Source organism: Esox lucius, chromosome 14 (assembly GCF_011004845.1).
Source record: "Esox lucius isolate fEsoLuc1 chromosome 14, fEsoLuc1.pri, whole genome shotgun sequence".
Classification (NCBI taxonomy): Eukaryota; Metazoa; Chordata; class Actinopteri; order Esociformes; family Esocidae; genus Esox; species Esox lucius.
In genome coordinates this window covers 1-72,089 of record NC_047582.1, presented here as the reverse complement: position 1 = coordinate 72,089, position 72,089 = coordinate 1, and the positions used below count along the sequence as shown (strand labels likewise).

Sequence of the window (72,089 nt, the reverse complement as noted above, 5' to 3'; positions counted from 1 at the left end):
CGTCAGCAGCTCGTATGGGGTGAACCCAGTGGTCTGATTTAACGAGCATCGAATCGTCATGAGTGCCAGTGGCAGTGCATCTACCCAATTCAATTTAGTCTGTGCACATATCTTAACCAACTTGTTTTTTAAATTTTGGTTAATCCTTTCTACCTTTCCCTGGGTCTGTGGGTGGTATACAGTGCCAAAAGCATGTTTTAGGCCCAATAAGCTCTCTACCTTCTGTAAATCATTGTTCTTAAAGTGAGTCCCATTGTCTGACCTGATTTTCTCTGGGAAGCCGTGTCTGGGAATGTACTGGTTCACTAAACACTTGATCACTGTCTGACTGTCCTCCGTTCTTGCCGGCCAGGCTTCTGGCCACCCCGTGAACATGTCCACACACACTAACATGTAACGGCACTCCCGTACAGTTTCCCCCATGTCCATGTAGTCTATCACTATCTCTTGTCCAGGTCTTGTCGTCATGGGGAACACCCCCATCTCAGGTTTAATCGTCGGTTTTGGATTGTGGTGAGTGCAGATGGTGCATGTCCTAGTGTAGTTGCGTACCATGTCTACCATAAACGGGTGCCACCAGTGGCACAAGTTCCTCAACATCTGTGCTGGCCCTACATGGCCCAACCCATGGGCTTCTGCAAATGTATCTCCCCGCATGGCTGGCGGAAATATTACTCTACCGTCTGGCCCTCTCCAGAGCCCTCTCGTCTCTGTTGCTCCTCTCTGTCGCCAAATTGTTTTCTCTTGTGGGGAAGCCCCCTTTTGATGTCTCAGTAGCTCGTCTCTCTCAGAGCCTTCTCCCCACCCCACTTCCTCTTCTGCTCTTACCACCATCACTCGCGGAGTGTAGCCTGCTGCCTGTTTTGCTGCTGTATCTGATTTCCCTGAGCTACTACATTATTTGAGTTATCGTGTCCTTTACATTTTATGATGGCTACCTTTTCGGCAGGTCTAGGGCCTCGGCTAGTTCTCTCATCTCCGCCTCGTGTTTAATTGGTTTGTCTCCTTCTGTTCTAAACCCAGCTTTTAACCACTGTCCTAGCTCCACGTGCGCTGCGCCTACCGCGTATGCCGAATCTGTATAAATGTTTACTCTCTTCCCCTTGGCCTGCCTGAGTGCCTCTATCACTGCTCTCACTTCTGCTCTCTGAGCTGACTGCAGCCCCTGGAGCCTCTCTGCTTTCACTGTAACTAAACCCTCTGGTGTTAGTTTCACTACCGCAAACGCCGCCCTCAGCCCATCTTGTTCGTGTCTAAAACAGCACCCATCAGTGAAGAGGTCCTCTGCCCCTGGGAGGGGTTCTGCCTCCAGATCGGTTAGTGTCTTACTCTTCCTCACTACCTCTTGCGCGCACTCATGTGGTAACCCCGTCCCCATTCGGGCTGTGAATTTACATACGCCACTACACTGTGTGTTGTAAGTATCTGAAGTTGATGTCCCATCACTATGTGTGCGCATTTTTGAATGAGTCTCGCTATCCCCGCTGCATGCTGTGTGCAGGTGGGGTGCCTTTTTTCAGTTTTGTCAAATCCTACGCTTATGTACATGAGGATGTTCCTATCTCCCCTTTTTTCCTGAAACAGGACCCCGTTCATGACTTGTCCTGTTTCAGAAACATCTAGAAAAAAGGGTTTTGTGTAGTCGGGTATGGCCAGATCAGCTGCGGTGGCTAGTTGTTGTTTCAGCAAAATGAAGGCCTGGTCGGCGGGGCAAGTCCAATTGAGTGTAGCTTTAAGTTTATGCATTCCCTGCTCTCCAACTAGCGCTCTAAGTGGCTCTGTGAGCCCTGAATAGTTTGGGATCTAATTGCGGCTGTACCCCGTGAGCCCCAGGAATGATAGCATTTCCTGAACAGTAGTGGGCTTAGGATGGTGGAGGATGGTTGTGCGGTGTGTTGGGGAAAGCCCTGCTCCCTTCAGCGAGATTACTCTGCCCAGAAAGGAGACCTGTGTTCTTACCAGCTGTAGCTTTTCTTTCGACACCTTGAACCCTTTCTCAGCCAGTCTGGTGAGGACTGTCATTGTAGCTTGAATGCAGGCGACCACTATCGGGGCCGCCAGCAGCAGGTCGTCTACATACTGGACCAAAGTTACCCCTGTCGGCAGGGAGCATCCCTGCAGCGCTTCTCTCAGTACCTGGTTGAATATGCCAGGGGAAAGCACGAACCCCTGTGGTAGTCTCGTGTATCGCCATTGTCGACCCCTATGTGTGAAAGAAAAAATATCACGAAGTTCCTCTGCTAGTGGGAGACAGAAAAAAGCATTAGCCAGGTCAATGCAGGTGAACCATTTTTGATCAGGGGTCAAATTAGTGAGTGCTACATACAGGTTAGGTACAGGTATGGTGGGTGTGAATAAATTGTCGTTAATAGCTCTGAGATCATGGGCCATACGGTATTTCCCTGTCCCTTTCTTTTCTACCGGGAGGATAGGTGTGTTCCACGCGGAACATGACTCCTCTAACACCCCTGTGGGCCTCAAACTATTCAATGTCACATCTAACCCTTCCTCTGCCTCTGGTTTGTGTGGGTATTGGGGCAGCCATATGGGCTCTCCCGGTCTGATTTTAAAGGTGACCGGTGGGCAATCGGTGGACCACAGTGAGTCCAGTAACTAAGTCTGGCCATGGCTACAGGGTTATCCATCTTTTCCCTCCCACGATCCTGAGTTATCTCCCTTCGCTCTAAATATACCCAATCCGTCCCTGGTGCCTCTAACCGATACGTCTTACAGCTGGGTGAGTACCATTCGTTTGGCACCTGAGTGAGTGTCCAATCAGTGCATTCGACCGCCCTTTTAACCATGGGCCCCAGGTCTTTTGCTTGGTGTTTAGGATGCAGAGCCAGTGACACATGCGGGACGGACTCCTCCGCCATCATGTACCACTGATCCTGCTCCTCTGTCAACTGTACATCTGCCGCTACCCCTTCAGGGCCTACATATATGAATTTAGACCCGACCTGCCACGTGTCCCCACACACTACATCCCCAAACCCCTCTCGATACACCTCATCGCCCTGCCGATCATAAAATAGGGTTACATGTGGGGGGTCTGGCGGAGGAAAGTACGGCTCGAGGAGGGAGATCCACGGCCTCCACTTGAAGTACTGGGACAAAATGCCCTGTTTGTCCGGCTTTTCCGGTATCAATAGTCCCCAGTATATCTCACCTGTGTCAACCAGAAAGGGGAAGTCCTTCCCATCGACATTCAGGGACAGCATAGGGTCTGCCTTTCCCCCGCTGTCCCCTCCTCTCCCTGTAGACCGTCATTCCTGGTCCCACCCTCCGTCATAAGAGAGTGGGTACTGGCCAGGTGCACTAGGTGGTGGGACAGCGTGTGGGTTGGGAACTGGAGCTGCCCCTTGGTTTGGGTTTCCTCTGCCCCTTGCAGCGTTCTGTGGGCACCCTCTGGACCAGTGGTTCGGGTCACCACACGTAAAGCAGGCTCCGTATGGGACTTGGGCTCCTGGGGCCCCTCTGCCTCTACCCCTACCAAAACCTCCCCTTGGGAGTCACTGGTCGATAGGGCGCGGTGGATGCCCTCCGGCCACCGTGAGGTTGGGGTGCACATGTGGGAACAGGGTATAAGTCAGGTGTATCAGGTTCTCCCGAGCCTAGGGCTGCCATCTGTCTGTGTCTCTTTCTCCCTTCATTCACTCTCACTTTTGCCTCGTCCAGCTGTAAGCGCAACAGTTTCTCTTTATCTGACTCCTCGTCCTTAGCTCTCTGCAAATGATGTACTGCATGCCTTTCCCACACATGTGACTCGCTCCCTGGCAAATCTGGGTTAGCCATCAATGCCTCTTTTATTTTCTCAGGAAGTCCCTCTAAGACCGCCCTTCTAAACACTCCTGCTGCAGACCTCCCTTCCCGGGTGGTGCCCTGTGTGTTTGGCCCATGTTTCTTTACATACTTCTAAATACTGTCTAGGGTGTTGGTCTTTTTCCCAAGGTAACTTGGGTACTGGGGCGCCAGCAGGCAAGGGAAATTGTTCCCTCAGGGCCGTGGTTATGCACCCGAACACCTAACTGAAAGGGGTGTCGTCGGGGTTCCGCCTGCGGCCCCTTTTTCTATCTTAGTCATAGCCTGGGTGGACATGGCTCGGGCGGCTACTGGCCTCATGTCCCCCAGTGCCAACATTTGACCAGCTGTGAGTTTATCAAGTTGTGCCAACCATAGTCCACCTCCCTCTCCCATCGGGGGTAATTTATCTACGAGCGCTTGTACGTCTCCCAGCCCCAGTGGTTTATACCGCGGTTCACCGCCTCCCACTCTAAAGAGAGGCAGCTGAAACCCAGCACAACTAGCTTCCCCTGCTTGTGACCGTGTATACATTTTATTTTTAGTCCATTGAATCGATTCTAATGCGTCATGGTGTAGTTTTTGTTCTGGTGGGGGCGAACGCGGCAAAGGGTCTACATCTACGTCTCCCTTGCCCCAATCTCCACAGTCTGATTCGGTGTCTGAGTCAGTCCATCTCCCTACTGCTTTCCCCGTGAGTAACACCTGTCCTCTATGTGAATTTCCATTTTTCTGCTTATTTTTTGTCTTTCTCACTGTGTCACTATCGTCCGATCCCGATCCCAAACTTGTGTCCTCAACTAACCTGCCTTTAGCACTGCCTGACCTTTTCTTCCTGGCCCCTTTAACCTCATCCTGTTTATTCTCTCCTAGTTTCTTCCCCCTCTCACTTCTCTCTTCATACCTCCCGTACTCTCTCTCTGCCCTTGCCTTAAACGGTTTCACTTCCCCCTCAGTGTCTGTCTCGCTCTCTGACTCTGCCTTCCTACTCAACTTTCTCTTATCTTGCTTTCCTGTGAACTGAGGTACGGGCTCGCTGTCCCCTGGGTGTAAACACAATGGCCCTCATTTATCAAAAGTGCGTACACCAAATTTCCAGCGTACACCTGTCGTACACCCAAAACCACGGTGACTTTGAGATTTATCAATATGGACGTTGGCGTACGGCACTCTCAAATCCTACGCCAGCTCAGGAGGTGGTGTACGCTCGTTTTGAGTTAGTGCGGAAATGCGCAGAAAAAAAATTCCTAACGCACTGACAAACTAAAAGATATGATATACTATGACCCACTGTAAAAAAAAACAACAACATAATTACAAACTTCAGTGTTTATTTTTGTGCAAAATGGACTTCAATGTTTAATTTGTGTGACTTTACCAAAGCATTTGATTTATATATATTCCTTCAGATGCGAGCCTGTGCACTTTACATGACATTTCAGGGTTAGGCCTGGCAGTTGCGCACGTACTGGGTTCAGTAATAAAAGGCTTTTAATGACCAAAATATAATTCAGACTGACAAAATAATAAAAATGACATTCTTCTTCTTTTAAATAATAATAATAATAATAGAAATAATAATAATAACGACATTCTTCTTCTAAATAACAATAAACGTCATTAATAATAAATATCATAAAATAATAAGGCGATGTCATGCAATTATTAATGTGAATGAATGGTACTCCACATCACATCATCATCTTTTATTCCGCTTTCCTGCCAAATGAAACAATTTAATTTCTTTCTACCTCCCTGGTTGATCGTCTCAATCTCCACGTCAGATAAGTTTCTCTTCTTTGCCGTCTTCCGTGTGTCCATGGCGTAAAATGAGGGCGTGGGGGAAGCAGAGACTTGAATATATAGGGGCGTGTTATTCTAATGACGATCGTTTTCAGCCATGTATCAAGGTCAGGTATTGCGTACACCTGGATTTTAAAGGTACGCACAGCTTCATAAATCAGGCGGTGAGAGGAGTGTAAGCAAAATCTTACGCCAACATATACGCCCGTTTCTACGCCAGAATGACAAATGAGGGCCATTGTCCCTTCTTCTAAACGTAACACTGGATACAGTGGTGCGGGCGGTGCACTAGGCGACACCGGGTCATCTTCATGTGCTGGGGGTTCTATCTCTCCTCCCTTTTTCTCCTCCTTAATTTTCTGCTCCTTCTTCTCTTTGTTCAAATGTTCTACACCTTGACACCACACTGCTAATTTACACCATTCTTTTCTGTGCTTTTCCAATTCCTTCTCCTGATCTCTATATCTCCCTCTCTTGACCAAATTTGCTGTTTATTTTTTGTCCCTAACTCTATCTCGATTTTTGGCACAATCCTTCTCTTTATTCCACAAAATAACATGTAATGGTCTCCTTTCCTCCATCCTTAATCCTGCCTCACTCACCACTTGTCGCAATTTCTCTTCTATCTCTTCCTTTTCTTTCTGAATTGGGTTCATCCTGCCTACAACTGTCATTACATTTGCCACCTGTATTCCCAATTGTTTCCACTTTCCCGTACCTGGACCCCACCCATCGTCATCTACTTCTTTCTCATACTCCCCGTCCATCTCCTTATTAGTGTTTATCTATGTGTGAGATTCTAATTCACACGTTATATTCGAGGTGCCCCTAAGTCCTCGGGCCTTTCACAAGTTCTGCTTACCTTTTTAGTGATGTACCGGTACTGGAACCTGTGAGTCCCATAGAGGTCAACTGGACCAAGTCGAATTCCTTCTCCTTATTCCATCCCGGACGAGCCCCCAAAATTGTTGAAGTATAACACTTCCCCGAGTTGGTTTGATGGATAGGAGAATAACACACAGGAGTCAGGTCAATTATCGTATCGTATATTTCGTTTATTACAAAAGCTTTTGGAGACAGAGTGTCGCCCCACAATGTCTAAGGATCAACAGTCAAAACAGCATTATTTATACTTCAAATACGCCCAAAATATAGAGGCGTTAAGTTAGCAAAGCAAGTGTGTCATTGGTCCAATTTATGTTCTATACCTTATATGTGTAAATGCAGCCCCAAGCGTCATCTTTGCCCTTTGTGGTTTTCCGTCTGTCTATTCTGAACTCAGTTCCAGACTATGTGTGTGTGTCGTTAACCTGTTTCCTGTTTCTCAAAAGACAGACATGCTAAATCTTTCTCTCCCCGGCAACAGCTTGAACAGGATTTCCTGTTCTCCTACTTGCACCTTCAGTTTTAGCTCATGTTACAAACACTTAATATTTTGCTTCATTGCTTACAACAGTTCACTAACTTATACAATCAATATATCTACACAAGCTGGTATATACATTGAAGGGTGTGTCTACCTAGCAAAGATCAGGTTTCCAAGACAGTAACCCCCATGCCAAATGGTCAGTGTAAAACATTCCTGGGATTAGTAGAGCGCAACCTACAGAGAGATAATATAAACAGAGAGGTTTCTGTTGTTCTCATTATCTAGGCACATTTACCTACAATGAAAGGTACATTCACATTGTAATTGTTAATGCTCAGATTCCACATTGTCAACTGTGAGATACAGAATCCAAAACAAAAATCCAGAGAATCACATGATTTTTAAATAATTAATTTGAATTTTATTGCATGACATAAGTATTTGATCACCTACCAACCAGTAAGAATTCCTGCTCTCACAGACCAGTTTTTTTTTAAGAAGCCCTCCACTCATTACCTGTATTAACTGCACCTGTTTGACCTCGTTACCTGTATAAAAGACACCTGTCCACACACTCAATCAAACAGACTCCAACCTCTCCACAATGGCCAAGACCAGAGAGCTGTGTAAGGACATCAGGGATAAAATTGTAGACCTGCACAAGGCTGGGATGGGCTACAGGACAATAGGCAAGCAGCTTGTTGAGAAGGCAACAACTGTTGGCGCAATTATTAGAAAAAATGGAAGAAGTTCAATATGACGGCAATCTCCATGCAAAATCTCACCTCGTGGGGTATCAATGATCATGACAAACGTGAGGGATCAATCCAGAACTACCCGGTAGAACCTGGTCAATGACCTGAAGAGAGCTGGGACCACAGTCTCAAAGAAAACCATTAGTAACACACTATGCCGTCATGGATTAAAATCCTGCAGCTCACGCAAGGTCCCCCAGCTCATGTCCAGGCCTGTTTGAAGTTTGCCAATGACCATCAGGATGATCCAGAGGAGGAATGGGAGTAGGTCATGTGGTCTGATGAGACAAAAATAGAGCTTTTTGGTCTAAATTCCACTCGCTCTGTTTGGAGGAAGAAGAAGGATGAGTACAACCCCAAGAACACCATCCCAACCGTGAAGCATGGAGGTGGAAACATCATTCTTTGGGGATGCTTTTCTGCAAAGGGGACAGGACGACTGCACCGTATTGAGGGGAGGATGGATGGGCCCATGTATCGCAAGATCTTGGACAACATCCTCCTTCCATCAGTAAGAGCATTGAAGATGGGTCGTGGCTGGGTCTTCCAGCATGACAACAAGCCAAAACACACAGCCAGGGCAACTAAGGACTGGCTCTGTAAGAAGCATTTCAAGGTCCTGGAGTAGCCTAGCCAGTCTCCAGACCTGAACCCAATAGAAAATATTTGGAGGGAGCTGGAAGTTGCTGGATTGCCCAGCAACAGCCCCGAAACCTGAAGGATCTGGAGAAGGTCTGTATGGAGGAGTGAGCCAAAATCCCTGCTGCAGTGTGTCCAATAAAATGCAAATTAATTACTTAAAAATCATACAAAGTAATTTTATGGATTTTTGTTTTAGATTCCGTCACTCACAGTTGAAGAGTACCTATGATAGAAATTACAGACTTCTACACTCACCTAAAGGATTATTAGGAACACTCTACTAATACTGTGTTTGACCCCCTTTCGCCTTCAGAACTGCCTTAATTCTATGTGGCATTAATTCAACAAGGTGCTGAAAGCATTCTTTAGAAATGTTGGCCCATATTGATAGGATAGCATCTTGCAGTTGATGGAGATTTGTGGGATGCACATCCAGGGCACGAAGTTCCCGTTCCACCACATCCCAAAGATGCTCTATTGGGTTGAGATCTGGTGACTGTGCGGGCCATTTCAGTACAGTTAACTCATTGTCATGTTCAAGAAACCAATTTGAAATGATTCGAGCTTTGTGACATGGTGCATTATCCTGCTGGAAGTAGCCATCAGAGGATGGGTACATGGTGGTCATAAAGGGATGGACATGGTCAGAAACAATGCTCAGGTAGGCCGCGGCATTTAAACGATGCCCAATTGGCACTAAGGGGCCTAAAGTGTGCCAAGAAAACATCCCCCACACCATTACACCACCACCACCAGCCTGCACAGTGGTAACAAGGCATGATTGATCCATGTTCTCATTCTCTTTACGCCAAATTCTGACTCTACCATCTGAATGTCTCAACAGAAATCGAGACTCATCAGACCAGGCAACATTCTTCCAGTCTTCAACTGTCCAATTTTGGTGAGCTTGTGCAAATTGTAGCCTCTTTTTCCTATTTGTAGTGGAGATGAGTGGTACCCGGTGGGGTCTTCTGCTGTTGTAGCCCATCCGCCTCAAGGTTGTGCGTGTTTGTGGCTTCACAAATGCTTTGCTGCATACCTCGGTTGTAACAAGTGGTTATTTCAGTCAAAGTTGCTCTTCTATCAGCTTGAATCAGTCGGCCCATTCTCCTCTGACCTCTAACATCAACAAGGCATTTTCGCCCACAGGACTGCCGCATACTGGATGTTTTTCCCTTTTCACACCATTCTTTGTAAACCCTAGAAATGGTTGTGCGTGAAAATCCCAGTAACTGAGCAGATTGTGAAATACTCAGACCGGCCCACCTGGCACCAACAAACATGCCACGCTCAAAATTGCTTAAATCACCTTTCTTTCCCATTCTGACATTCAGTTGGAGTTCAGGAGATTGTTTTGACCAGGACCACACCCCTAAATGCATTGAAGCAACTGCCATGTGATTGGTTGATTAGATAATTGCATTAATGAGAAATTGAACAGGTGTTCCTTATAATCCTTTAGGTGAGTGTACATATGCATGTCTATTACAGCATCAATTAACATCAACAATGTCACAAATTATTGATTGTATAATTACGTACCTTATTGGTAGAATGAGAGATGTTCACATACTGAGGAATACTTCAGTTTTCTAGATGGTTAAATTCCAGAAATCTCACAATCTCTATCCAGTCATCAAACACTCTCGAAAAAGAACAGCGTTTCACATCCTCATATACTCACACTGGACTCGAAACCAAAAGCAAGTAAATCGGATTGTACAACACAAAAGTGAAGCTTCACACGTCATCTAAGTGTCGTTTTCTTTTGTCTAAAGTGGGTACCGAAGCTTCATTACGATTGCTAGAACATCTCAAGGCTTCCATCACTACCATTGGGAGCAGAAAAGAACTGTAAAAAGACCTGGGTAACAAGGTAATGGAACTTTATAAAGATGGAAAAGTATATAAAAAGATATCCAAAGCCTTGCAAATGCCAGTCAGTAATGTTCAGTAACATATTAAGAAATGGAAAATTCAGGGATCTCTTGATTCTAAGTCAAGGTCAGGTAGACCAAAACTACTAGAATAATTTTTTGGGATACAAAGAAAAACCCACAGGTAACCTCAGGAGAAATACAGACTGCTCTGTATGCAAACCCATATCTTCACGGATATTGGCTTTTGAACTGAGCATGGATATCAAGGCAAAAGGTCCCTTTCCTTTTTAGCTCAGAGTACACGGTGTCCATGATTCCCAAAAAGAATAGAACATTTTGATTTGTCAGGCCACAGGCCAATTTTCCACTTCGCCTCAGTCCATCTTAAATGAGCTCGGGCACAGAGAAGGCGGCAGCATTTCTGGATCTTGTTTATATCTGTTTTTTTCTTTGCATGGAAGAGTTTTAACTTGCATTTGTGGATGCAGCGACAAACTGTGTTCACAGACAATGGTTTTCAGAAATGTTCCTTAGCTTGTTTTTAATGCAATGTCGCCCGAAGGCCCAAAGATCACTGACATCCATTATTGGTTTTTGGCCATGTCCCTTGCGTACAGAGATTTCTCTGGAATCTCTGAATGATGGGATCCCCAAACTCTCATCAAGTTTACATTGAGAAACGTTATTCTTTAAATTGTTGCACTATTTGCCTGTGCAGTCTTTCGCAGAGTGGTGAACCCCTCCCCATCACCCCGTCTTTGTGTTAACAGCCATGAGATTCTTCCCCATTTGTGTTTTTATTTTTTATCCACAATACTAGCCAGTCATTTGCCTCGCAATTTGCATGTTCGACATAATTTTCTTGCAGACATTAGAATTAGACAATTTCTACAAATGTCAGAAAAGGTACATATGTTTAGTTAATAGCAATATTATCAGTAAACATACATAAGACGTGCCCCATTTTAAAGTCTCTGTTGTCGACAGTAAAGGCGGATAGAAGGTTACACAAAGTTGTTTAGAGCATTATTTGTTTCAACACATTTTGAAAACATTTGCTGCCAAGCAGTTGTATTCCCAACTGTTTTGATATGATTGTTCAATTTAACAAAAAAGAGATGTAATGACATTATCATGGCAATTAAAAAACCTACTAACATCAAATGTACCCATGTATCCAAAGCTTCGTAGATTTTGGTTAGATGCATGTGAATGTGACACATTGGTTAGATGCATGTGCATGTGAAGGTCACACAGTAGACCAAAAAACTTCTCTCATTGACAGTATATGTTCTCCCTGTCTGTTCCTCATTCTCTCTGTGACAGTATGTGTTCTCTGTGACAGTGTGTCCACCCTGTCTGTTCCTCATTCTTTAGACTCTGTGACAGTATGTCCTCCCTGTCTGTTCCTCATTCTTCAGTCTCTCTGTGACAGTATGTATTCTCCTTGTCTGTTCCTAATTTTTCAGACTCTCTGTGACAGTATGTGTTCTCTCTGACAGTCTGTGTTCTGTCTGTCTGTTCCTCATTCTTCAGACTTTGTGACAATATGTGTTCTCCCTGTCTGTTCTTCAATCTTCAGAGTCTTTGTGACAGTATGTGTTCTCTGTAACAGTATATGTTCTCCCGGTCTGTTCCTCATTCTTCAGTCTCTCTGTGACAATATGTGTTCTCCCTGTCTGTTCCTCAATCTTCTGAGTCTTTGTGACAGTATGTGTTCTCTGTGACAGTATGTGTCCTCCCTGTCTGTTCCTCATTCTTCAGTCTCTTGTGACAGTATGTGTTCTCTGTGACAGTATATGTCCTCCCTGTCTGTCCCTAATTCTTCAGACTCTCTGTGACATTATGTGTTCTCTGTGACAGTATGTGTTCTCCTTGTCTGTTGCTCATTCTTCAGACTTTGTGACAGTATGTGTTCTCCCTGTCTGTTCCTCATTCTTCAGAGCCTCTGTGACAGTATGTGTTCTCTGTGACAGTATGTGTTCTCTGTGACAGTATATGTTCTCCCTGTCTGTTCCTCATTCTTCAGACTCTGTGACAGTATGTGTTCTCCCTGACAGTGTGTGTTCTGTCTGTCTGTTCCTCATTCTTCAGACTTTGTGACAATATGTGTTCCTCCCGTCTGTTCCTCAATCTTCAGAGTCTTCGTGACAGTATGTGTTCTCTGTAACAGTATATGTTCTCCCGGTCTGTTCCTCATTCTTCAGTCTCTCTGTGACAGACTGTGTTCTCCCTGTCTGTTCCTTCTGCTTCAGAATCTCTGTTACAATGTGTTCTTCCTGTCTGTTCCTCATGGAACTTTTTATGTATTATAACATAGATGTTTAGTTTGTCTATGTACTCCATTGCATATACATTTGTTTTACATAATTATAAGCATCAAAACACAAAATCAGGAACACATATTAAATAGGACTAGTTAACTTTGGTGACATATTAAATGTATATTGCCACTCATACCTTGGAGAACAGAACAAGAGTTTGAAAAGTTTGTAGTCTATGTGTTTTTCACCACTGCTTCTTTTGATTAGCTGTGTACCTCAGCAGCTGCTACAGAAGTCTACAATTACAATTGTTTTGTAAAAACTAAATAATATTAGCTAGCAGATTCTCAATAACAATAGGTAGGTAGCTTTCGTGTAAGATGTTTACTTGTGTGGGCTATTGGTGTAACTCACTGTCAGCTGGGAGTGCCACTTTCTCTCATCCTCTGAACACATGTGTTTTGTAATACTCATAGCACTGTCTTGAACATACTTCTATCTTCACTAGCACACCTGTTTTGTAACACCCATAGCACTGTCTTGAACATACTTCTGTCTTCACTAGCACACTTGTTTTGCATTGCAAAATCACCCCCACTATTTAGTTCAGTTCAATTTTGTTGTTAGTCAGGTGATATTGTTTTGTATACTTGTGGTTCCTGTTTGGAACAATATTCTTGGAAGCTGGAAGCATAACCATTTTGAATTTAAGAATAACTATTGAGTTCTGCATCTGGGTCCTAGTCTGTCTATCACAAATCATTAGAATAGATTGAACTTTTTTGTCATTGAACAGTACGAGTACAGTACAACAAAATGCAATTTGCATCTAACCAGAAGTGCAAATAGAGGAGGGCAGGAAATTCACAAGTAGTAAATATAATGTATGTTACAAATGGAATGTGTAAATGTGCTGTGAAGGTAAATACGGTGCAAGTGGCAATTCTAAATTAGCAATGAAGGCAAATAAGGGAGGGCAGAAAATGTACAATTATTACATTTATGTATGTACATAAGTGGGCAATTAATAGTTGTGTGATGAGGCAAATGCAAGTACAATGGCAATTCTAAATATGCAGTGCAGGCAAATTGAAGGTGCAAGGTGGCATGTGCAAATTAAATGCAGGGATCGGAGCACTGTGGTTCCCGAGGTAGCTAGCTTTTATTGACATTGTCAAATGATTATCTTCCCAAAGGGTTTCATTAAACGATATAAATATATGGACTGTGCAGACTCTCAGCTACAACAGGTACACAATTTTTTTTCAGACGCTTATATGAGTTAATGTGATGTGATGACAAAATAAATCAGAAAATGCAAGTTCATAAATGTTGTTGTTGTTTTTTTGTTGTAAAATAAACTACAATAAGTGAATGGACAACATATTAGGCTTTCCCCAACTGTAACTGTCTTAAAACACATGTACATTAATTAATTATTTCCCAAATGCTTTTTTATTTGTTAGCCACGCAAAAGTTACATGAGTTACCAAGGGGAAAAGGGAGGGCAGTGGGAGAGAGTGTTGGACGGTCAATCAAATGTATTTACAAAGCCCTTTTTACATCAGCAGTTGTCACAAAGAGCTTTTAGAAAATACGTGGCCTTAGGTATTTGTGTTTGTTCTGTAAAAAAAAAGATTTAGATTCTACACTGCCATATTGAGCTGTAAAGCATTGATTATCATAGTTGCTGTGTGAGCTATTAAGCATAGGTGTTTATTTTTTGGAAAGAGTGGATGCAGTTGCAAGTTCTTCATGAACGTTACTATCCCATGAATAGACCAGATTAGACCAGCTGTGTTTTCTAGGAGATGCATGTTTGTGCTTGATGTTTATGTCATGGAAGGCAACTAAGACTACACTTTGATTAATTTTCCATTAATTAATTACTTAACTTTTGTCTAGTATTTATGAGTTAGTGTTTGTATTTATAAGAATTTGCAGTGTCTTAATGTGTAATTTGTTTTGTTTGGCGGCATGGTATTGTGTGTATGTGTTGGTCATATGAGTTGTTTTGGGTTCGTACGCGTGTGTTTTGTTTGGTGGTATGGACTTTGTTTTTGTTGCAGTTTTGACAGCTCTTGGTTTGACACGCCCACTCCGCTTGATCCACATCTGCCTTCAACTAACGCAGCTAATGAGACTGCTGCAACGATTGGCCAAGTAGCAAATAAAAGGATTTCTGAAATCCCAGTGAGGAGGACAGGGGAGAACGAACGACAGAGGGAACCGGCCAGCCCAAAACTGAGAAAAACACTGCCTGCGGGGTACAGGCTGGAGATCACACAAATAGCGATTTGTTGGACATCAGGCGAGTACCTGTTTTATGCGCTCTGTCAAATCAAGTCATTGTTAAAGGCCGAGCTGGGGTGCTCTCTCTTTCTCTCTTCTCCCCCCCCCCCTCAAGAGGGACTGGCGACGCAAGACGGAAGACCGCGACTTCATTAAGCGAGCCTGGCTTCGTACTCTGCTAGTTTGTGTCAGCCCTTAAAGAGACAGTACCGACGTCTACAGCTCTGCCTCTTTGACCCTGGAATACCGGATGTCCGTTTTAAGAATGTTTTAACTATTGTGGATACAGACTTTGTTCACCATTTTTTTAGGACATTTTTATATATCCATTAATAAATTGTTCCAAGTGATTTATTGGTCTGTGTTTGTGGCAAAATCCAGAATAGAACCAGGTTTAGTTCTTTAGTGTAACTCTAGGTGGTGACATTTTGTTGAGATAAATTAAGTTTAAATAATGCTGATTTAATAACCATGTATTCTTATGTTTTTGTTTTATTAAATTGTATGCTGCAGCCAGGTTAGGGAAATATGATTGAATACAATAACCATAAAAAGTTTAGAACTCCATACATTACACTCAGCCACACTCACTCAGACTTTACACCTGGCTCAGATAGAGAGACAGGATAAAAACCCCACAATTAACATACAAATGAAACTGCCCCCTATTCGCCTTATTCACCCACGTCACTTCCTTTAAACCAAAACGAGGCTGTGGGGTACGGAAGTAATGTTGGCCTGCCCATCTGTCATAACGATACCTAAAATGCCGCCGCATTGTTGTGTTCCCAAATGTACATCTTCAAAGAGAAAGAAATCCTATACAAGTTAAACATTCCATCGTTTCCCAAAAGATCCTGTACTTTGCCGTGAATGGATTCATAATATAAGAAGAGATCCCGGTCGCCATTTCAAGGTAAGATATTAACATTAGTTTACGTTGCTAACGTTAGCCATATTTATGTTAACTGTAATAGAGATAGCTAGCTAAACCTTCTGGCTAAATAGACATGACTTGATTAGCCACGAACCGGTCCTTTTTAAGTTATAACAAGCGAAGGGCTGATTCGGGGGTAACGTTAAGCAAGTAGTTGCTCTTTTTACTAGCCTGGTCAGCTAACGTCCTGCCGTGGGTAGCGTGTCTTACAGCAAAAATATAAACAAGACGTGATCTGTGCCTGTTTATGATAATAACCATTGCTAATCTAGACCATGTTAAGCACACAACTACGTTTAAACAGCAAGCGTATTTGTTCTAGCAGTGGCACCACTCCGCAAACCGAGCAGTTTATCCACAGTCATGATACCTGAATGTTGTAAGGTGCCTCGTGTTTTCGCATTGAGCGAAAAGACTTAGCTCTCACACTGACTGTCTCACTCCTATTGACTGTCTGCAAAATAATTTATTGTTAACACTCAAAATAACAGTCAGGCTGGTGTGGTTAATATATCTTAACAATGCTTTGCATCAGCTTGTAATGTTGTCACGTCCTGTTGTTTTATCTAGCTAACAAGCTAACTTCAACAGTAACGTTAACTAATGCTGATTTCAGAAAAAAAGCTGTGATCGTCCGTGCATTACCTTCCACGTCATGCACATATCCCTCGATCCAGTTGCTGTATCCTTTAAGCAAAACAGCCCGGGGAATCATGCAGTCCTTATTGGCCCATTTTTCGACATAGTCCACTGTTATGTTGGGAAGACATGAAAGATTTGATGTCCACAAAGGTATCGCCATGATGATAGACGCCCGCTGCTGCGCTCTGTCAATGAACTTCCGGTTAGAGTGTACCCCCCAGCCTCGTTTTGGATTTCAAGATGGAGGCGCGGTGAATAAGGTCCATACAGTACAAAGAGACCTTCTGTCTCCAGCCCCCTGATGTTCTAGTCTAGGTTAGGACAATAGAATGTAAATTACTGTAACCTGGTTAAGATTTCACACCTGTATGCAAAGAACCTGTTGATCTATGACCGAGAGTTAGAGCATGTCCTTCTTCATTGGATAGCGAAAACAAAGAGATTCGTCCAACATGTCACCATGCCAACGAAGAGCCAATAAGGATGGGTTTTACTCATGAGAGTGAAAAGTAACCGCCCTGTGGCGGGAGTATCAAAACCAATGTTCGATCTTGATTCGGGGCAAATATTTTGTGGAAGCTCGAGGGTTGAGCAAATATTTGACCGCTGCAGTGTATTTCATGTATTTTGACTTATCAATTCATATTAATAAATCTTTGTGCTAAAGATTTGGACCGGAGCCTTGTCCTTCTTCAGAAATTCTGATACACGTAGAATTCTTAACAATTTACAACCTAAATATTTGAGAATGTAAAGAAATAAATGTAAATGTATCCTTCCATTGACTTCATACTGCATGCCTAAAACTGAAGAGCTCATTAACTATTCTGTAGAGCACAGAGATATCCGATACACACCAGCACATAGTTATGGCCTTATTAGTCAACCATACGGTCTCATGACTCTAATTGCTGACATTGGTCCCAGTAACATATATACATATATATATAAAATGATATGTGATAAAGTAAGATCAGAATTCATACCAAGCCCAGTTTGGCTGTTGTTTGGATCAATGTCAAAACATGTTACATTTAGAAATGCAAAGGAATGAAATTAACGAAGAAATCATGACAGGATCAAATGCAATTAGGAATGTTTGATAAAACTACTTTGCAAGTTGTTTATAGCCCTTGTAATATTTATTGAATCAAGATTTGTTCTATAAGCCTTGCCAAAATATGTAAAAAATTCACAAATACACATTAACAGTTTAGATCAATAGTTTGTGTGCTGCTGAAAGCCTAAATGTTTATGTTCTAGCTTTTAAATATATCGTTTTAATATTTTCCCCAGGTTTATAAAGCACATTGCACATTATTCTGGCCTACTTTATCATTAGGATAAAGGGAGTAATACATCAGATATGTTCACAAAGAAAAAATAGAAAAACTTTGTAAATACTTTTATAAAGTTGCAATTGATACTTATAAGGCTTTTGCTCAAAGCAATTTTGGAGCTTAGCAAAATATATGTCCCTCAAATACAGAAGTGCAACTCATCAATAATACCAGATATTTGCATTTTAAAATAACTACAATATTAACTCGTAGCCATGTGGGAATATTCTCTCAAACAGCCAGTAAATATTGCACTGTCCTTAGTGTCAAAATTTAATTATTTAGAAATGTTGGCCTGACCTTCTGATCAACTGCCACTTCCTGTACTAATTTCAGAATGTAATGTGAGTCTGATGCAGCTACTGTGCTTTCAGCAATATGAGGGGATAGATTGTTGAAATATTGTCCTGGTGTTAAATGAGTCTTAAGAATTCTATTACACTGTTTTGGCTAACTGAAATGTGAGACAAATACTAGTATATTGAGTAGTAGATAGTAATAATTGAGTTTCTCTAGAGTGATGAATCAAACTAATCAAAGCACTGAGAAGAATTTTCAGAAATCTTTTGAGAGGGATGAGAGTAAAAAAAAAAAAAATCGAAATAAGAATGGATAAGATTCTATGAAAACCAATTCACTTGTAATACGGCCACACAGATTCTTCCCATCTATTATAGTATTAAGGCACAATGATAATTTTGAAATACATTTGATGAATCAGAAATGTCATACTTTCATAAATATTGGTAATTACATTTTTCCTTTATACAAAACATGTTCAGAGAGCTTTATTATAATGTAATATGAGTGCTGCAGTCCCAGCAGTTGTTGACGTTAGTTGAATGCATAATTAAAGATCCATCTCCTCCAATCCATTTCCTTCTCCAGAGGGGTCCATAATTAACTTGTGCTTGGTTGGCACCTTCAACCTGATATAAGGGATTGGGGCCCGATGCTCCCCCTAAGACAGACACTGTAGATGTAGTGATTGTATGAGTTAGTGAACTGTTGTAAGCTGTTGTAACCAATGTAGATGTATTGATTATATAAGTTAGTGAACTGTTATAAGCTGTTGTAACCAATGAAACAAAATATTAAATGTCTGTAATATGAACCGAAACTGAAGGAGCAAGTAGGAGAATAGGAAACCCTGTTTAAGCAGTTGCCGGGGAGAGAAAGATTTAGTATGTCTGTTTTGTGAGAAACCGGACACAGGTTAGAGACACACACACACATAGTCTGACAGGCCAGACAGATACCAGGAGGAGACAAGAAGATGTTTGCGTTTATCCTTATAAGGAATAGAATTGGAACTGGACCAATAGCATACTTGTTCTGTGAATTTAACGACTCTATCTTTTGGGCGTAGTAGAAGTATAAAAATGATGTTTTGAATTAATGCAATTTTACATTGATTTTGAATGTGTTTTCTGATATATTTTACTTATGGTTTAAACTAAAAGATGGTTCACCTGCACTAGTTTGTAAATTTAGACAGTGGTCAAGAATGTAACAGGGTTTTAAAGATATTTATTTGAATTATTGATATTTAGTGAAATCAGTTGCCACTAGGAAAATAAAAGTTACCAGTTGCACATTCATGATGTGGTTTTAGACTTGTATATTCACAATGATGGTTACTCCAAAAAGTACATTTTCATCTGTTGTGGGGGGAAAAGGTGATATATGGTTTGAATCTTTACCACCAAACATATTGAAATGTTCTAGTAGAGATACCACCCATCTACCTGTGGCCTGGGGAGGAACCACCTCAGAGTCTATAATGCTTCATGTTTCATCTTGTTCCTAGACATCCGTCACCATGAGTACGGACGCAGAGATGGAGCAGTATGGCAAGGCCGCCATATACCTCCGTAAGGTGAAAAGAAAAAGCAAGAGCCCGGCAAAATGCAGGTCCTTAAGCTTTCCTTTTTAATGCATTTCAATTGGGTTGGGTGTGTACATTTTTCCTAATCCTGTTTCAAGAATCCCCTCTTTACCAGTTTTAGATCAGCCTGTGTTTCTCCCATTCAGGGGTCTCTTGAAGATCAGATCATTGCAGCTAACCCTTTGCTAGAGGCTTATGGTAATGCCAAGACAGTGAGGAATGACAACTCTTCTCGCTTTGTAAGTATGAAAGACTTATTGGCAAATGTATCTTATATTGGGGAAAATATATATTTAACTATGGACTTATTGTTGCATGTTCTCAATGTATAACAAATGGCAACAACATTTTTTGTTTTACTTTTTCTAACCAAATGCTCTAATCTAGGGTAAATTTATCAGGATTCACTTCCAAGGTCCCAAATTGGCTAAAGCTGACATTGAGACCTGTGAGTTTGTTTTCCTTCTCATTATTTTTTAAATATTCTAATTTAATATATTTAAATTGTAAGCCATCCTTTCTGTCTGTGTCTCACTCCCTTTCTGATACTTATTCTGTAACTCTGACCTGCAGGAGAAGTCCAGAGTTACCTTCCAGCTTCCTGATGAAAGAGGCTACCACATCTTCTTCCAGATGATGACAGGCCACAAACCTGATATAGTTGGTATGTAAAACATTCACAGGAAATGATTCCATCTGTAGCAATTACATTTTTTATATAGTTCACACAACAATAGAAATGAGGCAGTCTTTAGACATTTTTAAATGGTACATAGGTTGGGGTGTTGGAAGAGCTGGTGGTTTCTTTCACTACAGAATGCATTTGAATGTATAAAACAATTTACAATGAGAAAATGGCTTGCTTGAGCCTACCACATGTGGTTCAAAAAAACAATATGACCTAGGAAAGACACATCAGTATTTAAAAGTAATGATAACACAATGGTTTTCTTTCAGCTGTGCAAATTTTGCCCAGAATAATTCTTACAAATGTAACACATTTCAGTTTAAAGCAATGTGGATTTCATGTCAGGGTTAGAGTAATTCTTACAAATGTAACACATTTCTGTTTAAAGCAATGTGGATTTCATGTCAGGAATAGAAAATGTGAGTCTGTGAAAACATTTGGGAATTAATGTTTTTCTCTGTGGTCCACAGAAATGGCCCTCCTCACCACCAACCCCTATGACTTCCCCATGTGTAGCCAGGGTCAGATCACTGTGAACAGCATCGACGACAAGGTTGAGCTGGAAGCTACAGATGTGAGTCGTACAAAGGGTTGACATTACTTAAGAAATTGGAATGGGTAGGACCACCAAATACCCTGAACTCAGGGTATACAATTCCAACCCTGTGGCAGCCTAGACATTTCATGTCTCTATTTTATTTAATGACAGGGGCTTGATTTCGTTAGGCTCTACTTGATGTGTAACAGTGACAGAGTTATAAAGTAAAGTAACTGAGCAGTCTTCCATTGTGTTTAATTTCTGTACTTCCTCTCTAATTCCAGGATGCCATCACAATTCTGGACTTCAGTAATGAAGAGAAAACATCCATCTACAAGCTGACAGGAGCTGTAATTCACCATGGAAACATGCACTTCAAGCAGAAGCAGCGTGAGGAGCAGGCTGAGCCAGATGGCACAGAAGGTGAGGCCACTCACAGATACACAGTTTGAAACATTAGTCCCATTTCCCATCTCACAGAGGGCGAGACCACTCAGATACACAGGGTAAAACATTAGTCCCATTTCCCATCCGAATATAGGAAAATAAAATGAAGGACAGCCAATGAACAGCCAAAATGCATTTATTTAATTATTACAACTTGTACTCTAAGAATGTTCACCCAGCACAGCCAGAAAAGGACTGGTCACCTCTCCAAGTCTGGTTACTATCTAGGTTTCTTCCTAAATTTCATCCCCTCTTAGGGAGTTTTTCCTAGCCACTGTGCTTCAACACTGTTGTTGCTTGCTCCTTGGGGTTTCAGGCCGGGTGTTTTGTAAAAGCACTTTGTGACAACTGCTGATTTAAAAAGGCCTTTATGAATAAAGTTGATTGATTGAGATATTGTCCCATGAAATTCAGGCTGGGGATCATAAGGAGAACAACTTCTAAACACTACAAATGTCACTGGATGAAAATGAGAATTCAGTAAATCACTGCCAAAACAGTCAACCACTGGAGGTCATGTTGTCACTGTGATCAGAAACAAGAGATATTGTGTGCGGGTTTGTTTTCTCTCCAGTCGCTGATAAAATCGCATACCTGCTGGGTCTGAACTCAGCTGAAATTTTGAAGTGTCTCTGCTACCCCAAAGTGAAGGTCGGCAATGAGTATGTGACTAAAGGACAGACTGTACCTCAGGTAAGGCGATCATCTACACTTGCCTTATTTTAGGGATGAGTGCGTTGAAATACAGTTATGTTCCTGTGCTATCTCTGGACTGTTCATTCTCCTGTGCTATCTCTGGACTATGTTCATTCTCCTTTCTTATCTCTGGACTATGTTCATTCTCCTGTGCTATCTCTGAACTTAAACAATGTACTATTGTTGCAGGTTAATAATGCAGTAAGTGCCCTATCTAAGTCCATCTATGAGAGGATGTTCTTGTGGATGGTCGTCCGCATCAACGAGATGTTGGACACCAAGCAGCCAAGGCAGTTCTATATTGGTGTACTCGACATTGCTGGGTTTGAGATCTTTGATGTAAGTGTGAGACCAATACTAGTCAATTTGTTATCCTTAAAATGGATTACAACCTTGTATTATTTAATGATGACTTTTATCATTAAATCCCATCAACAGTTCAACACATTGGAACAACTGTGCATCAACTTCACCAATGAGAAACTGCAACAGTTTTTCAACCACACCATGTTTGTCCTGGAGCAAGAGGAGTACAAGAAGGAGGGCATCGTGTGGGAGTTCATTGATTTTGGCATGGACTTGGCGCAATGCATTGAGCTTATTGAGAAGGTCTGGGATTTCTATAATCAACCCCAAAGACTAACAAATATGGATCCTACATGTAAATCTAATTAATGTAATATTTTTATGTACCAATGATGCCAATGGGCATCTTCTCCATCCTTGAAGAGGAGTGCATGTTCCCCAAGGCTTCAGACACTACCTTCAAGAACAAGCTGTATGACCAACATCTTGGCAAAAGCAAGGTATTTGAGAAGCCCAAGCCTGTCAAAGGCAAGGTTGAGGCCCACTTTGCCCTGGTGCACTACGCAGGCACTGTGGACTACAACATCACTGGTTGGCTGGACAAGAACAAGGACCCCCTGAATGACTCAGTTTGTCAACTGTATGGGAAGTCCTCAGTTAAACTGTTGGCTGCCCTGTATCCTGCTGCTCCACCTGAAAGTATGAATAGTACCAAATGAAAATAATTTAACGTCAGTCAAAATACAGAGCACCATTTTCTCAATAGTCTATGAATGAATCACAATTTATTTTTGTTTTTTCAGAAAATCTTTATGGTAGAATTTGCATGAGGGAAAGTCAATACATGTCAGTTTGCACACAAGATCCATCAAGGTTTTTTCCTGCATTTAACCAAACTCCTCTAAACTGAAGAGACATGGGGTAATTCACAATCAGAGCTAAGGGCGAAATTACCAATAACTGACTTGCTCTCTGACATAACGACTGATTATCTTTCTTATTTATCTAAATTACTTTTTGGGGATTAAACCTAGCATCCATTTGGTTACTTGTCAGATGCTTTAACTCCTAGGCCACTTGTCCCCCATTAAGACATGTGTAGTTAACCTGAGATCCTCTCATTTATATTTGACTTTCCACCATTTTATCAGATACAACCAAGAAAGGGGGCAAGAAGAAGGGTGGTTCCATGCAGACTGTGACCTCCCAGTTCAGGGTAAGATTTGGATGTTTCAATATTAAGTCATTCAAATGCTGCTGTGATTTTCATTAATATTTCCTGAGAAACTGGTTTGTAACCCTCTTACAGGAGAACCTGGGCAAGCTGATGACCAATTTGAGGAGCACTCACCCTTTGTACGCTGTCTGATCCCTAATGAGTCAAAAACTCCAGGGACAACAAATAGATTTACCAATGACAAGTATTATTAACAGAGTTTTAGTAACTTTTAACAACCCCAAACTGGATTAAGAGTATTACAAGAGGCTTGTCTTTCTAGGTCTGATGGAGAACTACCTGGTTATCCACCAGCTCAGGTGTAACGGTGTACTGGAGGGTATCAGGATCTGTAGGAAAGGCTTCCCCAGCAGAATCCTCTATGCTGACTTTAAGCAGAGGTACTTACACACAAATGCATAAACTCACACAAATACCAATATAGATTACATTTATATATGGATAATTGAGCAGACGCTCTTATCCAGGGACTTACTGTAAGTACATTTTAAGATAGTTAATGAAAACAGCCACAATACTTTGCATGTATTGTATAGCATGAAACTGGAGTGAATCCCTCCCTCGACGTTGGCAGAGAATGGCTGGTTGTTTTTTAGGGTCCCGCCAAGCTTCTTTCCACTCTGGGAGGGGGACACTACATAGTTGTCAACCATGATGGACATACTCTTGATTGATAGCTCAGTCTTGCCAAGGTTCAGCTTGAGGTGGTGGACCGACATCCAAATGGAGATGTCAGCCAGGCACGCAGAGATGCATGTTGTCATCTGGGTTTCGGAAGGGGGAGGAGAAAAAAGCTGATTGTATGCATAGCACTGATAGAAAAGACCATGTGAAGATATGACAATTCCAAAGGACACAATTTATTGGAAGATGAGGAGAGAACCGAGAACCAAACCTTGGGGAACACAGTAGTAAGAGGCGATGCAGCAGAGACTGATCCTCTCCACATCACCTGGTAGGAGAGGCCTGCCAGGTAGGAAGCTATCCAAGGCAAGCAGGGAGAAAAGGGGGCAGTGAGAGTAAAAGAACTTAGAAACAGATGGAAAAGGCAGAAAGCAGGTAGGGTGGAAGAGGCAGAATGAGTAGACAGAAGGGAAAAGGATTCAGGAGATGGAAGAGACAATAGGATGTAGGAGAGGGCAGTTAGGGAGAGAGAACGAGGATTGTGGAGGCATATGACATAGGTGGGGACTGACAGTGCAGACAGGTTTGTCCAGGCTAGCAAAACAAAATTAGAAGGGTTGCAGGGTGGGGAGTGACAGTACAAAATGCTTACCTTTTACAGAATATAACTGACCTATTATAAATGAACATATGATAAAACAAAATATCCTCATCCAGGTACAAAGTACTGAATGCCAGCGTCATCCCTGAAGGACAGTTCATGGACAACAAGAAGGCTTCTGAGAAACTGCTTGGGTCCATTGATGTAAATCATGAGGAATACAAATTTGGACACACCAAGGTCAGTCTAATACACCCAATGAAAGCTGACAACAAAACCCAACTTTACCATTTCTAGTAACTAATTGAAAATAAACAAATAATTGCCTTTATGACTTGTTTATAAGCATTACAAATGTTATGTTGTTCAAATGAATCTAGTGGTGTTGTTCCACATTTTAGATTAAGCCCATTCTGTTATTGTGACAGAATTGGCTCCAGAATTAAACATATTTACCTGTCTCAGGTGTTCTTCAAAGCCGGTCTTCTTGGTGTTCTGGAGGAGATGAGAGATGAGAAGCTGGCTGCTCTTGTCCGCATGATCAAAGCTCTTAGCCGTGGATATCTCATGAGGAGGGAGTTTAGCAAGATGATGGAGAGGAGGTGAGGGATAGTAAACATCTTGGCAACGCTTTCTGAGAATAACCTGTATGTAATGAATGTCAGTTGATCTGAATGAAAAATTACTTATGATATTAACCCTCATAACATCAATATTTCACATACATTGAGTTATTTGGACCTCAACAATACATCATTATAAATTAATTTAATACCATATATGATTCACTTTGGAAATTAGGTTATTTGAATATACCAAAATGAAAAGTCCAATAAGTCTGCTGTATAGAAAAAGCAGTGGTGGGGTTCTGTTTGCTTTTCCAATCCAAAGATGTATCTTTAAGCTTGTCAGTCGCATTACTTTACAACACCTCATCCTATCTTTCCGACCAGAGAATCAATTTACTCCATCCAGTACAACATCCGTTCATTCATGAATGTGAAAACCTGGCCATGGATGAAGTTGTACTTTAAGATCAAACCTCTGCTGAAGAGTGCTGAGACTGAAAAGGAGCTGGCCAATATGAAGGAGAACTATGAGAAGATGCAGTCAGACCTGGCCAAGGCACTGGCCAAGAAGAAAGAGCTGGAGGAGAAGATGGTGACCTTGCTGCTGGAGAAGAATGACCTGGCACTCCAAGTCGCATCTGTGAGTGTGCATTTGCATATAAACACATAAATACACATAAACCCAAGCATGCACACAGACACACACACACACACACACACACACACACACTGACACTGTGTAAACTCACAAAGACTGTTGGCCATTAAGATTAATTAATTTTGATCCACTAAGTGAGGCTGGTTTGTGATTTTCCTCCTGTTCTGATACCAGGATGCAGAGAATCTGAATGATGCTGAGGAAAGGTGTGAGGGACTCATCAAGAGCAAGATACAGCTGGAAGCCAAACTCAAAGAGGTGAACGAGAGGCTGGAGGATGAGGAGGAGATCAGTGCTGAGTTGACAGCCAAAAAAGGAAGCTGGAGGATGAGTGTTCTGAGCTGAAGAAGGACATTGATGACCTGGAGCTCACCCTGGCCAAAGTGGAGAAAGAGAAGCATGCCACTGAAAACAAGGTATTGTGTCTTACCCTAATCTAGTTCCAACATTGATGGTCTAATTTGCACTTATTAACATGAATAGACTTCAAGTCATACACCAGGTTGCAAGCAAGAATGTTCAATTTCAGGAACAGGATTTCAGTAGCAGGATTAGATTACATGTCAGTATCAAGGAACTCCACACATTAATTGCAGGCTCTGCTCCATCATTCATTAAGCACACTAGCATGGTGTACACTGTGTTCTACTGTTCAATATATATATAAAAAAAATCATTATTTAACTAAATTAAAATATTATACAGTATAACAAGCAGAATCTTCTCTTTATGATAAAGTGACCAAAGACTTCTTTTGTTGTGGCTGGTTATAGGTTAAAAACCTGACGGAGGAGATGGCTTCTGTGGAGGAAAGTGTTGCCAAACTGACCAAGGAGAAGAAAGCCCTCCAAGAGGCCCACCAGCAGACCATGGATGACCTGCAGGCAGAGGACAAAGTCAACACTCTGACCAAGGCCAAGACTAAGCTGGAACAGCAAGTGGACGATGTGAGTGAAGTTGAACATTGTGTCTGTCATAAAGAGCAAGATGATACTATAATTCGTTCTGATTTAAACCATACTTTATGTTTGTGTTTTAATCTTGTAGCTTGAGGGTTCTCTGGAGCAAGAGAAGAAGCTCCGCATGGACCTGGAGAATGACAAGCAGCAGTCTGATGAGAAAATCAAAAAGTAAAAACAAATAAATGACTACAGTATTACCTGAAATATTGATTAAAATTGATATTTTGTTGACAATTATTTATTTATTTCTTAGGAAAGAATTTGAGACCTCTCAACTCCTCGGTAAGATTGAGGATGAGCAGTCTCTGGGAGCTCAGTTGCAAAAGAAGATCAAGGAGCTCCAGGTACAATACAGGAAAACACCGTAATAATATATTCAGATAACACTTCCCTTAATATTGGTGGAAGCTGAGGGCTCAGAAAGTGTCAAGTATTTTCTTCAGTTTTCTAAAAACTGTCAACCAAACCCCTCCCAGCTGTCCATGATAACAACTACAGTCCATCTAAAATCTTCTAACTAAATGTGCTTCTTACCATTCTGGGTTGACTACTGCAGGTGACACTTAATATTACAGTCTAACTGACGTATGTCAACACCCTAATATAACAATGGCAATAATATTATAATAGTTAAATTGATTCAACTGTATTTGAGGGGAAGAATTGACTTGATCTGATGTATAGTATATACATTGCTCCTCTTCCTGTTCTAGGCTCGTATTGAGGAGCTGGAGGAGGAGATTGAGTCTGAGCGTGCTGCCAGGGCCAAGGTTGAGAAGCAGAGGGCAGATCTCTCCAGGGAACTTGAGGAGATCAGTGAGAGGCTGGAAGAGGCCGGAGGCGCCACTGCTGCTCAGATTGAGATGAACAAGAAGCGTGAGGCTGAGTTCCAGAAACTGCGTCGTGATCTAGAAGAATCTACACTGCAGCACGAGGCCACAGCCTCCGCTCTGCGCAAGAAGCAGGCTGACAGTGTTGCTGAGCTTGGGGAGCAGATCAACAACCTGCAGCGTGTCAAGCAGAAGCTGGAGAAGGAAAAGAGCGAGTATAAGATGGAGATAGATGACCTCTCCAGTAACATGGAGGCCGTCGCCAAGGCTAGGCGAGTAGTGATGGTTTAGAGGTCAAGCAGTGAAGAGTCACTAATATCATCATTCAAACGGACTGAAATAATGATGTCACGTTGCACTAACAGGGCAATCTGGAGAAGATGTGTCGTACTCTTGAGGACCAGCTGAGTGAAATCAAGACTAAGAATGATGAGAATGTTCGCCAGATCACCGACATCAGCGCACAGAGGGCTAGACTCCTGACTGAAAATGGTAACCAATTACAATGACCAACAATCCAATGCTGTTCTTCAGTAGCACACATTAAATTGTGTGGGGCTTCAAGTCTACTCCACAGTTGCTACTGTTCTATTCAGCACATAACATTTCCTAACATACAGATGTTCCTTTATTCCTGCAGGTGAGTTAGGCCGCCAGCTGGAGGAGAAGGAAGCCCTGGTTTCTCAGCTGACCAGAGGCAAACAGGCCTTCACCCAGCAGGTGGAGGAGCTGAAGAGGCATATTGAGGAGGAGGTCAAGGTAAGGGACAATATATGCACTCTACCGATCACAAAGTTTAGAGGCATATTTACAGGTCAAATGTGGCATGTTACTCTCTTTACACTTTACTCAATCAATCAATCAAAATTTATTTATAAAGCGCTTTTTACAACAGCAGTTGTCACAAAGTGCTTTACAGAGACACCCGGCCTTAAACCCCAAGGAGCAAACAACAGTAGTGTTGAATTTCAGTGGCTAGGAAAAACTCCCTAAGAAGGTCGAATTTTAGGAAGAACCCTAGAGAGGACCCAGGCTCAGGGGGGTGACCAGAAGCAATTTACTATTGCTACAATCTTTTTATTTTTCTCTCATAGCCTAAAAATGCACTGGCCCATGGTGTCCAGTCTGCTCGCCATGACTGTGACCTCCTGAGGGAGCAGTTTGAGGAGGAGCAGGAAGCCAAGGCAGAGCTGCAACGCGGCATGTCCAAGGCCAACAGTGAGGTTGCTCAGTGGAGGACTAAGTATTAAACTGATGCCATCCAGCGCACTGAGGAGTTGGAAGAGGCCAAGTGAGTCACACAGAACTAAATGAACACAAATACTGTGTGAATGGTTAGGGTGATACTGGGCTCTGTGAAATGTTATGGGAATATGTGCTGTAACATATATTTTGCATTATAAAACCAACCATCCAACAGGAAGAAGCTGGCCCAGCGTATACAGGAGGCTGAAGAGACCATTGAGGCTGTTAACTCCAAATGTGCCTCCCTGGAGAAGACCAAGCAGAGACTGCAGGGAGAGGTGGAGGACCTCATGATTGATGTGGAGAGAGCCAACGCCATGGCTGGCAACCTTGACAAAAAGCAGAGGAACTTTGACAAGGTGACAATTATAATAATCTTACCCGTAGGTGATATTTTCAGATTGAAATATGATAATTTGTTGTAAAATAGTAGGACATTTCTGATTTAAAATGCAAGAATTCCCCCAGGTTCTGGCAGAGTGGAAGCAGAAGTATGAGGAGGGCCAGGCTGAGTTGGAAGGAGCTCAGAAGGAGGCTCGCTCTCTAAGCACTGAGCTCTTCAAGATGAAGAACTCCTATGAGGAGGCTTTGGACCATCTGGAAACACTGAAGAGAGAGAACAAGAACTTGCAACGTGAGTAAATGACAGCATTTCTATTTATTTTAGATTTTTAAAATAGACAGGACTGTAGTTATCAAAATTATTATTCCATTCTCAGAATAGTTTAAGTTTATGGATTCAACTTGTAATTGGCATTTCTTAGAACAAGCCAATTACTTGTTTGTTAAGGGTGATTTTAATTAATAAAACGATTGTAAAATCTTCACATTTCTGAACTAGTCCTGTGTTTGTGTGTACAGAGGAAATCTCTGACCTGACTGAGCAGATCGGAGAGACTGGCAAGAGCATCCATGAGCTGGAGAAGGCCAAGAAAACCGTGGAGACAGAAAAATCTGAGATCCAGACCGCTCTGGAGGAGGCTGAGGTACAAACAATATCTATAAGATCTGAAGATCAATGTTATACTAGCCAAGGCCATGGATAGTGTCATGTTTCCTACATTATATATAACATACACTGTGTTCTTCACTTTATTTAGGGAACATTGGAGCACGAGGAGTCCAAGATTCTGCGTGTACAACTGGAGCTGAACCAGGTCAAGGGTGAGGTGGACAGGAAGTTGGCGGAGAAAGATGAGGAGATGGAGCAGATCAAGAGGAACAGCCAGAGGGTGATTTACTCCATGCAGAGCACCCTGGATGCTGAGGTCAGAAGCAGGAACGACGCCCTGAGGGTGAAGAAGAAGATGGAGGGAGACCTGAATGAGATGGAGATCCAGCTGAGCCACGCTAACAGGCAGGCTGCTGAGGCCCAGAAACAGCTGAGGAACGTCCAGGGACAGCTCAAGGTAGAGGGACAGGGTCATGATGGCCAAAAATACTGAACATGGGTGGGGTTTAATAGATTAACCTGTAGAACAGAATATAACAGACCAATTGAAAATAGGTAAAATTGTGTTCCGTAGAAATATTGGTTCAATTATTATTTTTTACCAATTAATTTACCATTACTTCTACAAGTTTTAATGAAAACATGTCATTTAAACCTAGGATGCCCAGTTGCACCTTGATGATGCCGTCCGTGCCTCAGAGGACATGAAAGAGCAGGTAGCCATGGTGGAATGCAGAAAAGGTCTGATGGTGGCTGAAATCGAGGAGCTGTGAGCTGCTCTAGAGCAGACAGAGAGGAGTCGCAAAGTAGCTGAGGCTGAGCTGGTTGATGCCAGTGAACGCGTTGGTCTGTTGCACTCACAGGTATGGATCAAAAACGATTTCTAATTAAACTATTCCCAAAATACACACACCTAGAATTCAACAGTGCATGCTTTTATATGTTCATAATTTCTGCCTTGCAAGTTCTTTTTGGAGTCAAATTATTATTCCTTCTCCAGAACACCAGCCTTATAAACACCAAGAAGAAGCTTGAGAGTGACTTAGTGCAGGTGCAGGGCGAGGTGGATGACTCTGTCCAGGAAGCCAGGAATGCAGAAGAAAAGGCAAAGAAGGCCATCACTGATGTGAGTTCTCATCATTTATTCAACTACATCAACTTTATTCATCCAATGATTTAATGGCAGTTGGGGAATCACAGCAAAGACAAGTAAAAATGTTTATCAATATTTACATAAACAAACCAATATTTTAGGCTGCCATGATGGCTGAGGAGCTGAAGAAGGAGCAGGACACCAGCTCTCACCTGGAGAGGATGAAGAAGAACCCGGAGGTCACAGTCAAAGACCTGCAGCATCGTCTGGATGAGGCTGAGAATTTGGCCATGAAGGGAGGCAAGAAGCAGCTCCAGAAACTGGAGTCCAGGGTCAGTTACCAGCAGGATGGGTTACAGCAGATTATAAGATGATTGTTGGACATGTACTTAATAATATATAAGCTGATTTAGAAGCATATCTGTTTTACAAAACTAACTGATTTCACAACCTCAAAGATATATAAAATGTTATAATTTTACAAAAGGTGCGTGAACTGGAGGCTGAGGTGGAGCCTGAACAGAGAAGAGGTGTAGAAGCAGTTAAGGGAGTACGCAAGTATGAACGCAGAGTCAAAGAGCTGACTTACCAGGTAAGAGAAAATGCTTTATGCACTGTCACAGACACAATTGTTTATGAATATGTGGGGCATTGAGTTGTTGATCTTCTCCTGCAGACTGAAGAGGATAAGAAGAATGTTAAAAGACTTCAGGACCTGGTAGATAAGCTGCAGCTGAAAGTGAAGGCCTACAAGAGACAGGCTGAGGAAGCGGTGAGTCTTAGACCTTTACCTGGTCTAGAATACATGTTGTTGGTCAAAAGTCGCTACTTGCTTAAGTAATTCAGTATATTAGGTAGTTTCATATACATTTTGTACCTTAAGCTTCAAACTTTTATGAAACTTTGAAAGAGAGATCATAACTTGGCTGATGTTATGCTTTCCTTCTATTTTCCTCACCCAGGAGGAAGCAGCCAATAAGCACATGTCTAAATTCAGGAAGGTGCAACATGAGCTGGAGGAGGCTGAGGAGCGTGCTGACATCGCTGAGTCTCAAGTCAACATGCTCAGAGCCAAGAGCCGTGATAGTGGAAAGGTACACAGCTGCAGATAAACTTTAGAAGACTCATTTCAGTTACAGCTCAAAAAGCCTTCCTTTAAATGATTTGCAGATTTTCTCATCTTTTCCATGTTTTTATTAACAATGATATATTACCTTTTAACTAATTACTTTATTACTGTATATCTTTCTTCCTACAGGCCAAATAATCTGCTGAGTAAAGACCAAAGAGATCAAGATCTTTCATTAATTTTACTGTGTTGCATAAAATATGATTTTCATGGTGAAATGTTGAGCATTTATTAAACACATGTTGTCAACATATATTTCCTTTGTAACTTGTTCTTCGGTTTGTTCATACTATCAACATATCACACAGGACTTCAAGTAAAATCGTATTAGGGTTAAAACAACATAATGGTCCATATCAGGTACTAGTAGTTGGTGCCATAAATAAACTAATATACATCTATGAACTAACAATTATTTGTCAGATTGTCCAAGTTATGTTCCCACATTTTAATGTAATTTATTTAACTTGAATTTTACCAGGGAGAGACATTGAGACATAGGTTTCATTGACAAGTGTGCCCTGGGAACAACAATAAAGGAATAAAACAAAAATTCAGGAAGGTGCAACATGAGCTAGTAGTTAGTGTAGGGTATATTGTGTCAGAATGGTGATTTATGGCCCTGGGGGGGCGGGACTTCCATATTGATGTGACAGGTGGGCGGGACATCCGGTTTGTAGGGTGGGACTTCCGTTGTGATGTATGTTAGGGTGGGACTTCCGGTATGACAAATGTTAGGGTGGGACTTCCTGTATGACGTATGTTAGGGTGGGACTTCCGGTATGACGTATGTTAGGGTGGGACTTCAGGAGTGACGTATGCATGTCCGGTGACTTTGTGATTTATGATTACATTGATGTGTCAGTGTTTGATGTTTTACAACGTCTGATGAGCAAACCAGACTAGTGTTATAACAGGTGGGCTATGATTGATGATTAACAAATGGGGCTTAGGGTTCCGGAATGTTCAATTCCCAGGCAGTAAATAAGTGTTGTGTCAGCGGTAAGGTGTTTGGTGTACAGCAAATGGTGTTTGACAAATATAAAACCCGGGTGTTTTATCTTCTGACAAGTGTTGCAACAGCTGGCATACAAACGGTGTTTGTTAACCTTTCATGTTTTATGGGTTGACTGGCGTGGTATGTGTATTTAAACCACGCCGACATCGGGTTGGTCATTCAGTCTTGCCTGAGCGAACTTACCTACACATTACAAAACATGGAGGATTGTGCAGCTATCAATGTTTTGGGTGAAACACCGGTGAAAGCTAACATCTTAAACGCAGCTCAGCGATTTGGTAAGAAATTGCAAATGGACCGCAGAGATGCAATTTACATGCCAGCCCCGAAGAAACCGATGCAGAGTTTAACCCGAATCCATCAATTACACCCAGATATGGTGGCACAGGAGTGGAAGTTGGACGATGGTCGGATCGGGGGATACATCTTCAACCCAGAACAACCGGAGGTTGCATTGAGACATGTTTCTGACAGCAGCCAACACTCACCGCTATGTTGAGGTTATTCAAGATTTAGTTCGTGGGTACAACCATAGCTACCATCGGTCTATTAAGATGAAGCCTGCTGACGTTTGTGAAGAAAATGTTAGATTAGTTCTCAAGAACCTGTATGGCACAACATTAACGAGAAATGGTAATCAAAGCTACAAGTTCCAGGTTGGGGATACTGTGAGACTCTCAAAGCTGAGAGGTGCGTTTACAAAAGGCTATGAAAAAGGGTACACAGATGAATATTTTACAATAACAGAATGCATTCCTTGGGTACCTCCTGTATATAGAATAAAAGATTACGATGGTGATGTGATAGTTGGGACCTTTTATGAACAGGAATTGCTGAAAATAATCGTGGCTAAGGATAAAACTTTTAAAGTGGAAGCAGTTTTGAATGAGAAAGTACAGAAAGGGAGGAAAATGTGTGATCGTTTAATTAGCCAGAGTAGCAACACATACCCCTACAGAGCCGTTATAGAGACCATTCTGAATTATGGATGTGATACATTAAAGACACAGTTTTCAGCTGGGTTGTTTTACAAGGATGCCGCAGGTCACATGGATGTTACGGACCCTGCAGGCGAGAACGTTGGACTTACGAAAAGGGCAGCCTATTCGGCGGATAGCACAACATTTGAAATGATCTGCCCTGTTCATAGCGATATCTTCTTTCAAGAGAAACTTACGTTAAACGGCGTTGACATAAAGGTTAGGATGGTGCGCGGCAAAGATGAGTTCTGTCTTATGGGGGTCGGGGATGTGCGTTATCGTTTGCATATACTATCTGCATCACTATTTGTCAAGAAAGTGTCTGTTTCGCCAGCCGTGAAACTTGGACACGCTCAAGCGCTACTCTCAACCAATGCCAAGTACCCAATAGAAAAAATGTGTATGAGGACATTTAGTTTACCGGCTGGGGGTTGTGTTTGCAACCAGGAAAACCTATTTTTAGGACCTCTGCCAAAATGTATTGTAATCGGATTGGTGGACAATGACAGTTTTACCGGAAGTTACACAAAGAATCCATTTAATTTCAAACATTATAATTTTGAGTTTATGGCTATGTATGTAGATGGTCAGCAATTTCCTAGCAAACCATTCCAACCAAATTACACAACAGGGTCAGCAGTGCGTGAATTTTACCAATTGGTCTTAGCTTCAGTAAAACACCTAAAGGACCAAGCCTTGGCTATTGACAGGTCGGACTTCTTACATGGCTATGCCCTTTATGCATTCAACTGCGCGCCAGACGAGGAATGTGGTCAGCACATATCCTTGATCAAGTCAGGGAATGTACGACTTGCGATGAGGTTCAGACAACCACTACCCCACACAATTAATTTAGTTGTTTATTCAATCTTTGACTCCATTATCGAAGTGTCAAACCGGCGACAAGTCATGGTTGACTACTATTAGGAGAACTGTGTGGAAATGAATACCGCAGAGTTGACCAGTGTGGTGAACCAATTTTCATCTAGGACCCATTTCTATGGTGTGCTGGCAAGTGACCAACTACCTAGGGTGCCTGTCCAAGATGTTGCATCAATGATGATTGTTAATACACACCCAAGCAATCAACCTGGGGAGCACTGGCTGGCTATTTACATAACGGATGATGGCATTGGAAGGTTTTATGACAGTTTTGGAAACCCCCCGGATTTTACATATTTTCCCAAGTCAATCAAGGCCTTTCTGAAAACCTGTGAGAATGTGGAATACAGTTCAAAACAAGTACAGGACCTGGTTTCAACCACGTGTGGACAGCATTGTTTGATCTTTCTCTTTCTGATGACAAAAGGTCTGAGTTATAAAGATTTTATGTCTTTTTATGCTGATGATTTATGAGAAAATTATGCCCTAGTCTCAAAGTTTGTAGCTAAGATGTACCAGAGTAAGCGTGATAAGCAAATGTTTAATTGCATACAACATGCTCAATCTTGTGAAACGTTTAATTTGTGCCCTGGTTGTTGAAGAAATAGAAAAGCCAATCACGTGTATGTCAACTTTATTATTCAAAAATAAAAACATTTGTAAAACCACATCAATGTTTACATATTATTTTTCATACAACATTTATTCAAGATAAAACAAACATACAATGTATCACAAATAAAATAAAAACACATTAAAATGGAAGCAATTTTGCGGGGTCCTTGGTATGAGGTTCAAAGAAAGCTTTGGTTGTTTGAAAACCAGTTGCTGGTGGTGTGGCTAAATCATCCATTGTGTCACCAGACTTTTGTTTATACAAATTGATTTTACGTCTTACATGCGCATTTGGAATAGTTGTAAAAGGCATGTTGAGACATGCCATGGCCTCTAAAAACACACCCCACCCCAACGGTCTTCTATCGTCAGCAATTGTATTGGTAGCTGTCACACTTTTAACAAGATCCAATAGGTGCGAGCCCTTGATTATCTCTCCTTTGAAAACAAATTCACCATTTGAATTCCATGAAGTCAAATCTTTAGACCTGTGCATTCTATTAAGAATATATTCAACATTCTTTCTACGCTTCACAGGTACATTATCCAAAATTTCATCAACAAGGTCAACATTTCGGTCAACAGTTTGCTTATTCTCAGTCACGTTTACTACAGCAGTCCCGGTCTCAGACCCGGGTAGACTTAAAGTCAGGGTGTTTGTATCAAGCTCCCCCTGGCGCACAACAGTCAAAAATCTTTGTAAAATGGCAGAGTATCTTTTAGCTTTCTCATGTAAATCCATATCAGGCTTCAACAGTATATTGCGAATCGATGAGTCCAAATCATTCTCAACAGATTGTCTTACATCGGTGCTAGTCGTTTTGGATTCTCGCAGTTTTTCTAACTGATGTTGTGGCACCAGAAACATTTTCTGAGCATGCTCCATGTTGTTTAACCCTGTCTCGATGCAATTAGACTGGTTAAGAATGGAACTGCAACGCTTAGTAACGGCAGTAGAAAACCTCCAGATTGGTTGATGGTTTTTCTTTTCCGTGCAACTGAAGTGTTCTTTCTAGACATGTATATAATTTTGGCTTTTTGTCTCTTTATTTTTCGGAGCTGCGACTCGGTTAAGGGTATATTACCGCGCCTTAGATGAAGCGCTATTTCACAGAGTGATAGAATGAGGTCGGTGGATGCTGATTCTAAAATAACTTTTCGTTGACTTGCCGGTGCCTTAAATATCATTTTCAAAAGTGGTAAATTTCTACGAATGCGTTTAGACATGATCAAACTTTCTTAGGAACGTACACGACAAGCCAATCCCCTGAAAATAACCCTGTTCTCAGACGGTAGTCTTCTGGTGTTGTAGCTTTAAAGTCAATAAGTAAATAACCAAAAGGCGGATGAGTTGCATCTTTAAAACTCTCCATGAAGAATCGAGAAAGACCGGGGTATATCTGTCTGCCTAAAATACTAATCTGCTGATTGTTGCGGGGGTTTTTAAACAAGATGAGGTAGTTTGTGTTCAAGTTAATAGTTCTACTAGATTTGCCTTTAACAAACATGTTTGGGATGAGGTAAATTGCACTCAGGTTACGGTGGTGTGAATATTGTGTGAAAACTCTCTCCATCTCCAAACTCTCTGATGCACTTTTCATTAAATTGTCAATAATTAAAAGGTTGTTTTTCTGAATCGGTAGCAGATTGTCATCACACAGCGATGTTGGTAGACCTTCTACAAAATGTATCTCCCTTACTTTCAACAGTTAGTCATACAGCGGTTGCCAACATGAATAAACCCAGACGATATTTTGAATTTCTTTGGAGAATACAACCTCTGCATTATCCAACAACATCTTCACAAAATATGTTTTACCAGAGTTACTAGGGCCACTAATGACACAGCTGAACGGGTGTTGTAGTCGCGGGTCAAAACCGCTATCCATCCTAGACTGTGGTTTATTACCCATAAGGCCTTGTGCTGTAATCAGGGAGCAGTACACGCTTGTTGTACACAACTCTGAAACGCTTAGACACTACTCGGTTTTCAACGTTAATGTTCTTTTATCTCTAGCAATTGTGTCTGCATTAGCAAGGACATGATCATCATCACCGCCCTCACCCCGTACAAAGTTATCAACCAGTCGTGTCAGCATCTCCAAATTAACAATGGTTGTGTTGTAGCTGTTGAGCGTAATGCCTTTTGCTTTTGTAACCGTGTGTCTTTGGCCCACCACTAACAAATTGAGCTATGCTGTCACCATCCGGTAACTCATCGGTCAAGTCACCCAAGAACGGGCCCAGTGGGGGCACCCAATCCCCGTGGCGTGTGACAAAGATCACGGAATCAGTGTCTGTGTAGAGTACACGTCTATCCAACTTCTCCAAGAGTGAATACAACTCGAGTCTAGTATAAGCGGTTGTGAGTTCTGCCCGTCGCAGGAGGTAGAGTTTGTAGATAACTGGCCTTCTTTTTGGGACTCTCCCAGAAATAGGGCCAGGCCTGATCTGCTGAGGAGCGACGGACTCCATCCTAGCTGGAGTGGTGCCCTTCTTTTATCTAGGGACATTGACAGGAGTCTCACTCCTATAGCTTTAACATGAGATAGGGTGCAGGTCAGGCTGCAGGCTGTTAGCCAGCCTGCTAGCATAGTGGAGTCTGTCAATAGCATAGCCAGAGTAGTTAGTACAGCTTTACCTATTGTCACTGTGACTTGTTCCAGGCTGAGAAAAGTTAAACAAGGTAGTGCTAACAAAAACAACCTTATTAAGATAAAGCCTTCCTCCACCTCGGTCAAAAATAAAAATAATTGTATCACTTCGCATCTCAAAATGGGACTCCTAAATATTAGATCTCTTGCTCCAAAGGCAGTTGCAGTAAATGAATTAATCTCTGATCATAAACTAGATGCTATTGGTTTATGTGAAACGTGGCTAAAGCCTAATGAATTCACTGCCTTAAATGAGGCCTCTCCTCCTGGCTATACTAGTGATCATATCCCTCGTGCGTCCAGAAAAGGAGGGGGTGTCGCTAATATTTATGACAGTAAATATAAACTTACTCTCAAACATATCACAGAGTTTCATTCTTTCGAAGTTTTACTCATGAAAGTTAACCAGGCCGATAAATCATTTTACATAGCTACTATTTATAGGCCCCCCGGGCCATACACATTGTTCCTCAATGAGTTTCCAGAATTCTTGTCTAACCTTGTAGTCATGGCAGATAGTATTCTAATTTTTGGCGATTTCAATATCCATATGGAAAACCCCAATGATCCTCTTCAAAAAGCCTTTCAAGCCATAATCGACTCAATGGGTTTCATCCAACATGTCTCAGGTCCAACACATTGCCACAATCATACCTTAGATTTAGTCCTGTCACGAGAAATAGATATTGTAGATCTAATAATTTACCCCCAAAATCCTGGATTATCAGATCACTGTCTTATTACATTTACCATTAAAACAAGAAATCCACTTGCCCCCCAAACAATGAGTTTCAAAAGCCGTACTATAAATTCTCGGATTACAAATAAATTCCTTGATATTCTTACTAGTTCGCTCATAAATGACAGAGTAAATAAATCTGTAAACGATCAAATCGAGGATCTAAACTCAATACTGCGAAATACATTAGACATAGTTGCACCACTAAAAACTAAAGAAATACGCAATAAGAAACTTGCTCCTTGGTACACCGACAATACTAGAGCACCTAAGCAAGCCTCCAGAAAATTGGAGCGAAAGTGGCGCTCCACCAAGTTGGAAGTATTTAGACTAGCCTGGATAGACAGTACAGTACAATACCGAAAATCACTCACGTCTGCTCGATCAGCTTATTTCTCCAACCTGATTGAGGCGAACAAAAACAATCCAAAATTTCTCTTTGATACAGTTGCAAAGTTAACAAAAAAGCAAAGCTTAGCAAGTGAAGTGGGTCTTCACTTTAGTTGTAATGAATACATGAACTACTTTGATGAAAAGATCGTCACCATTAGAAAACAAATAACTGAAACCTTAAATAGTTATGGTCCTAAAAATTTCCGGAACCTCCCTGATCAGGTGTCTATGGGGACACTTGAGTTTTTTGATACTGTATCGCTCGACACATTTACAGTTCTAAAACAGAGTTCTAAACCCACAAACTCTCAGCTAGACCCGATTCCTACAAAATTACTTAAGGAGTTATTTCCTGTGCTAGGTCAGCCAATGCTGAACATAATAAATTGCTCCCTTTCCTCCGGATGCGTACCAAACTCATTAAAAATTGCGGAAATTAAGCCTCTTCTAAAAAAATCTAATCTAGATCCCGACATATTAAACAATTATAGGCCAATATCGAACCTCCCGTTCCTCTCAAAAATCTTAGAAAAATGTGTTTCCCAACAACTGAATGCCTTCCTAAAGACAAAAAACATTTATGAAATATTCCAGTCTGGTTTTAGATCTCATCATAGTACTGAGACTGCACTCGTGAAGGTAACAAATGACCTTCTAATGGCCTCAGACAAAGGTTCCGCATCCGTCCTGTTGCTTCTTGATCTTAGTGCTGCTTTTGACACTATTGATCACTCCCTTCTCTTAGAGAGACTGGAAACCAATATTGGGCTACGTGGACATGTTCTAGCCTGGTTTAAATCTTATTTATCTGAAAGATATCAGTTCGTTAGTGTGGATGGCATATCCTCTGACAAGTCAAAGGTATGCTTTGGAGTTCCTCAAGGCTCGGTTCTGGGCCCATTACTTTTCTCACTATACATGCTCCCTCTGGGCGATGTAATCCGAAATCACAATATTAACTTTCACTGTTATGCTGATGACACACAGTTATATATTTCAATGAAGCATGGAGAAGCCCCTAAATTAGCTATTTTGGAAGCATGCGTTTCAGATGGAAGTGGATGACAGAGAATTTCTTGCTCTTAAACTCAAATAAAACAGAAATGCTCCTTTTAGGACCCAAAAAAGAAAGAGCGTTGTTAGCAGATCTCACTGTGAACCTCGACGGCTGCATGGTCGTATCCCAAAAAACTGTAAAAAACCTTGGCGTTACCCTTGACCCTGACCTCTCTTTTGAAGAACATATAAAATATGTCTCAAGAGTTGCTTATTTTCATCTTCGAAACATCGCAAAAATTAGAAACTTTCTATCAAAAACTGATGCAGAAAAATTAATTCATGCTTTCGTTACTTCTAGATTAGATTACTGCAATGCTCTTCTCTCTGGTTATCCAGACAAATTAATAAATAAACTTCAATTAGTGCTGCACACAGCTGCTAGAATCCTAACTAGAACAAAAAAATTTGAACACATTACTCCTGTCCTGGCATCCTTACATTGGCTGCCTGTTAGGGTTAGGGCTGATTTTAAGGTTTTACTCTTAACCTATAAATCAATACATGGACTTGCTCCTACTTACCTTGCTGAAATGATCCAGCCATACATACCTATACGTAACCTTAGATCGCAAGATGCAGGCCTTTTAATTGTACCTAGAATTTCTAAACAAACAGTTGGCGGCAGGGCCTTTTCTCATAGAGCTCCACTCCTGTGGAATGATCTGCCAATTAAGGTTAGAAATGCAAACTCAGTGCAAACTTTCAAGTGTCTAGTAAAAACTCATCTCTACAGCACGGTTTATAATTAGGTGTAGCCTGGCCCGGGGGCGTGAAGGTGACCAGTAGGCTTGATACTGTCCACCCTTGCTGTCTTGCCAGGTGGGCTCTCGTCGCCACTGGGATGCCCTCCCTCCAATGCCCTTCGGGGGAAGAGTCACTGGCTTGTTGTTGACTCTCTATTGCGCACTTGTGCAGTTGGGCTGTACGCTGCTAGCAATACTCGGCCCTCATTCAGGGGGGTTGCGGTTGGTGGGTGTCCCTTTGGTTGATGCCTGGCAATGTGGTTGGATTGATTTCCTGCCTGTTGGGCCCTGTCCGGGGCCTCCCCCGGGTAGGGCCACAGTGTCACCGGACCCCCCCGTCTCAGTTTCCAAGGTGTTACGCTGCTATATTATTGTGCTGGGGGACATGAGGGATGTACTACTAATTTTTCTCAGTTTCCTCCAATTTTAAATTTTAGAAGGAGATGAGGTCCTGGTCCACACCTGCAGATTACCTGGTTTGGGGGGACCGTTGCTGTTCCTGTCCTTGTCCACCTGGTCATACTTCTGACCTAGTCTAAAATCGAATATACTCTGGATTTAGCCAAGAGAAATGTATTTATTATTCCAATTGGACTCTTAATATCTCACCCGGCACAGCCAGAAGAGGACTGGTCACCCCTCTGAGCCTGGGTCCTCTCTAGGTTTCTTCCTAAAATTCGACCTTCTTAGGGAGTTTTTCCTAGCCACTGAAATTCAACACTGCTGTTGTTTGCTCCTTGGGGTTTAAGGCCGGGTGTCTCTGTAAAGCACTTTGTGACAACTGCTGTTGTAAAAAGCGCTTTATAAATATTGCTGAATTAGTAGCTAACGTTAACAATTTGGTTAACACATTACTTTTTTATCTGTTAGTTATCTACATAGATGCTAGCTAGTGTTGCACATGGACATAGTACAGCTAGCTAGTAGCAGCTAGCTAGTACTGTATATCCATCACACAAAGTCGACAAACGTGCACAATCGACTGGAGTAATGTGCTTGAGTATTGTTATGCATGTTTAAATTGCTTTTGCAAAATGGATGTATTGTGTACCCCTCCATGAACTGCCACCTTAACGCGGTGGAGGGGTTTGAGTACCCGAGTGACCCTAGGAGCTATGTTGTCTGGGGCTATATGCCCCTGGTAGGGTCTCCCAAGGCAAACAGGTCTTAGGCGACGGGTCAGACTAAGAGCGGTTCAAAACCCCCTTAATGATGATAAAGACTTTGAGTTCCGTGACGTCGCCCGGTATGGCGCAGCCGGGGCCCCACCCTGGAGCCAGGCCCGGGGTTGGGGCTCGTAAGCGAGCGCCTGGTGGCCGGGCCTTTCCCCATGGGGCCCGGCCGGGCTCAGCCCGAACGGGCGACGTGGGGCCGCCTTCCCGTGGGCTCACCACCCACGGGAGGGACCATAAGGGGCCGGTGTGAAGTGGATCGGGCGGCAGTCGAAGGCAGGGGCCTAGACAACCCGATCTCTGGACACGGAAACTAGCTCTAGGGACGTGGAATGTCACCTCGCTGGCGGGGAAGGAGCCTGAGTTAGTGCGTGAGGTTGAGAGGTTCCGATTAGAGGTAGTCGGGATCACCTCTACGCACGGCTTGGGCTCTGGAACCACACTCCTTGAGAGAGGATGGACTCTTCACCACTCTGGAGTTGCCCATGGTGAGAGGCGGCGGGCTGGTGTGGGTTTGCTTATAGCTCCCCAGCTCTGCCGCCATGTGTTGGAGTTTACCCCGGTGAACGAGAGGGTCGTTTCCCTGCGCCTACGGGTCGGGGATAGGTCTCTCACTGTTGTTTGTGCCTATGGGCCGAACGGCAGTGCAGAGTACCCGACCTTCTTGGAGTCTCTGGGGGGGGTGCTGGAAAGTGCTCCGACTGGGGACTCTATCGTTCTACTGGGGGACTTCAACGCCCACGTGGGCAACGACAGTGACACCTGGAGGGGCGTGATTGGGAGGAACGGCCCCCCTGATCTGAACCCGAGTGGTGTTCAGTTATTGGACTTCTGTGCTAGTCACAGTTTGTCCATAACGAACACCATGTTCATGCATAAGGGTGTCCATCAGTGCACGTGGCACCAGGACACCCTAGGCCGCAGGTCGATGATCGACTTTGTTGTCGTCTCATCTGACCTGCGGCCGTATGTCTTGGACACTCGGGTGAAGAGAGGGGCGGAGCTGTCAACTGATCACCACCTGGTGGTGAGTTGGATCCGATGGCGGGGGAGGAAGCTGGACAGACTCGGCAGGCCCAAGCGTACTGTAAGGGTCTGCTGGGAACGTCTGGCCGAGTCTCCTGCCAGAGAGATCTTTAACTCCCACCTCCGGCAGAGCTTCGACTGGATCCCGAGGGAGGCTGGAGATATTGAGTCAGAGTGGACCATGTTCTCCACCGCCATTGTCGAAGCGGCCGCTCGGAGCTGTGGCCGTAAGGTCTCCGGTGCCTGTCGAGGCGGCAATCCCCGAACCCGGTGGTGGACACCGGAAGTAAGGGATGCCGTCAAGCTGAAGAAGGAGTCCTATCAGGCCTGGTTGGCTTGTGGGACTCCTGAGGCAGCTGACGGGTACCGGCAGGCCAAGCGGGCTGCAGCCCAGGTGGTTGCGGCGGCAAAAACTCGGGCCTGGGAGGAGTTCGGTGAGTCCATGGAGAAGGACTATCGGCTGGCCTCGAAGAGATTCTGGCAAACCATCCGGCGACTCAGGAGAGGGAAACAGTGCCCTACCAACGCTGTTTACAGTAGAGGTGGGCAGCTGTTGACCTCAACTGAGGATGTCGTCGGGCGGTGGAAGGAGTACTTCGAGGATCTCCTCAATCCCGCTGTCACGTCTTCCATTGAGGAAGCAGAGGATGAGGGCTCAGAGGTGGACTCGTCCATCACCCGGGCTGAAGTCACAGAGGTGGTCAAGAAACTCCTCGGTGGCAAGGCACCGGGGGTGGATGAGATCCGCCCTGAGTACCTCAAGTCTCTGGATGTTGTGGGGCTGTCTTGGTTGACACGCCTGTGCAACATCGCGTGGCGGTCGGGGACAGTGCCTCTGGGATGGCAGACCGGGGTGGTGGTCCCTCTTTTTAAGAAGGGGGACCGGAGGGTGTGTTCCAACTATAGGGGGATCACACTTCTCAGCCTCCCCGGGAAAGTCTATGCCAGGGTTCTGGAGAGGAGAATACGGCCGATAGTAGAACCTCGGATTCAGGAGGAACAGTGTGGTTTTCGTCCGGGCCGTGGAACACTGGACCAGCTCTATACCCTCTACGGGGTGTTGGAGGGTTCATGGGAGTTTGCCCAACCAATCCACATGTGTTTTGTGGATTTGGAGAAGGCATTCGACTGTGTCCCTCGCGGCATCTTGTGGAGGGTGCTTCGGGAATATGGGGTCCTGGGTCCTTTGTTAAGGGCTGTCAGGTCCCTGTACGACCGAAGCAGGAGCTTGGTCCGCATTGCCGGCAGTAAGTCAGACTTGTTCCCAGTGCATGGTGGACTCCGGCAGGGCTGCCCTTTGTCGCCGGTTCTGCTCGTAATTTTTATGGACAGAATTTCTAGGCGCAGCCAGGGGCCGGGGGGTGTCAGGTTTGGGGACCACACAATTTCATCTCTGCTCTTTGCGGATGATGTTGTCGTGTTGGCCCCTTCTAACCAGGACCTTCAGCATGCACTGGGACGGTTTGCAGCCGAGTGTGAAGCGGTGGGGATGAGAATCAGCACCTCCAAATCCGAGGCCATGGTCCTCAGTCGGAAAAGGGTGGCTTGCCCACTTCAGGTTGATGGAGAGTGCCTGCCTCAAGTGGAGGAGTTTAAGTATCTAGGGGTCTTGTTCACGAGTGAGGGAAGGATGGAACGGGAGATTGACAGACGGATCGGTGCAGCTTCTGCAGTAGTGCAGTCGATGTATCGGTCTGTCGTGGTGAAGAAAGAGCTGAGCCGCAAGGCGAAGCTCTCGATTTACCAGTCAATCTACGTTCCTACTCTCACTTATGGTCATGAGCTTTGGGTCATGACCGAAAGGACAAGATCCCGGATACAGGCGGCCGAAATGAGCTTTCTCCGCAGGGTGGCTGGGCGATCCCTTAGAGATAGGGTGAGAAGCTCGGTCACCCGGGAGGAGCTCAGAGTAGAGCCGCTGCTCCTCCACATCGAGAGGGGTCAGCTGAGGTGGCTTGGGCATCTGTTTCGGATGAGACCCCGGGGAAGACCTAGGACACGCTGGAGGGACTATGTCTCCCGGCTGGCCTGGGAACGCCTCGGTGTCCTCCCGGAAGAGCTAGAGGAAGTGTCTGGGGAGAGGGAGGTCTGGGCATCCCTGCTTAGACTGCTGCCCCCGCGACCCGGCCCCGGATAAGCGGAAGAAGATGGATGGATGGATGTATTGTGTAATAGTTATTTCAATTTTGCTTTAGTTAGCTAGCTAGCTACTGCAGTATTGTGTATTATCATTTGAAAAGCAAGCTAATGATGTTAGCTAGATTTTGGCCATTCACACGTTCCCATGGCCATGTGCCTGGGAGCCGACATTTTGTGTTTTACAGTAATGGTACAATGTTTTATGTCTCGGCTAGCTAGTTAATCAGTTCTTTTGAGTAATGTGCTAATAGAAAGTAATTAATTTGGGTGACGCTACACCTACCATAAAACCATTTTGATAAAACCATTTTGATACCGACCTACCTAGTAACAATAGCATAATGCCTTAATAGTATTTGTTTCAACCAATTGCATTTACTGCTTTCTACTGTACTGCACATACTTTAGTTATATATTAGCAATACCATGCACATGTTATTGTTCGCTATTGTATTCATAACTCGCTGATTTGTTCTTGTAAATATGCTTCAGAATGTTTATATTGCAATATATGTAGACACATGATATGATTACTCTTTTTTGCAGACATTAACAGACAAGATGGAGATTCACACACAGGTAATGATATGTCTAGCCCAAATGACTTATCAAGACACACTGCCTTCTAAGTACATTATAGCCTAACAGTGAATGCAAAAGCACGATAATCCCACCCATACAAAATAATTAGGCTACCATTTAAGGTCAAATTATTGAAAATCAGTCAGGTTTTGACGTTATTTTTTGATTGCATTATTATTGAATCGACCCCTGAGTAGCGGGGGGGGGGGGGTGGCAGTAATACAGTCACCACAACAGCACAATGACCCTTATCTTGAGTTGGATCTCAGAAATCTGTTTGCAACAATTTTCCTTACTCTTTTTCAGGTAATAGGCCCTTGCCCTGACAGTGTTCCGGATACAGGCACCACATACTCTGATGTTGATAAGGACACAAATGTTCCAGAACTAAAACAAACTGACAGTGTATTTGTAAGTTCACACAGCAAACGTGCAGGATACTAATAATTTATGGAACTTACATTTCACAGACTCATTATTTACGTGATTCTTGAGCCCTGACAGATTTTTTTATATCCTAGCTTACCAAAAAATCACTTGGTTACACCACAGACGTATCAGTAAGTAGCTTAGAAAACAGCGAGGAGGAGTATGTTCCTGATTCGGATGAGACTAGTTCAGATGGAGAAGACGTCCAACAACAGAAAAGCAGAGGAAAGACAAGCTCAAGTACTTTGGCTGACTTGGAAGAAAAACGTTCAGAGGAAGATGTCCAACCACGTAAAAGAAGGCGCAAGACACGTTCAAGTACCATTGCAGACGATCTAGACGCTGAAGACACTGATTGTTCCAACAACAAAGTGTCAGTCATGAAAATCGTGGATGGTGTCAGTGTTTACAAAAAAAGCATTACTGCTTGTTTTGCTCTGAACCACGCTCTAAAATGGCACGGCACTTGGAAAACAAACACAGCAATCAGGTGGAAGTGGCAAGATCTTTTCAATTCCCAAAGGGCTCCAGAGAGCGAAGAATACAATTGGATCTTCTAAGAAACAAAGGCAACCGTATCCATAATAACAAGGTCCTAAAAGAAGGAAAAGGAATGCTGATCCCACGTCAGCAAGGCAGAACGGCAGTAAAAGCAAATGAATATATGCACTGTGTTAACTGTGAGGCTTTCCTTAAACGAAAAGTGCTCTGGAGGCACATGTCAAGATGCAAACTAGCTAGGGAATGCAGTATTAAAAATCCAGGCAAAACTAAAGTCCAGTCACTCTGTGTCTACGCACAGCCAGTCCCTGATAATGTCAGCAAGAATCTTTGGAATCTTATCAATGAAATGAATCAAGATGAAGTGACTGACATTAGAAGATGTGTATTGTGAAATTAGGTGAACACCTGTACAATAAATTGGGAGGTGATAAGAACAAGCATGAGTACATTAGGCAGAAAATGCGCGAAACAGGGAGACTAATCTGCCAAGCAAGAAAAGATGGCAAGCTGAAGAGGATTGAGGACATTTTCTTACCTGCAAACTTCAAACATGTGGTGGAATCAGTAAAGAAGGTGGCTGGCTTTGATGAAGAAAGGAACATTTATAAAACCCCATCACTAGCTCTAAAGTTAGGCCACAGCCTAAAGAAAATAGAAAATATTGTTGAATGTGAAGCAATGATTTCAGGCCAAAAGAAAGTTGTTCAATATGTGAATCAGTTCAAACACATTTATGCCACGAAATGGATTGAATGTGTGTCGGCATGTGCCCTCAAAACTATGGAAGAGGTCAAATGGAACACGCCTCAGCTCCTCACCTTTGCTGAGGATTTGAAAAAGATGCACATATATCTTGATGGTCAACGGGTAGAGTACCAAAGCAAACTAACACAGGAACCAAACAAGACGAATTGTTCAAATCTGGCCAAAGTGACGCTCTGTGAGGTGACATTGTTTAATCGCAGGAGAGAGGGAGAAGTGTCTAAGATGCCACTTAGTACTTTCATCTTGAGAGACACATCGGTGGTACATTCAGATGTATCAGAGGCCTTGTCTGAGTTGGAGAAGAAGCTTTGCCAGCACTTTCAGCAAATTGAGATTAAAGGAAAGCGTGACCGAAAAGTCCCCATCCTCCTCACACCAGATATGCTTTCATCAATGGGGATGCTTGTAAAAAATCGCCAAAAATGTGGAGTGCCAGAAGAAAATCTTTCTGTGGAACAAGCCAAGGCGAACTATTAACACTGTTTTTATTTAGGTGTGTCACATACAAAGCGGCGAAAATGGAACTGTGATGAACTAGTATACCTCAGTAACTGTAACATGTTGTCAGGACTCAGCCCTCCTGAGCTGTGTGTCTGTCATTACATCTCCCCAAGTACCAGTCTCCTTGTTCCCAGCACTCCACGAAGGCACCCATAATCACCACTGATCCTGAGCACCTGCACCAGTCTACACACCTGGGGGGCTGATTGCCACTCTCCCTATAAATAGGAGAGTTCTGCTTTCAGTCCCTGCCGGATTATTGTACAGCCACGTAATTATTACAGTGTTCTCTACCTAATTAAGCAAGCGACCCTATTTCCCGAGTATCCTGTTTTTGTTATCTTCTGCTCACCGTGTTTTTTCCCCCGTTCGTTTCCAGACCCTTGTTCCGAGACCCGTCCTGTACCTCCCTCCCAACCGCCTTCCCGTTATCGACCTTCGCCTGGACTGACTCCCCGCTCTGTTAACTGAACCCTGCCTGACTATTCGACCATTCTTGCCTCCCGGACTTCGTACCTCTGCTACCCACTATCCACCCTCCAACAATACATTCATACCCGCCTACGTAATTCTCACGTATCTCCACTGTCATCTCCAACTACTACAATAATCATCATCATTGTCCTTTTACCCTGGTGTCTGTATCTGCTTCTGGATCCTACCTCTGTCCTGAGTCCCGGGAATCGTGACACATGTAACCAAGACTGTTCAGGAAAAAAATCAAGACTAGATTTCTGTATAATTGTGGGTTTTTCTCATCTAGTATAATGCAAAGCTGTTTACTTGTTCAGAGTATGGTTAAATTTAATTGGGCTTGTTAATGATCTTCCATGAAGAATAGCATAACCGCTTACCAGGAAGAGTATATGAAACTGTAGGGTCACTTTATTTGGATAGTCCCATATAGATGCTCTATCTGGTAGGAGACTGCTGTACCAGTTGGTAAGCAAATGCTTGCCATGGTTAGAGCTAAGATTAGAAAATGGTAAGGGTGAAGGTATGTTTAAATAAAGGGTGATGGTTAGGTTAAGAAAAAATATATGGGTTACATTTAGAGTTAGGTTTAGAAAAGGTGTAAGAATTAGGTCAAGGTTGTGAAAAAGGTAAAGAGCTCTAGTGGATGGTTAGTTTATTATTAGTTGAAATGTTGTCTACCAACCTACTTGGGACTATCCAAATAGTGATACCAAGTCTGCAACCAGTACACCTTAGTAACTGACATGCTACCAAGACTTCATTAAAAATAATAGTCACCAAGAGTGTTTAGGAAAAAAGTCTACATACAGGCTTAATTTGTTAGCAAATTGAGAATATTAATAAAATAACTGCAACTTTGCCCCATTTCTGTATCATAAAGTTTGTCAAAATTTTTGAATGAATATAGATACTTTTAAATTGTTTTTATCTGAACTACCAATTATCCAGCAGTACAGCTTGATAATATTTAATTTGTCATAGACCTATACAATGGTTTCTTGCTAAAACTTGTGTGTACTTATGGACTGTCTTCACATCTGATGCAGTCTTGAATTGAAAATTCCTTTAGACCACTGTGTGCGTGCTTGCGTGCGTGCGTGTGTCCGTCCGTCCGTCCGTCCGGTTCTTAGTCCAGGACCTGGCACCAGTTGTGCCAGATGCTGATGGCTGTGTCTTCGGTCCAGTGGATGGCTTCGGTGGAGAAGAGGACTGTCGGGAGGGCGGGGAGGTGTCTGTGTTGGGCGATGGCAGCGTTGAGGCCGGAGAGTACCTCGCGTTGGGAGAAGGGGACTTGGGCCAGGTGGATAGTGGCCCGGGGGGTGGCAGCGGTCATCAGGTCGAAGGTGAGTTTGACAAGGGACTGGTAGGTGCCCGAGTGGCAGTTGTTGATGCAGAAGGACAGGATGAGGGTGGTGGTCTGTAGGTGGACTTTGGGGCAGAGGGACCGTAGGATGGCGTGGTGTAGTCTGGCCCCAGGGAAGGAGTCCAGTTGGAGTGGCTGGAGTGGATAAGGGGGAGGCGGCGAATATTGGAGTCGCCGACGACGAGGCGTGATGGGTTGAGGGTCCATGTGTGGCTGAGGCGGGACCCGGGGTGGTTGGTCCGGAGTGAGTCTATCCCGTCGTCGAGGGGGGTTCTGGCCATGTAGGACCTGCCGGAAAGCTCCAGGCGTCGGGGTGGAGCCCGAAGGTGTTGGCCTGCCGGTGGAGGGTTCGGCGGGCGTGGGCGCGGTGGCGGGTCTGCTAGGGGCGCCCGGTTTGCGGGGGGGCGTTGGGAGGCGGGGATGGGTCGGGGTTGGCTGGGCCCGGCAGGGTGGGGAGTTCTTGACGACCGATGCTTAGGAGGGTCAGGAGACAAGGACTGCCCGGGGAATGGGTGGTCCCGGGGCGGGGTGGGTCGGCGGGGTGGCCTCTTCGTCATTGGAGGAGGAGAGAATGAGTCTGTCATGGGTTGGTTCAGTAGGTGTCATATTGGTAGCAGGTAAGTATGGGGTCAAGGGTCAGACTACCATGTTTCCAATGTGTCCCCTATTGTTGTATATAGGACTCAAGTAAGTGTTAGGATGTTAGACCACATTATCACACACAGTCCTACTATACTTTGAGGGAAAGGAAGGAGTAGGCCCATGGAAGCTGTATATATAGTAGCTAACTACATTGTTATACATGACCTTAAGAGTGAGATACTTCTTTAGTGAGGGAACGTGGCAAGCAGACCACTGTGACCTCCTGAGGTCAGACATCAGGCTTGGGGGCTGAGGGAGGGATAGAGGGCCTAAGTTGTGCGGGGGAGAGGAGCACACACACCTCAGTGTGGTTAAGTTCAGGTAAGGGGCCTAGAGGGGTTAAGGTTGGTTTAAAGGGGCAGGTGGGAGGTGGGAAGTCATGGGGGAATGTGGCAAGCGGAACACTGTGACCTCCTGAGGTCAGACATCAGGCTTGGGGGTTGAGGGAGGGATAGAGGGCCTAAGTTGTGACGGGGAGAAGAGCACACACCTCAGTGTGGTTAAGTTCAGATATGGGCCCTAGAGGGGTTAAGGGTAGTTATAAAGGGGCAGGGGGGAGGTGGGAAGTCCCACTGTGACCTCCTGAGAGAAGGTATATAGAAATGAAAACTTTCCTTTAATAGGAAAAAAAAATCAGGCCTCTCAGGACTCCGGCTGTCCTCAGGTTTTGTAGCAGCTGGGGACATATCAGATATTAAACTGATAAGAACAGATTGTTGACAAGTTTATTACCAATCCACCACAATACATGGTATACATGCCACCCACACACGGGTCCAATGAAAATAAACAAGCCCCACCCAGACACGCCCCCAACCAAGCCCCCCAGGGGCACCACAGGTAAGTACAGAAAACAGTCCCCTCCCACCAACCTCCAAACCAAAAGTACACAAGCACATCAAAACCCCACAAACCAAAAGTACACAAGCACATCAAACCCCCCCAAACCACAAGTACACAAGCACATCAAAACCCCCCCAACACAGTCCCAACCCCCAACCCAATGGCACACAAGCACATCAAAACCCCCCCAACACAGTCCCAACCCCCAACCCAATGGCACACAAGCACATCGAAACCCCCCCAACCCCCCCACCCCCTGGGACACCGGCCGAAATGAACTCACCTATCACACGGCCCCCCATCCCACCACCCGACCACCCCCTACTCACTCTCCCCCCGATAAAGCCCTAAACCCCCCTTCCACCGTTCCCTGGGAGCATGGAAACCCCACTTGGCTACCTCCCTCTCCATCCTCCCCCTCAAACTCCCCTCCACCGTCCTAGCTATCCCTTCCACCCCCGACCCTGTCCTAACCAGACTCCCCCTGGAGTCCCACAAGGCCCGCTTAACTAGGCTGACGATTAGCCACAGCAGGAACCGATCCCTGGCGCCCCCCTCCCTCCTTCCTATCCCCCTCTCAGCTCTCACCCACGTCAGCACGAACGTGCTGTCCACTGCACGAAGCAGGCCCTGCGCCCTGCCCCACACAACCCCGGCAAAGGCACAGTCCCAGAAAAGGTGCCGCACCGTTTACTCTGCACCGCACGTCGGCCTCGGACAGATCGGCGATCCAGCCAACCCCCAGCGGTACAACAGGCTTCGCACCGGAAAACCCTTGTGCAGCCCCCTCCAGTGGAGGTCTTCGAGCCCGTTATCCAGGCCCTTCATCTGGATTGTTTCCCAGACCGTGGCCGGGAGCCCCACTACCGGAGGAGCGCACACCGGCCCCAACACCGCCTCATAGAGGCGTCTGTGGTCCGTGCCGACCTGGGCTATGTAGACCCGCGCCTGGGCCCTGAGCCACTTCTCGGCATGCCGAAAGTGCCAGGGCAGCTGCTCAGCCCTCGGGCCCAGGTTCGACCAATCCACCATGACCGCCCGCGCCTGGTAGGAGAAAAACACCTGCAGGAAGTATCCGGACGGATGACTTACGGGCCTCGCCAGTTCGCCCAACAGGAACGCCACGAAAATCGCGTCCAGCTTTAAAGGGAAAAGGGGCACTCCCCTTCCCCCGGCCCCCACCTGGGCATACATCCGGGCTCTGGCCACGTATTCGTGCCCCCCTCCCCACACAAACCGGAAGACCGCCCTAACTACCTCCCTCCTCCAGCAAGCCGGCAGCGGATACACATAGGCCAGGTGTAGCAGGCCCGATAACACGTCTGCCTTGAGGACCAGGACCTTGCCCACGAATGACAGGGACCTCGAACTCCACAACCCCAACTTCTGCTTCATCTGCACAATCCTCTCCTCCCAGTTCAGGGCAGCGGTGCCGAACCTCTCGAACCTGATCCCGAGGACCTTCACGGGCCCCCTGCACAGGGCCAAGCCCCCTGGCACATCCACTCTCTCCTTCCAGCACCCAAAATACTTGACCGTGGACTTCTCTACGCTCACCACTGCGCCCGACGCCCGCCCGAACTCCTGGAAGACCTCCAGTGCCCTAAGCAGGCATCTGTCCCTGCACAGTAATAAAGTGGTATCGTCGGCATATTGTGTCAACTTCACCCGTAACCCACCGCTGCCCGGCACCAGCATCCCCTCCACCCCCACATCCCCCCTAATGGCCGCCGCCAGCGGCTCCATGTACAAAATAAACAACAGAGCTGAAAGCGGGCAACCCTGCCGGACACCCGCCCCCAACCCAAACACCTCCCCCAAGTGCCCATTCACATTCACACGGCACCCGGCCCCCGCATACAATACCTTCACCCAATCCACAAACCCGTGACCAAACCCCAACCTCTCCATGACCCGAAACAAAAAAAACCTATCCACCCGGTCGAAAGCCTTTGCCATGTCCAAGGCTGCCACCATCAATGGTAGCCCCCTATCCTCAGCCCAGGCGATCGAGTCCCTCAGGAGCTGGAGGTTCCACCGAATGGACCTCCCTTCCACACCACACGTCTGGTCCTCGTGGACCATGTATGGTAGGACCTCCCTCATTCTATCCGCTAGGACCTTAGCCAGAAGCTTGTAGTCGCAGCAGAGCATCGTCAGAGGTCGCCAATTGTCCAGGTCGGTGGGATCCCCCCTCTTATAAAGGAGGGACAACACCCCGACCGACATGGTCCCGACCGGCGACCCTGCCTCCAGAACCGCTCCCACCATCTCTAGTACTACCGGTCCGAGAACCCCCCAAAATTTGAGGTAAAACTCAGCCGGCAGACCATCTATTCCCGGGACCTTCCCCCTGCCCATCCGCTTGAGAGCGGACTCCAACTCGGCCAGTGAGATGGGAGCCCCCAATCTCTCCCTTATCTCCTCCGGCACGCATCTGGTCAGGTGGTCCAGGAAACCCGTCCCCGCCTCCACCTCGACCTCACTACCCCCAAAAAAACTCCTATAATGGTCCGTGGCTGCCCCCACCATCGTGCCAGGCTCCCGGACCACCCTCCCTGATCCCAGCATCACACCCGTAAACACCCGCTTCTGCTGTCTCTCCCTCACCGAGCTGAAGAAGACGGCAGAGCAGGTCTCGTCCGCCTCTATAAACTCCCTGTGGGCCCTCTTCAAGTAGGCTCGAGCCCAGCCCTCGTGCACCGCCCTTAGCTGCGCCTTCAGATCGGCCCCTCTCTCCAAATCCACCTCCAGGCCATAGTTCTGTGCCGCATACTCGAGGTCTAGAAGCCCTTGTAGCCGCCGCACCAACGCCCTCTCCTCCCAGCCCTTCCTCCTCTCATACGCCCTCACAAACTCCCCGATCCTCCCCTTCGCCAACTCCCACCACTCCCTCACACCCCTGCACATCGACCTCAGCCCCTTCAGGCCTTCAAAGAATAATAAAAACTCCCTGACAAACACTTTGTCCTCTAGTACCTCTAACCTCAGCTTCCAATAGCCCTTACCGAAACCACCTCCCTGGTCCCCTACCCTGAGGAGCACCCCTTCATGATCCGAAAAAAACACAGGCAGTAAGCGTCCTCGTACCCGCCCCATTGTGCTTGGCACAAAAACATAGTCGAGGCGCCGTGAAACACCCCTGGTGTTGCGCCAAGTGGGGCCGTCTAGAGCCGGTTCCGCCCTCAAACCCCCATCGACCAACCCCTTGCTCTCTAAAAGCCTCCGCAAAGCCCCCACACTCCCTTCTTCGCCCACCCCCCCGAACACCACATTAAAGTCCCCTCCCACCACCAAGGACCGATTCGTGGCCAACAGTGGGACGAGGCCCTCAACCATCTCCCTCCTCTCTTGTTCCCCCTGTGGCCCGTATACACTAACCACCCTCAACCTCCGCTCCCCCACTGACACATCCGCTCCCACCACCCGCCCTTGTAGCCCTACGTGAGTAGTCTCCACCTTCAACCCCCCATCCCCGAACAAAATCCCAACCCCTGAAGAATGCACCCCCCCAACACTCCACACAGCCCCCCCGTGCCCCCACTCCCTAGTAAACCTCTTCACATCCCCCTCATCCCGTAGATGCACCTCCTGTACAAAACAAAATGTGAACCTCACTGCCCCCAAATAGTGAAATACCGCCCTCCTCTTAACCGGATCCCGGAGCCCCCTCACATTCACAGTCATAATACTGAGGTACTCCATTATGCCCACAGTAAAGGAATACTTCCAGTCCTCAACACAATCCATAGGTCCCATCTTTACCCCCCCCCCTGTGTCCATGTCCTCGGCGAACACATTCTCTGTCCCAGCGGAGGCGAGCCCCTCCCCCATAGAGTCAGCAAAGTCCAGATCATCCATCCCCTCAATAACCCCCTCAACACCCCCAGAGCCCCCCGGAGAGGCAACAGTGGACCCCTTTAGTGGATCTTTAGGCACCTCCTGCAGAATTCCGGCTGTCGGGCGTAGTACAGGGTGCCTCGATCCGCCCCGATGGAAAACATTGCGGGTAGGTGCAGGAACCCGTCCTTCCCCGTCGCATCTTCACGAAGGAGAACTTGGAAACCGGTAACCACTCTGAAGTTCCTCTTCGATAGATCCGTCACCTGGAAGAGGTTGAAGGGACGAACCCGCCCTGCCTCGGCCACCTTCTTCAGGATCTCCTCCATCTTCGCTTCCTGGTAGAAGGTAACATCGAAAGCCTGCTCCTGGACGTACCCCTGCAAGCAGAGGACATCTCCGGTCCCCAGCTTCAGTGCCCCCAGGAGCATCAGCCTTCCAAACTGCTCCCTGCCCCAAGGTTCCACCGACTCCTCCGAGCCCTTCCATTGGAAGCGCAGGGTGTTCCGTACTCCGGCCCAAGATGCCGCTCCAGCCACAGTTGGTGCTGCCATGGTGGAACGTGAACCGGCCGAAGCCGTAGCTCTTTTAGTGTTACCACCAGGCCCTGGGTTCCAAAGTTGTCAACAAAGAAAATAAATGAAGTCGTTCCACCAATTTTCTTGAATTTGATCGTCGCTCCGCACTCCTCGCTCAGATAAGAACAGATACTACACTTGATCTTAGCCAAAAGGCCGAGAAGCGATAACCCCAGAAAGGAAGGCCGCTGACGCCGGACCCCCGGGACCCCGGGGCTTCCTTGCGTGCGGGACAATTCCGGCTACACCCTCTGTCATCCCCCGCCCGCCCCAAAGACCGCGAGGTTTCACGTGTTCAACAAACGGCGTCAAACAAAAGCTTGGCTACGCCCACAGTCCTCGTGCTCGCTTCGGCAGCACATATACTAAAATTGGATCGATACAGAGAAGATTAGCATGGCCCCTGCGAAAGGATGACACGCAAATCCGTGAAGCGCTCCATATTTTCCACCCCCCGGCGGGCCGCAACCGAGGAGATCCGTCACTCGGCCCAATCAAAGCCAGACGAGCGGCAAAGACAGCAGCGGACCTAGCGGCCGTTCTGCGTACGCCGCGCCAATTTCTCTTCAAACAAGGTATGGGGCTCTGCCGGGAGCAAAGCCCGTCCAAAAATACGTTGAACTCGTAAGCGTTGCTCTCCACGGAAGTCTTTAGTAAAAGGCGAAAAACTTGTGCGTGATTGAAGAGAAACCAGAGTTGTATGCTGGTCGGAGGCCTAGAATCCGGGTACACTTGTTATATTCCGGCCCAGAGTCTCGTGGGTTTGCCAGCTCGGACACTGTCGCAGGCAGGCAGGCAGGCAGGCAGGCAGGCAGGCAGGCATGCAGACAGCCAGCCAGTCAGCCAGACACATGGCCTCCTGACCTTTATCGTTTTTTTTTTTTGTTTTTTTTTAAGTAAAATGGAGGGAAAACTGAAAGAGGCCAAAAAAGCGCTTCGCACGCACCTAGTTCGCAAGTGCTCTTGCTAATGCTAGCTTGCTAAGTAAGGGAGAGAGTTCACAATTCTACTTTGGAGTTGATATAGTGGTTCACATGTAATGTTGCCTGTGGATTTGAAACCAGACGGAAAGACACAAAATAAACCACACACAACAGACACACACACACAGACACACACACAGACACACACAGACACACACACACACAGACACACACACACAGACACACACACACACACACACACACACACACAGTCTCTTGACCTTTTTTCCCTTTTTCCAAGATAATCAGTGAAAACACCAGAAAAAAGTGTTAGCACCAAGTTCCCAAAAGCTCTCTTTCCTGTTAGTTTGCTTTTTGAGCAGGGCAGAGCTTTTAAGTGGGGTGAAGGTTAGCGTTGTCCTTCTTCTCTTTGACAGGAAACAGAGGGTGCACCGTTCTCGGAGGTACTGCAATACCGAGTCGATGCGTGGAGCGGACGGAACAAGCCCCGCTTCCGACTCCCTGTTCGAAAAATCCATTTAATATGTATAGTCCCCCGATGGAGGACGTATCAGATATTAACCCTTTGGCGCGTACGATCACACCAGTGTGATCAATCTTGAGTGGTCCCTGGAGCGTACGATCACACCGGTGTGATTAGAACGTCATGTTTAGAACGCACCATTAGCATACCTAGCTACAAGTAACGTAACAATGGCTGGTAAAACAGCGCTATTATTTACTCACATTTAGCTCAAACAGTGTTTATAACTTTATTTCCTGATTGTAATTGTTTCAAGACCATACTATGATATTAACCAGGTAGAAAGCATTCAAATCGGGACAAGAAGTGTTAGTTACGTACCAACAGACAGCCAACACTAATGCACAAAAACGAATTATATTAGCGACTACTACCGATCAAAACCATTGCAAAAACTTTCTAGAAGTTACGTTCCCCGTTGTATGCATTTTATATAGTTTATTCATTTTCACTGCATTGAATAACTGGTCACGATTTGTTAGCTAGCGGGCAGCTGATGTTTGCTAGCGGTTAGCTGACGTTTTCTAGCTAGCTACAGTAATAAATCAACCAACTTTTGTAGCTCTTAGAATTCGAGTCAACGAGAGAAGCTTGCAATGCAATGCATGTAGTGTTCCTTACCTAGCAAGGTGACTGTTCAAAGGCTGGCATGAGTTCAAATGCTGCAGAGTACCGAAGTCACGTGCAAAAAAACTCACGCTGGGGGGTCGGTAAGGAATATTTGAAACTCACGCGTGAAAAGGTTAAACTGATAAGAACAGATTGTTGAAATGTTTATTTCCATTCCAGTGCAGGACAATCCATGCATGCCACCCACATACGGGTCCAATGAAAAAAAAACCCACCCAAACCCACTCCCAAACCAAGCCCCCCAGGGGCACCACAGGTAAGTATAGAGAACAGTCCCCTCCCACCAACCTCCCAGCCAAAAGTACACAAGCACAGCAAACCCCCCACAAAACCACAAGTACACAAGCACATCAAAACCCGCCCCCCCAAATGTCCACAAGCACATTAAAACCCCCCTACAACACAGTCCCATGTCCCCAAACCAAAAGTACACAAGCACACAAACCCGCCCCCCCAAATGTCCACAAGCACATTAAAGCCCCCCTCCAACACAGTCCCATGTCCCCAAACCAAAAGTACACAAGCACACAAACCCGCCCCCCCAAATGTCCACAAGCACATTAAAACCCCCCTACAACACAGTCCCATGTCCCCAAACCAAAAGTACACAAGCACACAAACCCGCCCCCCCAAATGTCCACAAGCACATTAAAACCCCCCTACAACACAGTCCCATGTCCCCAAACCAAAAGTACACAAGCACACAAACCCGCCCCCCCAAATGTCCACAAGCACATTAAAACCCCCCTACAACACAGTCCCATGTCCCAAAACCAAAAGTACACAAGCACATAATATCCCCTTTAAAAGGAAACAAACACAGTCCCCAGCCCCCCCCCCCCAGGGCCACGGTTAGGTGAGTACGCACAAGGCACGCGACCCGAGACCCACCACCTCCCAAATCCCTACACGCTACTCGCGCTCCCCACACGTGACCCCCAAACCCCCCTTCCACCGCTCCCTGAGGGCGTGGAATCCCCACTTGGCCACCTCTCTCCTCATTCTTCCCCTCAAGTCATGTTCCACCCTCCTCACGATCCCCTCCACCCCCTGATCTCTCCCCGTCCGTACCAGGTCCTGCCTGGCCTCCCACAGCCCCTGTTTAAAGAGGCTCGTTATGAGCCCGAGCAGGAAACCATCCCTATCCGTCCCCCTTGCACCCCCAACACCCCGTCGGACTTTAGCCCAGGTCAGCTTGAAGTCCCCTTTCACCCTGCCTAATAGCACCTGTGCCCTGGCCCACACTACCCCAGCAAAGGCGCAGTCCCAAAATACGTGGCTCACTGTTTCCTCCCCGCCACAAGAGGGTCTTGGGCAGGTTGGGGACTGTGTCAAGCCATGCCGGCACATGATGGAACGTACCGGCAAACACTCGTGGAGACACAGCCAATTCAGGTCCTTCAGCCGGTTGTCCAGACCCCGCGCCTGCACCCCCTCCCAGACCACAGCCGGGATGCCCACTACGGGCCCCGGGCATCCTCCCTGTCTGACCTCTGCGTAAAGTTGACGGTGGCCCAGACCTACTCGGGCGACTTCAACCCCGGCGTGTGCCCGTAGCCACTTGGCGGCATGGCCAAAATGCCACGGCAGTTGTTCCGCACGAGGACCCGTATTGGACCACGTCATAACACTTCTCGCCTGGTACGAGAAAAACACCCGCAGTAGGTACCCAGACGGGTGTATCACTGGATTAGCAAGCTCCCTCAACAAGGACACAAAAATTGCATCCAACTTTAGAGGGAAGTGCGGTACTCCCCTGCCACCCTCACTTATGGGGCAGAACATACGTTCCCTGGCGACCCACTCGTACCTGCCACCCCACATAAACCGGAACACCAATCTCACCAGGTGCTTCCGCATGCATGCGGGCAACGGGTAAATGTGCGCCAGGTACACAAGGGACGGTAAGATGTCTGCTTTGAGAACCAGGACCTTGCCCACGAAGGACAGTGACCTAGCCCCCCACATCGCTAACTTACCCTTCACCACCGCAATACCCATTTGCCAGTTCAAGGACGCTGAGCCCGAATTCTCAAAATGGATCCCGAGGATCTTTACGGCCCCGTTACAGGGAGATAACCCCCCGGGCACATCAGACCTACCGCTCCATCTTCCAAAGAACTTAACCGATGACTTGGCAAGGTCCTCAATGATGGCAAGAGCCCTGGTCAGGCACGAGTCCTTGCAGAGCAGCAGGGTCTTGTCGTCAGTGTACTGCGTCAATTTGACGTGCAGCCCGCCGCTTCCCGGGATCAGCAAGCCTTCCACCTCTGTGTCTGCCCTAATTGCGGCCCCCAGGGGCTCCATGTATAACACGAAGAGGAGGGCCGAAAGTGGGCATCCCTGCCTGACCCCACAGGAAGTGACAAAAACATCACCCAGGTGACCGTTTACGTTCACTCTGCATTGAGCTCCCTCGTATAGGATACGGATCCACCCTATGAACTTCCCCCCAAATCCTAACCTTCCTAAAACACGGTAGAGATAGTCCCTGTTTACTCGATCAAAGGCTTTCGCCTGATCGAGCGCTGCCACCATTAATGGCAGTCCCCTATCTTCTACCCAGGCGATGGAGTCCCGAATCAACTGTAGATTCCACCTGATCGAGCGGCCCTCTACCCCGCACGTCTGGTCCTCATGGACGACGTAGGGTAGGGCTGTGCGCAGACGGTCCGCTAGGACCTTCGCCAGCAGCTTGTAGTCCACGCACAGCATGGTCAACGGCCGCCAGTTGCCTAGGTCTGTTGCATCCCCTTTTTTGTACAGAAGGGCTAGCACACCTATGGCCATTGATCCCCCCAGAGTCCCCGTCTCAAGGATGGCCGTCAAGACCTCAAGGACCGCCGGGCCCAGCGTCCCCCAGAACTTGAGGTAGAACTCGGCCGGCAGCCCGTCCACCCCAGGAACTTTCCTTTTCCCCATCCTTCTCAGGGCGCTCTCAACCTCCGAAAGGGAGATTGGGGCAACCATCGCTTCCCTGATATCCTCCGGTACACGCCGAGAGAGGTGTCCTAAGAACACGTCTCCCTGCTCTACATGCACGGCTCTCTCTTGGAAGAAGCCTTGAAAGTGGGCGGTGGTTGCCCTGACCATCTCCCCTGGCTCCCTTACTACAGTCCCTCTACCGTCCCTGACCCCGTACATACCCTTCTTACTCTGCCTAGCCCTCACTGACTTAAAGAACTCGGCAGACCAGGTCTCATTGTGTTCCAGGAACCCTCTGTGCACGCGCTCCAGGAAGGAGCGAGCCTTTCGCTCGTGTACTTCCCTGAGTTGTGCCTTCAGGGCGGTTGCTCTCTCCCAGTCAAAGGAGCCGCCAAGGTTACCTACCTCGTATTCTAATTCGAGCAGCCTCTGGATGCGATCGACCTCTCTCCCTTCTTCCCTGTTTCTCCTCCTGCAATACCCTATTATGAAGACCCTGATCCTTACCTTTACTATCTCCCACCACTCCAACACCCCCCCGCACATTGACCGGAGGCCCTCGAGCCCCCGATAGAACTCCACAAAGGCATAAATGAAAGCTTGCTCCTCCAGCAATGCCCGATCAAGTTTCCAGTATCCTTTACCGTAGAAGCAACCCGGGGAACCCACCTGCAGGAGCACCCCATCGTGGTCCGAGAAGAAAACCGGCAACAGCCGCCCGGACAACCGACCAAGGGACCCAGGGACAAAAATGTAATCGAGCCTCCGTGCAACCCCGCGGGAATTTCGCCAAGTGGGACCGGCCATCGCCGGGGTAGTGCACAGGCCGCCGTCAACCAGGCCATGACAGGCCATTAGCCCGGTGATGGCCCCCGCACTGCTATCCCCTCCCAAACCTAAATCCACATTAAAATCACCCCCTATCACCAACTGCCTGTTTGTGACGCACAGCGGTGCCAGGGAGTCCACCATCTCCCTCCTGCCTGCCGCCAACTGTGGTCCATACACCACAATCACCCTATACCTACACCCCCTCAAAGTGACATCTACCCCCACGACCCTCCCCGGCAAAACTACAAGTGTGCTCTCCACCATCACCTCCCTATTTCCGAACAACACCCCTACCCCGGAAGAGTGAACCCCCCCTACCCCCCAAACAGACCCCCCCTTTACCCATTCCTTCTGGTACTTAGCTACATCCCCACCATCCCTTAAATGTACCTCTTGTAGCAGGCAGAAGTCAAACCCCAGACCCTCCAGGTACCCAAACACCATCCTCCTTTTCACCGTGTCTCTCAACCCCCGTACGTTAAGGCTAACGATTGTGACACCCGCCATAATGCATATAAAATTAGCCCCATAACATTCATGGCCCAGGACAGGGGGCTCACCTCATGTTCCCTCGTTCAATATCCCCCGTTAAGGGGGCAAACACATTCCCCACTTCTGGGGAAAAGTCTACCCCATCAAAGGAGGGCCCAAGTTCATCCCCACTTATGTCCGTCACCCCCTGGGCCGATGCCCAAGATGCCGGAATCGGGTTGGGGACAGTGGTCTCCGCCACTCCAAGGGGGTCCTGCGGCCCCCGGATTCCCGGAGGAAGGAACAAGGCAGGTGGTGATGACTCCACGTCCTCCATTGTCACAGCCATGGGGGTGTTCAGGGGGGACTCCGGAACAACCTCTATGGGACTGTCCCGAGGCCCGACTGCCCGTTTCCCTACCCCCTCCTTCAGGCATTCCTCCCCATCCGTGACACCACCCTTCCGCTTCGCCCTGTTTTTCTTACCCTCGTAAGGGCTCAGCTCTGGGGTTTTCCCCACGCCTGCCGACTCCACCCCACTTCCCCCAGCTGGAAGCAGCCCCTCTATGGAAGCGTCCCAGTCACCTGACCTCACCACCGGCAGATTCTCTACCATTTCCTTCCACCAGGGCCCCTAGCCCCCCTGCCCCAGCAGGAGTGGACACGGGCTCCCCCTTCCTTCCACGACCCCCTTCCGTCCCCTGCTGCAGGGTTGCTGGCCCCTCGACCTTACCCCCCAGTATATCCGATGGCCGCCCAGCCCTGGGTTCAATGGTTGGAGTGGGCTCTGTTGGGAGTGACTTCTCCTGCTCATCCCCCACTGTGGCCGCAACGCTGTCCCCGAAAGGTCCCTTGCCCCCCTCCGAAACGCCAGTTCCCTGTCTTCCTGCAGCAGCTGCGGCATACGATTTCTGGCAGGACAGGCAATCGCGGAACAGGTGCTGCCTACTACCACAGCCATGGCATTCTTTTGGCTCTTTACAGTCCTTGGCCTCATGGCCTTCGGCATGACAAAAGCGGCATTTCTGGACGCTGCAATTTGCCGCACCATGTCCATAGAGCATGCACTTCCTGCAGAAAGGGGGCTGACGGGCATAGAAGAGCATCCCCCTGTCCGATCCAAGTGAAAAGTAGGCCGGGGGGTGAAGGAAGCCATCGAAACCCCCGGGTCAGGCCGAAGGAGCACCTGGAACTGGCGACGCCCGTTCCAGAACCCCAATGAGTCCTTTACCATCTTTGCCCCTGACGTGACGTCACAGAAGCGACTAAGGAAAGCCTCTATCGCCAAGTCCGAAACGTGGGGATTGTACATGTGTACGTTCATCGTCCGGAAATTTGTCTTTGCAAGACAGGTAACATTAAAGAGTGACAGTGGCCGCTCACCTGCCAAGGTCTTTGCCCTGTCCATCGTTGTCTCACACATCCGTTCCGTGTAGAAAGTCACGTCGTATGCTGCCTCCATTGCATTCCCCTGCAGACACATCACCTCCGGTACCTTCGGTACGGAATCAGCCTTTAACGCCCTCCAACCATCGGCTTTCGAACTAAAGGGTCATTGTACCGCGGTACACGACTTGATCTTAGCCAAAAGGCCGAGAAGCGATAACCCCAGAAAGGAAGGCCGCTGACGCCGGACCCCCGGGACCCCGGGGCTTCCTTGCGTGCGGGACAATTCCGGCTACACCCTCTGTCATCCCCCGCCCGCCCCAAAGACCGCGAGGTTCCACGCGTTCAACAAACGGCGTCAAACAAAAGCTTGGCTACGCCCACACTCATGTGCTCGCTTCGGCAGCACATATACTAAAATTGGATCGATACAGAGAAGATTAGCATGGCCCCTGCGAAAGGATGACACGCAAATCCGTGAAGCGCTCCATATTTTCCACCCCCCGGCGGGCCGCAACCGAGGAGATCCGTCACTCGGCCCAATCAAAGCCGGACCAGCGGCAAAGACAGCAGCGGACCTAGCGCCAATTTCTCTTCAAACAAGGTATGGGGCTCTGCCGGGAGCAAAGCTCGTCCAAAAATACGTTGAACTCGTAAGCGTTGCTCTCCACGGAAGTCTTTAGTAAAAGGCGAAAAACTTGAAGAGTTTGAAGAGAATTGAAGAGAAACCAGAGTTGTATGCTGGTCGGAGGCCTAGAATCCGGGTACACTTGTTATATTCCGGCCCAGAGTCTCGTGGGTTTGCCAGCTCGGACACTGTCGCAGGCAGGCAGGCAGGCAGGCAGGCATGCAGCCAGCCAGTCAGCCAGACACATGGCCTCCTGACCTTTATCGTTTTTTTTTGTTGTTTTTTTTAAGTAAAATGGAGGGAAAACTGAAAGAGGCCGAAAAAGCGCTTCGCACGCACCTAGTTCGCAAGTGCTCTTGCAAATGCTAGCTTGCTAAGTAAGGGAGAGAGTTCACAATTCTACTTTGGAGTTGATATAGTGGTTAACATGTAATGTTGCCTGTGGATTTGAAACCAGATGGAAAGACACAAAAATAAACCACACACACAGACACAGACACAGACACAGACACAGACACAGACACAGACACAGACACAGACACAGACACAGACACACAGACACACAGTCACACAGTCACACAGACACACAGACACACACACACACACAGACACACACACACAGACACACAGACACACACACACACACACACACACACACACACACACACACACACACAGTCTCTTGACCTTTTTTCCCTTTTTCCTAGATAAACAGTGAGAACACCAGAAAAAAGTGTTAGCACAAATTTCCCAAAAGCTCTCTTTCCTGTTAGCTTGCTTTTTGAGCAGGGCAGAGCTTTTAAGTGGGGTGAAGGTTAGCGTTGTCCTTCTTCTCTTTGACAGGAAACAGAGGGTGCACCGTTCTCGGAGGTACTGCAATACCGAGTCGATGCGTGGAGCGGACGGAGCAAGCCCCGCTTCCGACTCCCTGTTCGAAAAATCCATTTAATATGTATAGTACCCCGATGGGGGACGTATCAGATATTAAACTGATAAGAACAGATTGTTCAAGGGTGTTTATTACCACATACACAGCACAACATCAACAACACACACAATACCCCATCATCCCACAACACACAAACACCCTCCACCCTCCCCACCTTGCAACAATTGACATTCAAAGAAAAAACAAAACACAACAATCCACCACATACCAATACATTAATACAAGTCCCCCCATCAAACCAAACCCACCCTCACAATAAACCCAAACCCCCCTTCCATCTCTCCCGCAGTGCATGAAAACCCCACCTCCGCACATCCCTCCTCATCCGCCCCCTCAAATCTTCCTCCACCCTTCGATAAATCCCTTCCACCCCCATCCCTGCCCCACCCTTCACCACCCCCATCCTAGCTTCCCACAAGCACCGTTTAAACAAACTAATCACCAACCACAAAAGAAACCCATCCTGAACACTTCCATCCACCCTCCCCACCCCCCTCTCCACCCTCTCCCAAGTCACCCTAAAACCCCCCTTCACCATCTGCAAGAGACCCAGCGCCCTTGCCCACACCAACCCAGCAAAAAAACAATCCCAGAACACATGCCTCACACTCTCATCCCCTACACACCTCACCCTCGGACACACCGGCGACCTCGCCAATCCCCGCCCATACATCACCGCCCTCACCGGAAAGCATTTGTGCAAACAAAGCCAATGCATATCTTTTAATCTATTATCCAGCCCCCTCATCTGAACTGCCTCCCACACAGCCCCCGGGACCCCCACGACAGCAGGGGCACAAACCCTCCCCACCACCACCTCATATAACTGTCTATGGTCAACACCCACCCTTGCCACATCTATCCCGACCCACCTACGCATCCATTTCGCCGCATGTTTGTAATGCCACGGCAAAAGTTCCGCCCGAGGCCCTGCATTGGACCACTCCAACACCCCCCTGGCCTGATATGAGAAATACACCCTCAAAAAATATCCAGAGGGGTGCAAAACCGGCTGCGACAACTCCTGTAACAAAAAAGAAACAAAAACCACATCCAATTTCAAAGGGAAATCTGGAACCCCTCTCCCCCCTGACCCCACCGGGGCCAGCATCCGAACCCTCGCCACATACTCATATGCCCCACCCCACAGAAAACCGAACACCATCCTCACCACACCCCTTCGCATGCAGGCCGGCAAAGGAAAAACATACGCCAAATACAGCAATGTTGAAAGCACATCCACTTTCAAAACCAACACCTTCCCCACATATGACAAAGACCTTGTTTTCCACATAGCCAACTTCTTCTTCATCGCCACCACGGCATCCGTCCAGTTCAAAGACGCCGAAACCAAAACACACAAACTTCACCCCCAGTATCAACAAAGGCCCCACACAAAGAGACAACCCCCCGGGAACATCCTTTCGTCCCTGCCAACAACCAAAATATTTCACTGACGACTTTTTCAAATTCAGCACCGCCCCAGATGCCATCCCAAAATCCCGAAATATCTCCAACGACCTCAACAAACAAGAATCCCTACACAACAACAAAGATGTATCATCAGCATACTGTGACACCTTCACCCTCAACCCACCACTCCCCGGGACCAACAGTCCCTCAACCCCCACATCTCCCCTAATCGCCTCTGCCAAAGGCTCCATATACAACACATACAATAGCGCAGACAGAGGACACCCCTGCCTCACTCCCGAATCCACTGCAAACACCTCCCCCAAATGCCCATTAATACTCACCCGACACCCTGCATCCCTATAAAGTAACTTAAGCCAACCAACAAAAAGACCCCCAAACCCCAAACAATCCATCACCCGGAAAAGAAAGTCCCTATTCACCCTGTCAAAAGCTTTCTCCTGGTCCAGTGCGGCCACCATCAAGGGCAACCCCCTGTCCTCTGCCCACGCAATAGCATCCCTCACCAGCTGGAGATTCCACCTAACTGACCGCCCTTCAACACCACAAGTTTGGTCCACATGCACCACAAAAGGAAGAGCCCGGTGCAACCTACCTGCCAGCACTTTTGCCAGCAATTTGTAATCCACACAAAGCATGGTCAATGGTCACCAATTCCCAAGAAACCCAGCATCCCCCTTCTTATATATCAGTGACAACACCCCCACACCCATGGAGCGGCACAACTGTCCCGACTCCAGGACCTTCAATAACACCTCCAATACCACCGGCCCAAGCAAACCCCAAAACTTCAAATAAAATTCAGCCGGGAGACCATCCAACCCAGGCACCCTCCCCTTCCCCATCCTGCGGAGCGCCCCTTCCAACTCCACCAGGGAAATCGGGGCCTCCAACTCCTCCCTCACCCCCTCTGGCACCATCCTAGACAACCGGCTCAAAAAGACCCCCCCCATCCCCTCATCTACCTCCCCACCCCGAAAAAACTCCCGAAAAGAATCCGTGGCAGCCCCCACCATCAGGTCGGGCTTACTAACCACGATCCCCGTGGCACCCCTCACCCCAACAAAAACTTGCCTCCTCTGCCTCTCCTTAACCGAACGAAAAAACCCCGCGGAGCACGTCTCATTGGACTCCACAAAATCGGAACATGCTTTCCTCAAGAACACTCGAGCCTCACCCTCATACACTTCTCGCAACTGTGCCTTTAAAGAGGCACACTTCACAAAATCCATCCCCAACCCATAATTAACCGGCACATATTCCAGGTCCAAGAGTCCCTGAAGCCCCCTTACCAATTTCCTCTCAGCCCTGACCTTCCTCTTCTCAAAATCCCTCACAAAAACACCAATCCTACTCTTCACCACCTCCCACCACTCCAGCACCCCTGCACAGAGAGGCCTAAGGCCCTGTAGCCCTTCAAAAAAAAACAAAAAGTCCCTCACAAACACCCCATCATCCAAAACCTCAGATCTCAATTTCCAATACCCTCTACCAAACGTGCACCCAGGTTCCCCCAACCTAAGGAGAACACCCTCGTGATCAGAAAAGAAAACCGGCATAAGACGCCCACACACCAGACCCATCACCCGTGGCACAAAAATATAATCCAGTCGTCTCGCCACACCCCGTGAGTTACGCCACGTCGGACCATCCAGAGCAGGGGCAGCCAATAATCCCCCATCCACCAACCCCTTACTGGCGAAGAGCCCCCTAAGAGCTCCCACACTACCATCTGCCTGTGCCCCCCGCAATTCCACATTAAAGTCTCCTCCAATAATAAGAAGCCTATTTGTGGCACACAATGGCACAAGTCCCTCCACCATAGCCCTCCTATCCTGCTCCCTCTGTGGACCATAGACCCCCACCACCCTCAACCAAAATCCACCCCATGTCACATCCGCCCCCACAACCCTCCCCTGCATCCCCACAAAACTGTTTTCCAACACCACTCCCGTTTCCCCAAACAAAATCCCAACCCCTGATGAGTGCACCCCTCCCACACTCCAAACAGAACCACCACGCCCCCACTCCCTCGTAAACCTCTGCACATCCCCTCCATCCCGTAGATGAACCTCTTGCAAAAAACAAAGATCAAAACGCACGGCCCCCAAATAATGAAAGACAGCCTGCCTCTTGACTGGATCCCTGAGCCCCCGCACATTCACAGTCATAACATCCAAACAAACCATCCCCAAAACTAGAAAGCAAAGAGAACACCACATCCCCTCAATCCCCACCAAAGAACCCAAAGCCCCCAATAACCCTATCAGACCTAGAACCCCCTACCGCCTCACTCCCTACCTCCAAATCCATCGCCTCCACCCCATTCAGGCCAACCCCCAAACTCAGAGGCCGCAAGGGAGACAAAGGAGGCACCATCCCCACCCCTGAAGCAAGAAAGCCTCCCACCTCTTCCACAGTCCCCGACACCAAACCACCCTCCATAGAGACTGAGGAAGGGCTCTCCCCCACCCTCCCCTCCATAACTCTTTTAGCCACCCCTTCAACAACGATGTGACCATACGCCATGCATCTCTTACAGAATGGGGGCTGGTTGGCATAATACAGTGTCCCCCTGTCTGCACCGATCGCAAACAAGGCCGGCGGGTGAAGAAAGCCCTGCGGGTAAGCCGGATCCTCCTTCAACAATACTTGGAATTGTCTCCTGCCCGTCCAGAAGCCAAGGCTGTCTCTAACATACCTTGCCCCCGACTTCACGACACAGTACCTCCCCAAAAAGAATTTCACATCCTCATCAGAGACATGCGGGTTATACATGTGAACAGTGACTACTCTAAAGTTGCGTTTAGACAAGTCAGTCACCACAAAAAAACTCAAAGGCTCAACATCCCCAGCTGCTTTAGCCTTTTGCAGCACCGCCACCGACATAGCTTCCGTATAGAAAGTCACATCAAAGGATCTGTCCTGTACATTACCCTGAAGGCACATCACATCGGCCACCTTCAGCTGAAGCACTCCCATTAACACCAACCGACCAAACTGCTCCCGTCCCCACATCAATGAATCCTTGTCTTCCTTCCATTGAAAGCGAAGCGTGTTCCTTAAACCAACCCAAGAAGCAGCTCCTGCCGCTGTCGAAGAGGCCATCTCCGCAAAGAGTATGGCCTCCGCCGCCAAACAACCAATCCACAAAAAAAGGTCTCCACAATAGGCAAAAAAAACTCCCGTAAACAAAAACGACGATATCCACGTGATCTTAGCCAAAAGGCCGAGAAGCGATAACCCCAGAAAGTAAGGCCGCTGGCGCCGGACCCCCGGGACCCCGTGGCTTCCTTGCGTGCGGGACAATTCCGGCTACACCCTCTGTCATCCCCCGCCCGCCCCAAAGACTGCGAGGTTCCTCCTCGTGCTGAATTCAACCAGCCATTCGGCTTACGGCCACACCTCCCTCAGCACGCCCGATCTCGTCTGATTTCGGAAGCTAAGCAGGGTCCGGCCTGGTTGGTTCTTGGATGGGAACCCGCCTGGGAATACCAGGTGCTGTAAGCTATTTGATTCAGTTCAATTCATTTTAGAAAAAAAGGAGTCAATCATTCATTTAGGAGATGTCCACACACTCTATAAAAGGCCCAAAATCACACGGCCAATCAGCTTACGGCCACACCTCCCTCAGCACGCCTGATCTTGGAAGCTAAGCAGGGTGCGGCCTGGTTAGTACTTGGATGGGAGACTGCCTGGGAATACCAGGTACTGTAATTTTTTTGATTCCAGTCAATTCATTTTAGAATAAAATGAGTCAATCATTCATGTAGGAGATGTCCACACACTCTATAAAAGGCCTGAATTCAACCGGCCAATCGTCTTACGGCCACACCTCCCTCAGCGCGCCAGATCTGGTCTGATCTCTGAGGCTAAGCAGGGTCGTGCCTGGTTAGTACTTGGATGGGAGAACGCCTGGGGAATATCAGGTGCTGCAAGCTTTTTGATTCAGATCAGTTATTCTTTCTAGAACAAAAGGAGTCAATCATTCATTTAGCAGATGTCCACACACTCTATAAAAGGCCCAAATTCAAACTGTCAATAGGCTTACGGCCACACCTCCCTGAGCACGCCCGATCTCGTCTGATCTCGGAAGCTAAGCAGGGTCGGGCCCGGTTAGTACTTGGATGGGAGACCGCCTGGGAATACCAGGTGCTGTAAGCTGTTTTGATTGGGGTCAATTAATTTTGGAAAAAAATCGTCAATCATTCCATTAGGACATGTCCACACACTCTATAAAAGGCCCAAATTCAAACTGTCGATAGGCTTACGGCCACACCTCCCTGAGCACGCCCGATCTCGTCTGATCTCGGAAGCTAAGCAGGGTCGGGCCCGGTTAGTACTTGGATGGGAGACCGCCTGGGAATACCAGTTGCTGTGAGCCTTTTTGATTGGGGTCAATTAATTTTGGAAAAAAATCCTGTCAATCATTCTTTTAGGACATGTCCACACACTATAAAAGGCCCAAATTCAAACTGTCGATAGGCTTACGGCCACACCTCCCTGAGCACGCCCGATCTCGTCTGATCTCGGAAGCTAAGCAGGGTCGGGCCCGGTTAGTACTTGGATGGGAGACCGCCTGGGAATACCAGGTGCTGTAAGCTTTTTTGATTGGGGTCAATTAATTTTGGAAAAAAATCCTGTCAATCATTCCTTTAGGACATGTCCACACACTCTATAAAAGGCCCAAATTCAAACTGTCGATAGGCTTACGGCCACACCTCCCTGAGCACGCCCGATCTCGTCTGATCTCGGAAGCTAAGCAGGGTCGGGCCCGGTTAGTACTTGGATGGGAGACCGCCTGGGAATACCAGGTGCTGTAAGCCTTTTTGATTGGGGTCAATTAATTTTGGAAAAAAATCCTGTCAATCATTCTTTTAGGACATGTCCACACACTCTATAAAAGGCCCAAATTCAAACTGTCGATAGGCTTACGGCCACACCTCCCTGAGCACGCCCGATCTCGTCTGATCTCGGAAGCTAAGCAGGGTCGGGCCCGGTTAGTACTTGGATGGGAGACCGCCTGGGAATACCAGGTGCTGTAAGCCTTTTTTGATTGGGGTCAATTAATTTTGGAAAAAAATCCTGTCAATCATTCCATTAGGACATGTCCACACACTCTATAAAAGGCCCAAATTCAAACTGTCGATAGGCTTACGGCCACACCTCCCTGAGCACGCCCGATCTCGTCTGATCTCGGAAGCTAAGCAGGGTCGGGCCCGGTTAGTACTTGGAT

The 72,089-nt window shown here is 46.4% G+C and overlaps 8 non-coding genes and 6 pseudogenes across 8 annotated transcripts; 9 read left to right on the top strand and 5 right to left on the bottom strand.

Moving 5' to 3' along the window:
• The first annotated feature begins 19,765 nt into the window (after positions 1 to 19,765).
• LOC105010035 lies at positions 19,766 to 32,405 on the top strand (annotated as a pseudogene).
• A 23,764-nt stretch (positions 32,406 to 56,169) lies between these two features.
• LOC114840885 lies at positions 56,170 to 56,300 on the bottom strand (annotated as a pseudogene).
• A 173-nt stretch (positions 56,301 to 56,473) lies between these two features.
• On the top strand, positions 56,474 to 56,580 carry LOC114840916. Its single transcript, XR_003782908.1, has one exon. It is a non-coding gene; the product is annotated as a U6 spliceosomal RNA (small nuclear RNA).
• A 133-nt stretch (positions 56,581 to 56,713) lies between these two features.
• LOC114840907 lies at positions 56,714 to 56,831 on the bottom strand. Its single transcript, XR_003782899.2, has one exon. It is a non-coding gene; the product is annotated as a U5 spliceosomal RNA (small nuclear RNA).
• Positions 56,832 to 57,504: 673 nt separating this feature from the next.
• LOC114840896 lies at positions 57,505 to 57,601 on the bottom strand (annotated as a pseudogene).
• A 6,631-nt stretch (positions 57,602 to 64,232) lies between these two features.
• On the top strand, positions 64,233 to 64,339 carry LOC114839672. The gene has a single exon (XR_003782060.2). It is a non-coding gene; the product is annotated as a U6 spliceosomal RNA (small nuclear RNA).
• Positions 64,340 to 64,452: 113 nt separating this feature from the next.
• Positions 64,453 to 64,579, bottom strand: LOC114839670 (annotated as a pseudogene).
• Positions 64,580 to 65,318: 739 nt separating this feature from the next.
• LOC114834309 lies at positions 65,319 to 65,487 on the bottom strand (annotated as a pseudogene).
• A 4,757-nt stretch (positions 65,488 to 70,244) lies between these two features.
• Positions 70,245 to 70,363, top strand: LOC114834304 (annotated as a pseudogene).
• A 535-nt stretch (positions 70,364 to 70,898) lies between these two features.
• Positions 70,899 to 71,017, top strand: LOC114834290. The gene has a single exon (XR_003778783.2). It is a non-coding gene; the product is annotated as a 5S ribosomal RNA (ribosomal RNA).
• A 101-nt stretch (positions 71,018 to 71,118) lies between these two features.
• On the top strand, positions 71,119 to 71,237 carry LOC114834281. Its single transcript, XR_003778774.2, has one exon. It is a non-coding gene; the product is annotated as a 5S ribosomal RNA (ribosomal RNA).
• A 101-nt stretch (positions 71,238 to 71,338) lies between these two features.
• Positions 71,339 to 71,457, top strand: LOC114834285. Its single transcript, XR_003778778.1, has one exon. It is a non-coding gene; the product is annotated as a 5S ribosomal RNA (ribosomal RNA).
• Positions 71,458 to 71,560: 103 nt separating this feature from the next.
• On the top strand, positions 71,561 to 71,679 carry LOC114834308. Its single transcript, XR_004576830.1, has one exon. It is a non-coding gene; the product is annotated as a 5S ribosomal RNA (ribosomal RNA).
• Positions 71,680 to 71,782: 103 nt separating this feature from the next.
• LOC114834291 lies at positions 71,783 to 71,901 on the top strand. The gene has a single exon (XR_003778784.2). It is a non-coding gene; the product is annotated as a 5S ribosomal RNA (ribosomal RNA).
• Positions 71,902 to 72,089: the final 188 nt, after the last annotated feature.